Source organism: Megalobrama amblycephala, linkage group LG16, assembly GCF_018812025.1.
Source record: "Megalobrama amblycephala isolate DHTTF-2021 linkage group LG16, ASM1881202v1, whole genome shotgun sequence".
Lineage (NCBI taxonomy): Eukaryota > Metazoa > Chordata > Actinopteri > Cypriniformes > Xenocyprididae > Megalobrama > Megalobrama amblycephala.
The window spans coordinates 20,349,560-20,421,648 of NC_063059.1; the positions used below are offsets into that span (position 1 = coordinate 20,349,560).

The 72,089-nt window shown below is 37.5% G+C and overlaps 2 protein-coding genes, 1 long non-coding RNA gene and 1 pseudogene across 3 annotated transcripts in view; 2 read left to right on the plus strand and 2 right to left on the minus strand.

Annotated features, from left to right (window-relative positions):
• Positions 1–11,802: 11,802 nt before the first annotated feature.
• Positions 11,803–16,521, plus strand: LOC125248256 (NLR family CARD domain-containing protein 3-like). The gene is made up of 4 exons (XM_048159980.1): positions 11,803–11,846; positions 14,081–14,194; positions 14,437–14,520; positions 14,731–16,521. Exons 1-4 carry the CDS (start codon positions 11,803–11,805, stop codon positions 16,463–16,465), a joined length of 1,977 nt encoding a protein of 658 aa, XP_048015937.1. The 3' UTR covers positions 16,466–16,521.
• A 1,402-nt stretch (positions 16,522–17,923) lies between these two features.
• LOC125248257 (ribonuclease inhibitor-like) lies at positions 17,924–37,999 on the plus strand. Its single transcript, XM_048159981.1, has 3 exons — positions 17,924–17,979; positions 37,276–37,449; positions 37,822–37,999. The coding sequence occupies exons 1-3, from the start codon at positions 17,945–17,947 to the stop codon at positions 37,997–37,999; spliced, it is 387 nt and encodes a 128-aa protein (XP_048015938.1). The 5' UTR covers positions 17,924–17,944.
• Positions 38,000–58,195: 20,196 nt separating this feature from the next.
• Positions 58,196–67,816, minus strand: LOC125249264 (annotated as a pseudogene).
• Positions 67,817–69,891: 2,075 nt separating this feature from the next.
• Positions 69,892–72,089, minus strand: part of LOC125249397 — a 3,762-nt gene continuing 1,564 nt past the window's right edge. The window contains exon 3 of the long non-coding RNA XR_007180554.1: positions 69,892–69,978. This is a non-coding gene — a long non-coding RNA (uncharacterized LOC125249397). The remainder of the gene's footprint in view (positions 69,979–72,089) is intronic.

The window sequence follows — 72,089 nt, forward strand, 5'->3', positions numbered from 1 at the left end:
TGTGAATATTGTGTCTGAGGTCATCAGATAATGAGTCTTAAATTCAGCTTCAGTTTCTGTAGGTCTCTGAACTTTAAACTGTTTAAATTGAGTTTAATTCTGCTCATAGTGTTGTGACTGATTGTGAAAATAATATTAATGTTATTTCCAGCTTTTATCCTTTAACTGTCTCTGTGTGTGTGATAATCTGAGGTTTGGGTTTGTAGAAACTCATAATGTAATAACTGCACATAATGTAATAAGTATTATGTTATTATTGTAATAAAATGTTCATAATGTAACAATTTTCTCAAAATGTTAATGAAATCTTGAGCTCAATGTAATAACTTTTTTTTTTACATTATGAGAAAATTATTACATTATAAACTCACCAAACACATTGTCATATTGTCATAATTATAACAGCTTTAAAAACATAAAATCACATTATCTGCTTCAGGCCAATCACAGCACAGAGAACAAGTTTAGCAAACATTTCTTCATTTATAAGTTACAGCAAAACAAATCCTGAATGTACATCAGCATGTTTAAAAATACAGATAAATTACAATCAAAGTGGTTATAAAAACCAAACTGTTAAAACAGTTTGGTTCTTTGATGTTAAAAAGAAAGAAAGATAAATAAAATCAGAACTTTTGCACCTTTAATGTGAAATTACAGCCTATGCAATGCCACTGAAAAAATGACCTTCAGAATGATAATCATCAAGTTCATGTGTAATAGCACATGCCTGAATTCACCTGAAGAGACTCTGATTAACTCCAAATAAATCTTCTTGGTTACACGCTAGCTGTGGGCCACAAAGAAGAAAAGGTTTCAGGTGAGGAGCTACAAAACATTTCCAGGGCATTAGATATACCATTGAACACAGTGACAACAATCATCAGTTTTGGAAGTAAAATGTTCTTGACATTGTCACTGTTGTGTCATACTTTCTCCACTTGTTGATGATTGTTGTCACTGTGTTTTAAACTTGTATTAAAGTGAAGAAATATTTGCTATTTTTCAACATTGTTTGTTTTATTCTGTATTAAAGTGAAGAGATGTTCGCTAAACTTGTACTCTGTGCTGCGATTGGCTGAAGCAGATAATGTGATCTATCTCACACACACACACACACACACACACACACACACACACACCTGGTGGATTTTGTAGGCAGGTTAAGATTGGATTTAGATTTTAAAATGTACTGTAAGAGAATACCAATGCTTTATGTTTAATAAAAATATAATAATAATCATAATAATTGGATAAATATTACAATCTGTTGCATTTTTCAGGTAGTTTAAGACTGGAATTATTTTTTAAAAAAGAGAATACTATTTTTTTATGTTTTAAAAGCTGTTACAGTTATGACAATATGGTGAGTTTATAATGTAATACATTTTTCATAATGTAAAAATTATTACATTATGAGCTCAAGATTTTATGTTTTGATAAAATCTTTACATTATGAACAATTTATTACAATAATAATGTAATACTTATTACATTATGTGCAGTTATTACATTATAAGTTACAACATCTTAAATTTGTAGTGGAGTGTAATGATCATTTCTGCTGGTTCTGGATCAGCTGTCCGTTGTGTGAAAGTGACCTTTCATGACCTCTTGATTTTGTAAAGTGACTTTGAGCATCAGACAGAAGCTTTATTATCATGTGTGAGAATGAATTGATAAAGCTTATCTAGTTTTCTTAGGAAAAGATGTGACAGATGTAATGTTTCATTCTGCACATGTGACTGTTTGTGTTTTATTTTAGGACATGACAGTCTGATCTCCTCATGATCATCTGATGGTGAATAAGGATCCACTACAGAGACTCACAGTCAACAGAATCAACAGACTGAAGATACAGTGACTTCACTGTTATAAATTAAGATTCATTTAGATTTCAACGATCCTCTGACAGACCTGATGAGGTGACAGTGAAAGAGCAAAGAAAACGGCTCCACCTCCCGACAGCTTCCTTTACTTTAGACCTGCAAACGCTTGAGGAAAATCAGACTAACAAAGATACTGTATCCTCTTCCACTTGGTCACCAATCAGGAGCGACGAGTGATCATGGGAGTCACCTGGTCCCAAATGATCCGCGTCTGTCGAGCACAGAGAGAGGGAGGATCCATCATCAAAGTCCATCAATAATAAAATACTGGAATTCAATAAACGCTCCATGTTAGTTTGACAGGTGGAGATCAGTCACTAGTGTAGTGATGAGTCTGGACTGGAGCGATAGATATAGAAGAGTGAATCTAAATCTGTGAAAGAAACTGTATGAGCAACAGATTAAAGAGAGACCAGAGAGAAACAATTAAGTTGTAAACATGAGAGAAAACAGACACCTTTAAGTCTTGAAATAATTTGATCAGTTTATATACATTTTCATACATGTCAAACGATATAAAAGCAGCTGTTATGTTTATGATGAAACAAAATGAAGACAAAATCTTGTGAAACAGACTGAGATTGAATTCATCTTAAAATTCTCAGATTTGAACCATGTGCAGTGAGACAAATATATTGTCATGAATGTGGCTCCCACGGTTCATCCTCCGGACCGCCGGAGGGAGCCATCGCCTGAATATTGACTCACTACAATTCGGACTCCAACTCCCATAGGCCCTCATGCCTAGGACTGATTACGCTCGCACCTGCACTGCATCACACACACACTATTTAAGACACACTTACACTCACACCCATCGCAAAGTCTTGATTTGCTGTTGTGATCATTTCTGAGCGTTATTCTGTGGACTGCTATTCTGTTATTTAGTGATGGCGAAATGAAGCTATGTGAAGCTTTCCTCAAGTGTATCGTAAAAAGGTTCGTTACTCGAAGCTTTTCAACACGGTGCACACTAACGACATCTTGTGGTCAAAAGGTGGAAAAACTGCCTTTGCGTCCCAGATGACGCAGCTATTTTTGGAGTTTCATGTAATAAATCAGTTTGTGCTATGAAAAGCATATAAAACAATGTAAATTATTATTATTATACATAAAAAAGTCTTTCACGTGTCATTTCACTTACACAATTTGAATAAATGAGTCTGAATAAAATTTGGGGGGAGAAATAGGCAAGCTTTGGCATATATTATCAAAATAAATGATTGTCATAGAATAAAGTATGAACTGGGAATAAATACAAACTGAACACATGTAAAGTTCCTTGCTGCCAGCCCCGACCTTTGCCTGTCTTTGACCACGGTATTGCCTTGCCCTTGTTTGTATTTGCTGTGTTTTAATAATACTGCAAATGGATCCACTCTCCACTGACCCTTCATTACATATATATATCGATAATATATATTTTCTTTTGGAAAAGTCATACTGATTTGAATGAAGTAAAGCAGAAGACATGTAAGACTAGGTTGCAATTCATTTGTGACATTTCATGCCAAAAGAAAGATGAACAGGGACATTGAAAAAATAAATGCACAATAGACTCTCTTTCACAATTACAAAAAGAGCATTTGTGATCTATATCCAGATGAAAATGCTCTAATGTGTCTTTCACAGGATATATTATGTGAACAATTTTAAATGATACTTGAATTGCTGTTATACAATACTGAGGTTAGGGGTTATTATCCAATTTTTCTAAAAAAGGACTCCATTAAGGAGTACTGTATTTCAGAGCTAGAATACAAAGTTGTTGGTCAATCATCTGTGAAAGTGTAATTTATGCGTAATTTATTAAAGGGTTTGAATTTGTTATTAATTACTCACCCTCGTGTCGTTCCACACCCGTAAGACTTTTGTTCATCTTCAGAACACAAATTAAGATATTTTTCATGAAATACAAGTTTTATTTTACCCTCATAGAAAGCAACGTAATTACTGTCATTCAAGGTCCAGAAAGGTACTAAAGACATTGTTAAAATAGTCAATGTGACTGCAGTGATTCAACCTTAAAGGGGATGTCTAATACTATTTCATGCATTAGTAGAGTATTTCAGTGCCAAATACAGTCCTGCAGGGTTTGTATAAGTTTCTAAAAGTTTTTTCGAGTATGGCCCTGTATGATGTCATGAAGGGCGGAATTGCTTGTATGGGCAGTTGGGCACTTCTCCTGAAAGAGCGCACACACATCAACCAGAGCGAGAGAGAAAAGAGCACGCCCATCAACGTGCTTCGTTCGGGTTACGGAAGTCGTCGGCAGAGCTGCACAGGACTTGCTCGAGAAAGATTTGTTACTTTGTTTTTAGACCACAAAATCAACAATGTCACCAAAGAAGTGATTTTGGCTGAGAGGGAAAGATAACCTTGCTTCCTGAAGAACCAGCGTTAAGGGAACAGCTGAGAGATTTGTGCTCACGCATTACATTGATGCGCTCAAGATATTTGTCTTTAAAATAACCATAGAAACTGCCTCAAATTAACTATCAAAATAAGGATAAAGTCGTGTCTGAAAGTTGCAATCAATTTTTTATTGATTAAAATGAATGGAGAATATCTCGTGTTTTCCGTGGCTGCTCGAGTCCTCAGGATCGGCTCTTATGGTTTCATAAACAAGGTCCAGTTCGACGCTGGATTTACAGATCGCTTGAAACTGAAAGATGGAGCGGTCCCAGCGATAATGATCCCGGTCATGAGTCGAACCGCAGGTGGTGAGTAAAACTGCATCAAATGTCTGTTTTGTTGGCAATCAGCAAGTAAGTGCATATAATGTAAACAACATGAACGTTTAGTGAATCAAAAGTTATCCAGGGATAATGTGATGGTGTATTGTGTGTGTTTAAATACATTTATTTAGCTGACCGTTGATAGCAGACGATCTCTAGGCAAAAGCTGCATGTGCTCGTCACTCTTTAGCTTCGCCTCCAGGAGCTCAGCTGTTTTCAGAAAGAATCGGTACAGCGTATCTGTCTTTATAAATCTGATAAAAGAACTCTTCAGAGATATGAAGGATGCAATACTACTCTATAGGAACTCAACTAACATGAGATTGGCAGAAACTGTGTGTGTTATGAACCCTTCAATGTTATGAAGAGACGAGTATACTTTTGTGTGCAAAAACAAATCAAAAATAACTACTTTGTTCAGCAAAAAAAAGTATTCTCGTCGCTTCATAACATTAAGGTTGAACATTAAGGACATCTATCTAAGTTATTATGTGGGACCAAATTAAAATCACCATCAAATATAATTTTGCCATTCATTCATTCATTTAGTTGACAGGTCTGTAGTTTGTTCTTCTAATTTATGAAGTAACAGCAGATTTGTAGGTTTGAGATTAGTATCATAAATACTGTGATATAATATATTGCTTATGTGAGTCCTCTAGTATGAGTATTAGCCTCATTCCCTTGTTATTAATCTCATTGTGAACAATTTCCTCCCTGTATTTTCCTTTGAGAATAGCGCCCCCTGCTGATCCATTTGTACTGATTCAACCAAAAGTCGTGACCCGCTGACTCTTAAAAACACTGTGATCAGCCCTTCAACTATTCATTTCTGTAATTAATAAAAATCTTTTATCTTTCAAGAACAAAAAAATGACAGTTTTCAGTTGTTGTTTTTTTACCTGAACACATTACTACATTACAGACACTTTATTAATATTTCATTAATACATTACAGACACTTTATTAATATTTCATTAATACATTACGGACACTTTATTAATATTTCATTAATACATTACGGACTTTATTAATATTTCATTAATACATTACAGACACTTTATTAATATTTCACTAATACATTACAGACACTTTATTAATATTTCATTAATTCATTCCGTCAACTGTCGAACTTCAAGGGAGAAATCTGTCTTCATTATGTTGGCTTGAGCTTCTTCTTCTGAGACTAAATCGCGTCGAGTGGTTCTTTGTCTCCTCGTTGTGCATTAAAATTGTTTAAGGCACAGCTAGCCATGGATTATCCCTCACATGACATATGAAATATAAGTCTATTTTTAGTGGTTTCTGATTTAATGTGGTCTTGTGTGTTTTGAAAGAAAATAAAAATCACACCTTTCTTTATTTTACACAAATAGACAAGGTAATTCACAAATCTAGTGAACAGTGTTTTATTTGTGTCTGGAGTGTCCCTGCTGGTCTAGTGCAGATATATCAATGTACTAGCTATGTACTAGAGATGCATCTAAATTAATTTTTAAAATAATTTAATTATAAAATAATTCATTAATAATAAAGTTATGTTTCTACACCAACTTATTGTGGAAATAAAAACATTTAAATGGAGGCTGTAGTAACTTATTCTCATGACAAACATTTAATAATTAAGACATCACTAACAGGTTAAGTAAAAATATAATGTATATGTAATAGAGTTCATATATTCAGCAAAATGCTCTTCTCTGCTGGCATTGGTACAGACTGCTCTTTGGCTCTGCCCCTCGCTCACCCCTGACCTCAGTCCTGAACTGTCCTCAGGTTTACAGTCTGCTGCTCGTTTCTGACTGACTGCCTGTCGGACCACACTCTCTCTCTCTTCACCCTTGGAATGATGTTTTCTTTGGAAAGATTTCTGGTTTTGAGCCCTGCCTGTTTAACAGATTCCCCTTTTGTCCCAGCTTTAAATCCTCAAATCCTTTGCCAAATGCTGATGTGATGAATCCCAATCTTCAAGCAGAAGGAGCTGAATGAAATACTCTGAATGATATCAATCCACAATCTGACTCGTGATGCAGCCTGAATCATAACCACACCAGTGGCGTGCAGTGGTGTTCTGAAATGAGGAGGCACATTTTTTTTTTATGAATCAATGTAAATTCATGTGCATTACTCTTAAAGTTGACACATCTTCCTTGTTAAATGAACATTACTTTACATTACATCAAAAAAGAAAAAAATAAACAAAATACAATTCTATTTTGTAATTTTATATTAACAATGTAATGTTCTATTTATCAAAACCAAGTCAATCTCATCAAGTTAGTGTTTTAAGCATTTCTACATTCATTCCAAAATAATAACTAAAGGCAATAATAATTTAAACAATATATTTTATTTGTGTGTTACGGTTTTTCTTTTTAATTGTCAACCTAGGATATTTTGGATCAGTCATGCTCCATAAACACCGTCTGTCACAGACACGAATTGTATTTTTAATTTCACTAAACTGATTGCACTAAAAAAAAAACCCGCAGTCATCATGCTTTCAGTCCATTTCAAGTTTGATTCTGATGTGACATAAAGCAGTGATATCTAACTGTGTGATCTGTTTACTTTTCAATCGGTCTTTGTCAGGTGACGTCACACTCGTGAAAACCGAAGTGCATTATGGGTGTTGCCGCCATTTGTGAGGTATCCAAACAATCTCTGTATCAGTGCAGAGTTGTTTCTTCTTTGGCTTCTTTTCATTGTAAAAATGGCACACTTTTGTTGTGTGAAAAGCTGCAATAATATGTCCCATGATAGAAAATGTCAAAAACTTTACTATGAGATTAGATTTAGTCGGTTTCCTACTTGAAAAAAGGCTGTACGGAGAGTATGTAGAGGCAATAACAGGCGCCGGAACGCATGGGTTGCCGCGGTGAGACGCAAAACATCACTTTCGTCAAGAGATCTCCATTCATGTATGCTTGCTCTCTACATTTTCACAAAGGTGAGTTAGAGATTTCTGTTTTCTAAAGTAGCAAACGTTATAGCAACGCATTGTTTTGGATTGTATGTGCTATGAAACAATAGTCAATTTAAACTGAATCCCTTTACTTGAATATGTCTGCATTTTTTTATTCTTAATTTTGCTAAGGCATTTTTATTTTATATACTTAAGGTACGACATTTTTGCTCTGTATCCATATGCTGATTTTAATTTTCTGACTACTTTTTACAGCTGTGGTCTTATGTTATGTAGCTAAAAACCTTTTCATTTCATTGCAGATCAGCCTGCTTAAAGATTATGGAGACTGACCCCAACTGGACACCATCCCTTCCTACATTAAGGCCACATCAGCATTAAACACAGGCTGTGTCTCAATCAGCTCCCTAGTTCAGTAGTTAGTAGTTCAGTAGTTAGTGATCAGGACGGTCTCAGTCACAAAATTTGTATACACAATATACTGATTCAAGAGCTCAGAGCTGATTGAGATGCACACTAAGTAAGGAAAAACAATGCAGTCAGCTACTTGGGTAAAGTTGGTTTTATATTCGCACATTCGGACTTCTGATAAATTCAGACTTTCCAATAAATGTGCAATAAATTAATGTTTGCAAATTTTAAGCAGCGACATGATATTGACAACCAACGATTGTCAACTTATAACATTTTTCACAGTCGATCAAAATAGGCAAGTATTGTTTAATGGCATATTTACTTGTGAATGTCCAATGTAGTGTGATTAACAAGGCTATTGAATACAGATGTCCGAATGTGCGAATATAAAACCAACTTTACCCAAGTCAGTCAGCTGACACTACGGTCCATCAGGCTGGAGAAAGTGATCATCTTCACACTGAGAAGATGCAGGAGGCTGGAGGAGATGGTGATCTGCATGTGCAGAAGTAAACCGACTTGATATTTACAGGATGTCTGATGTTTGTTTTGGAGATGATGATGTCAATGTACTATACGGGTCTGCCAAACCTGGGAACCTTTATGGCGTTATTACAATTTTTTTTTGTTTTTTTTTTGGTGCCTCTGATTCCAGACGCAACAAATACAAATTTCAAATGCTTTTGTGAACCTTGATGTACCTCAGATTTGATCTGCCTGCACAACACTTCTCATGTTCCCCTGAGACAGTATACAGAACATTCAATGAAACTGAGTCATATCCATATGGAAACCTGAAGCTTTCAGCTGTATGGGCAGACAGAGATGATTTGCACAGAAATATGTTTAAATACAGAGTAGCAGAGATTATTGACTGTTTTGAGATTTTCACAGAGAAACCATCCAATCTGACAGCGCATGTTTGAATCTTTTGTAGAATTGTAGTGTAGAAATGTGCTGATGCTTTATCCAGTCTTGCATGAACAATAAAGCATGTATAATTAAATTTTTCAGGGTGATTTGTAGATTTATTTTATGAGTTCACAGGTATATGCACTTATAGTATTAACAGGATAATTAATAATATACACAGTCTGTAAACCAGATATTTAACTTTCTTTGTTTTTATTATTATTATTAAGGCCTTTGGACAAAAAAAAAAAAAAAAAAGACCCATAATGTCATTGACCCAGACAACAAAGAGGTAGATGGAGGACAATAATTTACAAATTATTTTGGCTCTAAAAGGTATACTATATCAGAATGTACTAAAATAAAATACACTATTAAATTCTATACATCTCTGATGATGCATTGTTTATTGGAAAAATGTTTATTGTGTTATATATTGGTTTATGTACTTAAGGCAATAAAGATAAAACTGCATGAAAAAAGGGATAGTATTAGTTCAAAATTCATCCTGATCACAACACTAAACCATCCTTAATCATGCACTTGTTATATAGTTAACACGACATCATCATCTACTGTGTTATCGCAGTCCTTCGTTCAGAATATAAATAAATCCTGCACCCAGCCATTAATGAAATGTCTGTGGGCTTCAAGGGATTTATAGTTTTTAAATTGTTCACTATGCGTTTATACCATAAACAAGATAGTTAATATTTAAGTATGATGATTTAGGTAGCAATGCGGGGTTAGCAGCACTCCAACTTACTGCAGTCAGTTCGTACAGATCTATGTTATGAATGGATGAAAATTTCTCCAAATGGTCCCTGGCATCTTTGGTGAGTTTATCGCGATATGACATGTTAACTTTTTTTTTGTGCTTCTTCATTTTTGCGAGTTATTTGCATGTTATCTCTACTCGTGTAATCTCTTTCATTCTCACAGTCAGCAGGGATACCACAAATATGGCGCCGCGGTGACGTCACACACAACAAAATCACGTGCCTGACAAAGACCGATTAGTCCTCCGATTGACGCCATCATTTGTCAAACTGACGCGCGGAGCGTGCACGTCAACAAGAGGCGGGATTTATCGCACAAGCCAATCATATCCAATCACAACCAATTACATCCAATCATAGCGCGATGGAGACATTGCCTCCTCTCACGTGACTTTCCTCCATTCATTCTCAATTACCCCCCCACAAAACCCACTGCACGCCGGGGGTCTAATGATTTTAAATGGTTTACTATGAGACGAAAGGGAGGCACAACTCCATAGACTGTAAAGCATGACTCCTCTGTGTAACTTTACCTGCGGGTGTCGCTGTTGGGCAGTGTTCCTTAAGAAATACGCGTGACTTGCACTCTATTTAATGTCATAATTTGTAATATTTGTGTTGTTTTATATGTAATATGGATTATTTTCTCATCCTTTTTTTTTTTGAGGAGGCATTGCCTCCCTTGCCTACTCGGAGGAAACGCCCCTAAACCACACCATGTTCATTCGTTCAGCCAGAAGAGAACTGCTCAGGTTTATTCTCCATTCTGTCAGCTGATGGAGTTTGAGTTCTTGTCACTGTCGCCTCTGGTGTGTTTAGCAAAGGACATAATATTCAACAATATTACTGATTTGACTGCTGTGACACTATGGAAGAGAACTGAACTTAGCTTTTTACGAGGAACTCTTTATTAAACCAACACTCCAGGTAATAGATTTATATTATTAAGGGTTTCACTGAGAGTTGACAAGTTCAAATGACTGTTTGCGCCCCCTTGTGGAATTATACGGAGAATGCTGGAGTGTGTGGAAAAGTGCCGCACGTGTCAGTTGTTGTTATGAACCTGTAGAGTGTGTACATGGGAGTTTTTGACTCATTTCAGTGTGGTGTTAATTGTGTGTGTGCATCTAAAAAAAACATACCCATACAGCTAGATAATAAATCCTCAAAGAAAGCTATGGGCATCTTCATTGTCCTGACCAGACGAACCAGTGATTAATTTACTCGAGCATCGTCTGAGGAGGACTAGAGAGAGCGAGTGCAGATACACGCTTGAACATCCTGTAGTAGAAATCACATTTCTCTCTGAAGTTATGAATGTGTTCGCGCGTCACAGATAACTCCACAATAGATACCCTAAATGTGGTCATGGTAGTTTTAAGGAAAAGAAGGATGTCATATTGAGCAATCCACGCCATTAATCATTAACGAAGTTTAGAAACAGGTGAGATATATCTTCCTCCAGATACTGGACTTTGCACCACGTGACAAGCGAACATTGTGAAGGACAAGAAAAGAAAGTCTCTTCAGACTTCAAGTAAGTTTTAACATTTTCGATTACGGTTATTTTGGGAAATATAGTATTGATTTTATACTGCGTAATTTAAAAATTGAAGTTAAACTATTCCTGTTTTATTCCGGAATAATTATTGCTGCTACTCTAAACAGAAGCTGCTAGAAATACATATTTTGTATGTACATGTATTTCGATGAAAGTTAAAACATGAAGTTTATTCGAAAGGGTAATTGTAAATGAATAATACGTTTCAGAAGTTTTTTCCTTTTTCATTTCGGGCGGTTGTTTTTTGATAATGCGAAATTAAAAGTATTTTTAATCAGACCAGAGATAAAACAGATAAACCCCATAGTGAGTGTTACCAGTGGTGTCTATACAGGTCTATACGCCGTAAAGTAAATAGTCAATTTTGGTTTCGACTTCTCGGGAAAATGCTTTAATAACTTTAAATGCGAATGTCAAGAATTTACACATCTGGTTCTTTTGGTAAGGATATTTATTATTTCCTTTCTGTAAGTAAACGTAACTGAGCTTGCAGAGAGTAACGCAGTCACATGATCCTTTTTCTCCCACACTCAAGATATGTTATTATGATGGTTTTTAAATCAGATTCACCTGCAGCTTCATCATGGCTGATTCACAAGGATCCGGAGATTGTTCTCCAGGATGCAGGTACTTTCAACAAACACTGTTAAATATTGTATTACGTCACACAAGTTTTTGTTTGTTTTAATACTAACATGAAATGTTAAATAAAAAAGTCATAAAGTTTCCTCTTTTGCCGTTTGCACATTAGTTTCTGCTTGCACACAGAAATGCATCATCAACTAGGCTTTATTGTTATTATCGGGGGAAGACTAATTCTTATTGTGGGGTGAAATTTTACCGTTATATTGCAAATGATTAGATATCGCCCACCCCTAGTTTCACGAGCTCACACTTACAAATAATCAGATAGAAAAATGTATGCGTAGTAGTATGCGTATTTGGCGTGCTGTCCGAGGAGAGGGCTCCGAGCTCTGTATTTTGGCCCGAACCCAGATTACTCCCCCCATTCTGGCTAGTATTCTGGAAAGTAACCAGTGCAGGTGTGAGGAGACGGGGTGGTGGAGGGATGCTGTCAAACTGTCGAGGAATATGGGTGAGTCGACCGTGTCTTATATATGCTTTCACTCGTGCTGATTGGGTAGATATGTTGATTACTGATTGCTGACAGCTGGCCGAGATGACGTGATGATTAGTCAGATTATTTGAACGTTGCTCCTCCCGAATTTTGTTAATAAAACATCATTTCAAGTATAGTCAGAACAAGAGGTATGCCTGTCAATTGCTTTATTTTAGGACAAGCAAAACTGACAATATATTAGTAGGAAAAATAACATTAAGTGAAAGCCTTGCCAAAGCATCACTGAAGTTTTTGCAGTTTGTTAAATTGAAACCCGTGTATCAAGACTTGTGTGGCTTAAATTATGTCTTTTACTGAAATATGTACTTGAAAACCAATGAAAGATTTACATTATTTTTAAAAAAATCATGTCGTTTTATACATATTTTGGACAATGGGGGGTGCCATTATTTTAGGTGTGCAGTGCATTCCAATGGGGATGGCTGCAGCCTGAGGGGGCGAGTGGAGCTCCACTCATGGGCGGAAATACGTCACCTCCACTAGTGGAGCTTATTGTAAGGGTAGGTTTAGAGTTGGGTAGGTGTAGACGTTAGTAAAACAAGTGGAGGTGACATATTTCCTGTTCGAGAGTGGAGCTCCACTCACCCATGTTCTGCAGCCAGACCCTTCTCGTGCATTCTCAATGAGGTCAAATGGTTGCTCTCTGTGAGCTACTGGCGCCACTTTTTGCTATCTTTACAGAAACACAAGTCGGACTAAGGCAAACACAGAATAAATACAAAAATACTCTTTAGGTCTTCTACAAACTTGATAAAGTGTTGTGGACAAAAATGTGCACAAAATAATGCAATACAGACTATTAGGTGACATTTCATTAATTTTAATGTTGGTCAGAAAAACACAAACAAAACTTACCCCATGACACATTTTATACAAGAACCCTTAGCTGTTATGAAATATCCATTTCATGCAAAATATCACAGATGAATTACAAAAGTTTAAATTTACAAATAGAGTTAGGTCTAAATGATTTTAAATGTAAAGTTATACGTGAGGGTTGGCATGCCTATTTGTCATCTGGTTCTGATTTGGCAGGCCAGCTCTCTCCCTGTCATGGAGACTGATGAGAGCAGCTCATAACACATCTCGATTGAACAGCTACAGTGAGAAATTGCAGCTCCTTACAGCAAACACTCTCCCTCTCAGTTAGCATCAGCAAACAACAGCCACAGAGACACCATCCATTTTGCCCCACTCTCGCCTCCTGAATCCTCTGATCGTCTTCGTTTTGATTTAATTTAAATTAAACGTCTTCAATGTTTTCATCCTCACTATTTTTGCGCTCAGGCTCAAATTGAAAAGGCTGAACAGATGACATTTTTGTAACACAGTGGGATCAAGATAACAGAGCTGACTTTGGTGCAAACATTTTTTTTTACAGATTTTATAACAATTAAGACATATTTAGTTAATTGTATCTTTATCTTTTGGGGCAATCTATTAAGGCATACAAGTCTTCCAGGGTTCCTTTTAAATCAAGAGTGCTGATTGATTTTAAAACTATGAAAGATTTGTCTACTTTTGAGATGATTTGGCACATTGTGTATTGTTTCTGAAGATGATTGTTTTTTTTCTTTGTATTTTTTCCCCCCTGTGAGTGTCAATTGTTTTGAAGTTAAAACTATGGAAGTTTTGTTTATTTTTGAAGGTGGTTTGGCTTTTTTTTCTAACATGAAAGAATGAACACAGTAATCTGTAAACTGAATCTGTTCTGTTACAGTTCAGTCCAGCAGAAGAGCTCAAACCCAGAGTCCAGCTGTGTGTCTCTGAAGAGTAACAGGTCTATGGAGGAGCCAACAAAGTTTAAGAGTGAAAACACACAGCCTGATCTCAGGTATATTATTTCTATAAAATATATGCTTATAGTCATTATTAATATACAGCAGTGTAATGAGTTCAGATCCTGTAAGTTTCAGTCTGTTAATGATTTCCATTGTGTTCTTGTGCAAAGCTTTATGTATTGTATTGTTAAAACATTTACACACTGTAAAATCTGTTGGTCTGTTACTCAGTTAATGACACGATTACATCAATATCAGTGTGTCTGATTCTTTACCCTCTTCATTCTGATTTAAGGTCAAATCTTTTATCCAGTCCAGTTAAAAACAAAACTGTGATTCGACCACAAAACTTTAATGAAAGCATGAATCCTGGTTTCAGGTAAAATGGAGGACTTTTTTGTTGTTGTTTAATTTTAGGTGCTGCAATGCACATCACATATCACTCAATCACATGATTAATAATTGCAACATTTGAGAAACCTAATGATGTTCTGTGTCTCATAATACAGCAAACAAAATGATCTATTTTGTAATTTATGGCTATTTACTTCTTAAACTTGTGTAATAATCTGGTATTTTAATCTTACAGCAGTGACTCTAAACCTGAGGTCTTAAACACACTGAGATCAAATCTGAGAAAGAAGTTTGAGTGTTTGTATGAGGGAATATCAAAGCAGGGAAACCCAACACTCCTGAATGAGATCTACACAGAGCTCTACATCACAGAGAGTGAAAGTGGAGAGATCAATAATGAGCATGAGGTGAGACAGATTGAGACACAGTCCAGGAGAGCAGAAACAGAGGACACACCGATCAAATGCAGTCACATCTTTAGACCTTTACCTGGACAAGACAAACACATCAGAACTGTGCTGACAAAGGGAGTCGCTGGCATTGGAAAAACAGTCTCTGTGCAGAAGTTCATCCTGGACTGGGCTGAAGGGAAAGAGAATCAGGACGTCCAGCTCATATTTCCTCTTCCTTTCAGAGAGCTCAACTTGATGAAGGACAAAACACTCAGTCTTTCAGATCTTCTTCATGCCTTTTTCCCTGAAACAAAAGAAATGGAAATATCCAGTGATGAGTATAAAGTATTGTTTATCTTCGATGGTCTGGACGAGTGTCGTCTTCCCTTACATTTTAAAAGGAATAAGACTTTACGAGATAAAAACCAAAAGAGTTCAGTGGACGTGCTGCTGACAAACCTCATTGCGGGGAATCAGCTTCCTTCTGCTCTCATCTGGATCACCTCCAGACCAGCAGCAGCTGATTTCGTCCCCTCTGAGTGTGTCCATCGAGTGACAGAGGTACGAGGCTTCAGTGACCCACAGAAGCAGGAATACTTCAGGAAGAGAATCAGGGATCAGAGTCTGGCCGACAGGATCATCTCACACCTGAAGTCCTCAAGGAGCCTCTTTATTATGTGTCACATCCCAGTGTTCTGCTGGATCTCAGCCGCTGTTCTAGAGAAGATGTTGAGTGAAGCAGAGAGTGGAGAGATTCCCAAGACTCTGACTCAAATGTACACACACTTCCTGATCCTTCAGACCAACATCAAACATGAGAAGGACTATGAGAAGAAAGTGAAAGATGAAGACATGATTGTCAAACTGGGGAAACTGGCATTTCAGCAGCTTGTGAAGGGCAACCTGATCTTCTATGAAGAAGACCTGAGCGAGTGTGGCATTGATGAGACAGAAGCATCAGTGTACTCAGGATTGTGCACTCAGATCTTCAGAGAGGAGTTGGGCTTGAATCAGGGGAAAGTCTTCTGCTTTGTTCATCTGAGCATTCAGGAACATCTAGCAGCTCTATATGTGCATCTCTCCTTTATGAACAAGAACATCAATGTGTTTGACCAGATTACCAAACCAACTAAAGCTTCACTATCTGACCTCCATCAGAGAGCTGTGGATGAGGCTTTAGACAGTAAAAATGGGCATCTGGACCTTTTCCTTCGTTTCCTTCTGGGTCTGTCAGTGGAGTCTAATCAGAGTCTCTTACAAGAACTAAAGACACAGACAGGAAACAGCTCTCACAACAACGAGGAAACAGTTGACTATATCAAAGAGAAGATCAGTGAGAATCCCTCTCCAGATAAATACATCAATCTGTTTCACTGTCTGAATGAACTGGGTGATCTTTCACTAGTGAATGAAGCTCAACCTCATATGAAGTCTGGAGGATTACGTAATGTGAAACTCTCCTCATCTCAGTGGTCAGCTTTAGTTTTTGTGTTGTTGAGCTCAGAGCGGACAATGCAGGAGTTTAACCTGAACAGCTTAATTGGAAACAGCTTAATTGGAGGCAAAAATGATCAGTAAGTAACACTGAGTTCAATCATTACAGTCTAAAACATTATGAACAAAGAGAAACAAGAATCTGATAAATCTGTAATCCTGCAGATGTCACACAGAGTTTAGTAGTTCATATTTTAATGTTTTTTACTTCTCTCACACAAACACTCCCAAAAATCACTCCTCTATACAGGAATAAAGCACAGGGATACAAACTTCTCTGTTTTAAATCCAAAATAGGTCATTTGAGTGATCAAAAATGTTTAACTTCTGTGTGTATTTGTAAATAATAACCATATCACATGCACAGAGGTTTATATTTAGTGTGTTTTTGCAGCATTGAGCGTTGTAGCCAATCACAGACATGTCTGTTGGGCGCTTGAAAGCAATGGCCAATCAGATGTGTGTATATCACAGGGCAAAAATCAATTTCTGGGATATTGTACATAATTTGCGGGCATCTGGGAGACGCTGGGTGCTTCTCAAACAGAAGGCTGTGTCCTAGTAAAGCTGCGTATATCTGCTGCCACGTCATCAAGCACCTCTAAAGGTCGTCTCAGTTTGAAGGATCCTTTGAAGGCAGACTTCGTTTCACGTCCTTCATTCAGCTCATTTTGAAGGATGCATCAAGTGTATCCTTTATGTCCTTCATTCACCCACAATCCTTTGCACACATTCCAATCCATGAAAAATAACTGATGGAAGCGAGTCTGCACTTATCTGAGTTCATTATGAAATGTAAGACAAAAATAATGTTTTCAGTGATGAAGGCATACATGTTATCTTCTGTTTTGGTGTAAATTAATCACTAACACTAAACTGCCAGTAATGTAAGCCACTGAGAGACACAGACGGTTGTCATTCACTGAAATGCATTAAGAAAAGATTTTTAATGCTAAGTATTTTTAATACTAAGTTTTATTAGTATTTTTGTGCTGTGGGAGCAGGAACATGTGTGCCGTAGCCATGCGCACTTACTAGAGCGTCTCATTCTAGTGTTTAATGCTGAGGAGGACTCGAGTCTACAAGCCTCAGAAGGACTGGACTATAAAGACACAAACTCACTAGGATTCAGCCTTCTGTTTGACAAACACCCAATATCAATATGTGGGAGACTCCTGGAACTTCCGGGAGAGGTGGAATGTCTCCTGAAATTGCAATGGTTGACATAGTGATAACCATAGCAACGGAAGGGGAAAAAAAATCTGATGTGTGAAAATAGATCTGTCACTAAGTGTTGTAGTGTGAATGCAGACTAATAGACCACAACAACACTGACAAGAAAAAGATAAAACTAATCTGTGTTGGCAGAATATGTTCAGTAACTTCTTTAGTCAGATACTAATCAAAAATTTTGACATGTCCTTTTTACAGCAGTGTTTATTTAAGGTATTTCATGTATTATATACTTATAATATTAATTGATATTATTAGCATTAATAATTAATATATTTTTTATTTTCAAATAGTGATGCAGTAAATACAGGAGATGAAGTTCTTCAGAAGATGCTGCCTGTGATTACAGCAACTAGATCAGCTGAGTAAGTAACAATGAGAACAATCATCACTGTTAATACTTTATAACATTTTTTACTTAAAAATATAAATTAATGGTTCAATAAAAACATGAGCGTCACACTTCAGCTTTCAAACCCTCCACCTATCTGACCTGCTAGACTTCTATTGTAAGAGCATTACTGTAAATGTGTTTCTGTTCATTCTTACAAACTGAGACATGATAAAAATTACTTTCTGTGTTTTAGCTGAGGTAAATGTATGTTCTCTGCTGTGAGTTGAGGCGATCCTAATATTATCCATGTTTCTTTCATGCTATAACTAGTAGTCACTCGTGCTCCGCACTGCTGCTTGAACTGAGACACTACAGCGATCTGTCAGCCACATTAAAGAGCGCCAAAAACACATTTATTGTTTGAATTTCTTAATACATTTGACAGAATTTGAAAGCTGAGATTTTCTTATCAAAAGTGCATCAACTGAAAACAGCACAGACTAAAATATTGATTCTCTGGATTTATGGATTGATATCAGTTCATTAAAATAAAGATTGTTTAAAATTAGGGATGCTCCGATCGATCGACTGCAGATTGTTATCGGCCGATAATCAGATTCTATTGCTGTGACCCAATTCAGAGGCTGCATCCTTCGAAGACCGAGTGTGTCACAGTGAAGGCTGTCCCAATTAGAAGACTCCTCCAAATGTGGCTTTTGTTTGTCGTGAATTGATGGGTAAATCAGATAAATCCAAGATCAGTGCTCCATAGGCTAGACCTTCCCATTTAACAACACTCATTCTGACCCTCGAAGGATGCAGCCTCTGAATTGGGACACAGCTTATGAATCGATCAGGAGTCACTAAAACAGGCCGATCTCACCAAACAAACACATAATTGATTATATCAGACTTCAGCGTCACAGTCATTTCATCACCAGTGTGGAGTTATTACACGATCTCATGAAACAATGCACTTTAAAGCCTGACGATTTAAGAACATTGTGCAGTAAGAAGTGAAACAGCGCTCATTCGATACGAGCTCATGGTTTCTGAGAGCGGTTCAGAGCGCAGTCAGCACACACACCTGGAACACATAAAGCTGCTGCTCATACAGAGCGTGAGTACTTACACCTGTTTCACACACACTCCGTCTGCAGTACGTATGCGTTGCAGGAGCAGCACCTGCATATTGTGCTTTCACGTATGTCGCGTTTGCCGTGCACAGCTGATCCGTGGCTGCAGTGGCGTAGGCAGAATTTTATTTTTGTCCGGGTCTGGGCAGAAGTGAGCGGGCACTTTCACGTAGGGTCCTATAGCCTACATATTTACTACTAACGGTGGTTAGTTTGCAGCAGTGCCTGAAATTATCTTTTCCAATAAGTTTAAAATGATTTTTTACCTTTTACCATTTTTACAATTATTTTATAACCTAATTAAATTTATGCCTGATATTTTGTGTCAAATTAATTAACAAATCTTGTGTGTCATTTAATCAATGAATTCATTTATAACAATAAGATACACTAGGGATGTTACCAATCAAATGAAATCAATATCAACAAAATTAATCTTTGCAATGTAGTGGAAACACAGAAACTGAATCTAAAGTGCTTTTATATGCATTTATACACACTGTTTGATGAAGTTCAGAGCTGACAAATGCATTTAAACTGCAGTTACAAATGCATAAATAATGTTTTAAACATAAAATGCTGAATATTGATATTTTTAAATTATAAAAACATGAAAAGATAATTTAAATTGTCACAGACACGTCAGGTTCCACCTCACTCCCTTACCCACGCACTCAATCACCAGCATACTAATCACCGCCACCTGAAGATCATCAGCACCGTCATTATCACCAGCACTTAAGCTTCACACTCACACACACTCACTGTCCGGTCTCGTTTGCACTACAGCCAGTTGTATGCTTACCTCAAGGACTCCAAACGCTATACTTACCTGCCTCCATCGTCTCCATCGTCTCCATCGTCTCCATCATCTCCATCATCTCCATCGTCTCCAGTGCTCCTCGTGTTCCTCGTGTTCCTACCTGCCTGTGTGTGTGAGTGTCCCAGTCATCCGTCTCCAGCGTCTCCTTCCATCCTCACCTGCAACACAACAAGAAGGACAGTATTACCTCTCATTCTTCTCCAAGACCAGCAAACTCATCATTCATTTACCTGTTGCTCTGCTGATTACCTCAATAAACCAACATTACTGCTTTTATCTCTGCCTCCGGTGTCTCTGTTGTAACAGAAGACCGGACCATAACAGCATTAAATCAGCATAAGCCTCACCGATCCATTCCAGGAGCTCGTGGACGCACTGCGCCGAGCACTCACCCCACAACCACCGTCACCCACCGCCGCTGCTGCTTCCGCATCCACCGTCACCACTTCTTCTCCTGTGTTTACCCCCAGTCCCATGGCCAAACCGGCGCCCTACTCAGGATCGGCGGAGGATTGCAGTGGATTCCTCCTTCAATGTGAGTTGGTCCTGGAGATGCAACCGCACCTCTACCCCACCGACACAGCTAAAATCTCGTTCATAATCTCCCAACTGCAAGGTAAGGCCCTTCAATGGGTGGATTCACTCTGGACTCAGAAAGGCTCAGTTGTAAAGTCTTACTCGGCGTTCGTCTCTCACTTCTGTGAGGTCTTCGGAAAACCTCTGGCTGATTCTTCAACTGGTGAGAAGCTTTACAATCTAAAACAGGGAAATAAAACTGTTAATGATTATGCCTTGCAGTTCAGAACGCTAGCCGCCACCAGCGGATGGAATGAACAAGCCCTCATCACCACCTTTCGTCAAGGATTGGAGCCTAACGTGCGGTTGCATCTCGCTGCATACGAGGACTCCATAGGACTCTAACGCTTCATCCAACTCGCCATCCGTGTGGGTTCTCGTATGCAGTCGTGTCTCCTTGAGCACCAGGGCCAGCCACTTTCCAACACCCTCCTCCATCGGTCCGAACCCGTCAGCTCTCCAGAACCAGCAAGTGAACCCATGCAAGTGGACAATTCCCGTCTAACATCTGCTGAAAGACAGAGAAGGCTGACCCTGAATCTGTGCTTATACTGTGGATCTCCGGGGCATGTAATCTCCACATGCCCAACTCGTCCACCTTGGCCCGTGGTGAGTGCTATCATTCCCTCCATTCAAAAAATGAAACCACTCACTACTATTGTGAACCTTACTGCTGCTAATGCCTCTGTTCCAGTGGTGGCGCTCCTCGATTCAGGGTCAGCAGGAAATTTCATCTCCGGCGCCCTCTGTCGACACCTCAAACTCAAGACCTCGCCTTCTCCGATTAACTACCAGGTCCACTCCATGACGGGCAAACCCCTAAGCCGTAAGATGATCCGTCGTTGTGTGGGACCTCTTCAACTACAAGTGGGTATACTTCACACGGAGAACATCCATCTGCTGGTTCTGGAGGAATCCACCGCTGACGTGGTTCTAGGGCGCCCGTGGCTTGAACAGCACAGCCCCACCATCTCCTGGCGCATGGGTGAAGTCCTGAAGTGGGGCGACCACTGCTTCTCCAACTGCTTCCCAGTACTTCCGGTTCCAAGATCTCCTCTCTCCAAGACAATCTCCATCAATGCCACGTCCATCGAAAGTCCTGTTGAGAAGCGTTCTGTGGATATTCCACCCGACTACGCCTCCTTCAGTGACGTCTTCTGCCCGCAACGCGCCTCCAAGTTACCTCCACACCGGCCATGGGACTGTGCCATCGATCTGTTACCGGGTGAGCCAGTACCCAGGGGACGCATCTACCCCCTGTCAGTACCGGAGGAGAAGGCCATGGAGGAATACATCAAAGAGGCCCTTAACCAAGGATACATCCGCCCGTCTACTTCCCCTGCTGCTTCAAGCTTTTTCTTTGTGGCAAAGAAGGACGGAGGCTTGCGGCCCTGCATAGACTACCGCTCACTCAACAAGATAACCGTCAAATTCCGGTACCCACTTCCCCTCGTCCCAGCGGCCCTGGAACATCTCCGTGGTGCCACTGTGTTCACCAAGCTGGACCTCCGCAGCGCGTACAACCTCATCCGGATACGCGAGGGGGACGAGTGGAAGACCGCCTTTGTCACGCCCACCGGCCATTATGAATATCTGGTCATGCCGTATGGCCTGGTCAATGCCCCCTCCGTATTCCAGGATTTCATCCACGAGGTGCTCCGGGAGTTTCTCCACAAGTTTGTGCTGGTGTATATTGACGACATCCTCATTTACTCCCGGAGCTTGGCCGAACATCACCACCACGTTGCGGAGGTCCTCCAGTGCTTACGGCAATTCCATCTGTTCCTCAAAGCAGAGAAGTGCTCTTTCCACCAGCCCTCTGTCCACTTCCTGGGTTACGTAATTGATCACAGTGGCATCCGGATGGACGAGGGGAAGGTCTCTGCAATCCAGACCTGGCCAACTCCAACCACCATAAAAGAACTTCAACGCTTCCTCGGATTCTCCAATTTCTATCGCCGCTTCATCAAGAACTACAGCACCATTGTCAGCCCACTCACCAACCTGTTACGCAAGCAGCCCAAGTCTCTGTCCTGGTCCCAGCCTGCCACCAACGCATTTGAGACCCTCAAGAAAGCCTTCACCACCGCTCCCCTCCTCATCCACCCTAACCCGGACCTGCCTTTCGTTGTGGAGGTGGACGCCTCCACCACCGGAGTGGGAGCGGTCCTGTCGCAGCAGCAGGGGACACCAAGTAGACTCCATCCATGTGCCTTCTTCTCCCGCAAGCTCAACCCGGCGGAGGTCAACTATGACATCGGTGACCGTGAGGTCCTGGCAGTCAAGTTTGCCCTGGAAGAATGGAGGCATTGGTTGGAGGGGGCTAACCATCCCTTCCAAGTTCTCACTGATCATAAAAACCTTGAGTATCTGAAGGCTGCTAAAAGACTCAACCCTCGCCAAGCTCGTTGGGCCATGTTCTTTTCACGGTTCAATTTCTCCATATCCTATCGTCCAGGTTCCAAGAATATAAAAGCTGATGCTCTGTCTCGTCTTCATGTTCCAGAGGAAAGGAATGAAACTCCCGAAACTATCCTGCCTGAATCTATCTTCGTGAGCCCCATCCAGTGGTCGGAAGAGACCTTACCCTCCTCCAATGCCTCCTCACGCACTCCGCCGGGTTGCCCCCAGGGCTTGCAGTACATCACACGGACACGACGCACTCCACTCCTGCACTCCGTTCACTCTTCACTTGGCACTGGCCACCCGGGGGTCAATGAGACCCTCTCGCTGCTCAAACAGCGCTTCTGGTGGCCCAACATGGCCAACGACGTCAGGAGGTTCGTGCAGGGCTGCAGGGAGTGTGCCATCTCCAAGAGCCCATGCCATCTTCCCACCGGCAAGCTCAATCCTCTGCCCATTCCTGAGAGACCCTGGTCACACCTGGGGGTGGACTTCGTCACCAATCTCCCCGAGTCTGATGGTCACACGTGCATCCTGGTAGTCGTAGACCGCTTCTCCAAAGCCTGCCGTTTGATTCCCCTGGGAAGTCTACCTACCGCCATGACTACTGCAGAACTAATGTTCAACCATGTCTTTCGTCATTATGGAATCCCCGAAGACATAGTCTCTGACAGAGGGCCCCAATTTATCTCCCGTGTCTGGAAGGCGTTCTTCTCCCTCCTGGGTGTGACCGTCAGCCTGTCGTCCGGATACCATCCTCAGTCGAACGGGCAGACGGAACGGAAGATCCAGGAGATAGGCCGCTTCCTGTGTACCTTCTGTCACGGCCACCAGGACTCCTGGAACCAGTACCTGGGTTGGGCCGAGTACGCACAAAACTCCCTCCGACAAGCCACAACTGGACTGACACCTTTTCAGTGCATACTCTGCTACCAACCCCCACTGTTCCCCTGGGACAGGGAACCCTCCAACGTTCCGGCAGTCGACTACTGGTTCCGGGAGAGCAAGAGGGTTTGGGACTCAGCACACCACCAACTGCAGAGGGCCCTGCGCAGACGCAGAATGACAGCCGACCTTCGGCGCTCCAACGCCCCTACCTACCAACCGGGGCAGAAGGTCTGGCTGTCCACCAGAGACATCAGGATGCGTCTGCCCTGCAAGAAGCTGAGTCCCCGCTTCATTGGCCCGTTCACCATCCTTCGACAGATCAACCCCGTCACTTATCGCCTTCAACTCCCTGCACAATACAAGAGAATTCATCCTACCTTTCATGTCTCACTATTAAAGACTCACCACCCTTCTGTTCTTCCCTCCACAGAACCTGTCGTGGCAGCCGTCGAGCCCCCCCTTCCACTCATCCTGGACGATGGTACTGCCTACGTGGTTCGTGAAATTCTGGATTCCCGGCGCCGTGGTGGTCTACTGGAATATCTGGTAGACTGGGAAGGTTATGGCCCCGAGGAACGCTCATGGGTCCCAAAGAATGATATCCTTGATCCTAATCTGTTACAGACTTTCCACACCAACCACCCGGACAGACCTGCCCCACGCCCTAGAGGACGACCACCACGACGTCGGGGTCCTCGGCCCTCAGGAGCGGGCCGTGGGAGGGGGGTACTGTCACAGACACGTCAGGTTCCACCTCACTCCCTTACCCACGCACTCAATCACCAGCATACTAATCACCGCCACCTGAAGATCATCAGCACCGTCATTATCACCAGCACTTAAGCTCCACACTCACACACACTCACTGTCCGGTCTCGTTTGCACTACAGCCAGTTGTATGCTTACCTCAAGGACTCCAAACGCTATACTTACCTGCCTCCATCGTTTCCATCGTCTCCATTGTCTCCAGTGCTCCTCGTGTTCCTACCTGCCTGTGTGTGTGAGTGTCCCAGTCATCCGTCTCCAGCGTCTCCTTCCATCCTCACCTGCAACACAACAAGAAGGACAGTATTACCTCTTATTACCCTTTAGCACAAATGGCTCTGCTCTCGATCAGATACATGCGTGTGTTGAAACTCAAACTCTCCTTGCATCAGATATCAGCGAGAGCATGACTCGCGACAACACTCGTGAAAATAATGTGCTTTTGGGTCGAAATTGTCATCTCACTGCGTGGATATAATGGAAATGAAACATCCAGTTGACGTTAATTTGAGTTAAATAAGAAGCTAACTAGCGCTGAAACGTGTTGTTTTTGAAATCATGCTGAGGAACGTTGTGGCTTGTGTAAGTTAGTCTTCAGACATGCGCGTCAATCTATCGCTTGACTCTTCTTTCCAGGGAAATCACTAACAAAATGCACACAAACATGCCCCTGCTCTTAATATACAAACATTAATGAACTTAAAAAACTATATGAGGGCAGATTCGAACCTGATAATTAAGTCAAGTCAAGTCGCCTTTATTTATATAGCACTTTTTACAATGCAGATTGTGTCAAAGCAGCTTTACAGTGATAACTGGTATATAATTTTGGCTGCACAGCAGCTCTTAAAGAAAATGGTAAAGCAGGCAGATGTAAAGCACTGTTGAATATCAAATGTCAAGTCAAATTCCCCAACTAAGCAAGCCAAAGGCGACAGCGGCAAGGAACCCAAACTCCAACAGGTGACATCAGGTGGCAAACAGGTGTTAAAATGGAGAAAAAAAACATGGGAGAAACCAGGCTTAGTCGGTGGGCCAGCTCTCCTCTGGCGAACAGTGCTTTGTTACAATTCAGACAGCTATCATAAGTCCGATGGGATCGCAACATTCAAAGTATTTATTCCAGTTCCATCCAGTTGAGGATCGTATTCATCACGCCGGTATGGACAGTTTGTTGAGGAGTGTGCCACTGATTGTCATGCAATTAGATCACGGCTGAACTGAAACCCAGTATGGATTTATTTATAATATAATTTGGATGTAATGGGGGGGTGATGTGGGGCACTGGGCACCCACCAGCGGAAACATAAATCGGCGCATATGGCTGAGACCCACAATCTGCCCTACCTAAACTTACAGCCGGAGTCACTACTGATATTGAGTCTGTTATTGGGGTGTGCGATATATATCACCTGAGATAATATTGTGATTGTTGTTTTAACAACATGCGATCTGAAATTATCGAGTATTTCTCTCACTTTACAAAAACACACACAGAGAGTTGCACGCATACACTACGTGATGTAAAGTTAGTCTAGTAGGTTAGACTAGTGCACTGGCGCAATTAGAGATCACGCTTTCACTGTGTGATTAAAACATTTATAATGCACCCAATATTCAAGATAAGGGGGTAAAAGTACATCTTGATATGCCTTAAATATTTATATCAGAAATTGCATTATTGGCCCAATTGTAGGCGCTATATCTCAGCTGCCTTTGTGGGTGCGTTAACAGTTGCACTGGGGACTTATTCCCAATGCACTTGACTGTCACCATGCACATTTTCAATATTTTTACTGTAGCATTTTAAAGTTATGGATCCATGAATTTGAGAAAAGTAACTTAACACCAAAAGCAGCTGAGATATAGTGAATCTAAATGGGCTAATAATGCAATTTCTTCTGTGACAGTATTGTCACATTTGTCAAATTTATGGGTCCATAACTTTAAAATTCTACAGTAAAAATGTCTGAAAATGTGTATGGTGACAGTCGAGTACATTGGGAATAAGGCCCCAGTGCAACTTTTAACGCACCCTCAAAGGCAGCTGAGATATAGCACCTCCAATTGGGCCAATAATGCAATTTCTCCTGTGACTGTACTGTCATATTTGTCAAATTCATGGGTCCATAACTTTAAAATTCTACAGTAAAAATGTTTGAAAATGTGCATGGTGACAGGCGAGTACATTGGGAATAACGCTCTAGTGCAACTTTTAACGCACCCTCAAAGGCAGATGAGATATAGCGCCTCCAATTGGGCCAATAGTGCAATTTCTCCTGTGACTGTATTGTCACATTTGTCAAATTCATGGGTCCATAACTTTAGAATGCTACAGTAAAAATGTCTGAAAATGTGCATGGTGACAGCCGAGTACATTGGGAATAAGGCCCCAGTGCAACTTTTACCGCACCCTCAAAGGCAGCTGAGATATAGCGCCTCCAATTGGGCTAATAGTGCATTTTCTCCTGTAAGTGTATTGTCACATCTGTCAAATTCATGGGTCCATAACTTTAAAATGCTAGAGTAAAAATGTCTCATAATGTGCATGGTGATAGTCAAGTACATTGGGAATAAGGCTCTAGTGCAACTTTTAACGCACCCTCAAAGGCAGCTGAGATATAGCGCCTCCAATTGGGCTAATAGTGCAATTTCTCCTGTAACTGTATTGTTACATTTGTCAAATTCATGGGTCCATAACTTTAAAATGCTACAGTAAAAATGTCTGAAAATGTGTATGGTGACACTCAAGTACATTAGGAATAAGGCCCCAGTACAACTTTTAACGCACCCTCAAAGGCAGCTGAGATACAGCGCCTCCAATTGGGCCAATTTCTCATGAAACTTTTGTCATATTTGTCAAATTCATGGGTCCATTACTTTAAAATGCTACAGTAAAATTGCTCATAATGTTGCATGGTGACAGTCAGGTGCACTTGGAATCAGGCCCCAGTGCAACTTTTAACGCACCCTCAAAGGCAGCTGAGATATAGCGCCTCCAATTGGGCTAATAGTGCAATTTCTCCTGTAACTGTATTGTCACATTTGTCAAATTCATGGGTCCATAACTTTAAAATGCTACAGTAAAAATGTCTGAAAATGTGCATAGTGACAGTCAAGTACATTGGGAATAAGGCCCCAGTGCAACTTTTAACGCACCCTCAAAGGTAATTTATTTCACATTCACTTGTAGCAAAAACAGAATAGTCTTCTTTTATGAGATGATATCAGAACGTACAGTTAGAAGATATTACTTCTTTTAAGCAAAAGTAGTGTGCATGCAAAACAATGATAACATGATCATTTTGTTTAATCATCCATGTTTGATGTTCTGGAGTCCTTCATCTGAAGTCTTCATAACAGGCTGGATCCAATCTGGAGCTGGAGCTGGAGCTGATAGTCTCTAGTTACCTTGTGACATTGAAATCTGTAATATTTGCTCTGTAATTCATTAATGCATTCAGATGATGACCTTTGTAATTTTACAGTAATTTTCACAGATATTTGGTGTTATTTACATTTCAGAATAGTTTATTATTTTTTTATAAAAATAGATAATATAAAATAAAAAGCGTGAAAAGAGAAAAAACACACGGTCCTTCAAGATGAGCTGATGACACGTTCAATAAACAAAGAATACTATATTTTAAGTGCCTTTATATTTTTGCAGCCTATTTTTGCTGATATTATCAGTGTTATTTGCATTTCAAAATAGTTTATTTTCCTTTAATTCTGAAAATAGACCCTAAAAGCAACACAATACCTTAAAAAAGCGCGAAAAAGAGAAAAACCGCACTGTCCCTAAGTTGAGCGTGGATAAGAAGCTACAAACGCGGAAGCGTTGCGTCTTTTAAGGTGGACCGGATAGCGTCAATAAGAAGCTGCGAATAAGAAGCTGGATTCAGCCTCCTGCATCCAGTGTAGAAAAGATCACATATTATAATGGGTTCATTTGACACGTCACGTCGCTCTCGTCCGGTGTACACAACTCTTCTGCTTCCCTTTTCTGTGTTCATGTTCTGTAATTGTTATTCATGCAATAATAAAAAAAAAACTCTTCTGCTTCCGCTTCCTGCACCATATGGCCTCGCCCACTTTGTTGCGTGTTCCCAGGGAAGTGTTTTGCATGGTTTATGATGTCTCCAACCCGGGAAGAAGCTCGTTGTAGTCCAAACCGGTTGTTTTTGTAGGCATTAAACTGCCATAAATTTAAAAGACAATATCTCCGTTTGCATTGAACTTTCAGCGCTGTAACTTTGCTGATACTGTTAATGTTCAAGCAGCAACATTACACACTAACTAAAGTTAAAAAAGTGAAATCGCATTGAACCACCCCTTTAAAAAGTCAAAGCCTACTTACACTGGACGTGCTGGTTTGGGCTCATCACCGGCTGCAACCACTTCCTCATATATGCTCTCAAATATGAAACTCCTGCGATTCAGCAACTACCTGCACATGCTCTCATTTGTGTAAAGTAGCCTTGACAAGTTTGGGTGAGTAAAGCCAAAGCACACAAGATATAGTTCCTTCAGTGGCCTGTAGATGGCAATATTGCTTTTTTTCCTAGCAGAAATAAACTGCAGCAGAGAAAGTTAGGTGCAGTGTTAATTTCGTTAACGAAAACTATGACAAAATGTTCGCTGATTACCTTTTTTTCCATGACTAAGACGAGATGATGAGAGACGACACCAATATCGTATTATGATAACGTGACTAAAACAACACGTTCCATATCGTTGATGAAAAAAGACGACACTTTTTGTTTTTGTCGAATAAAGGAGACAATACATTACAGACTGTCTTTATGAGTGGTCATGCTTACAGTTGCCAGATTTCCAGAATTCAAACCCCCCAATCAGAGCTTTTCTGTTAAAAGAACACGTTTTACTTAATCTTTGCAATCTGGCAACCACACACGAGCTCTCTACACAAGAAGCGCGGATGATCTGAAAACACAGACAAGTAAGCTGGAGTTCAGCGATCTTCATTTGAGATTTTCTACTTAAAATTAAAGTGTTAGTCAGGTGGGCTATATTGCGCTGCTCGTTTGCTGACTAAATCTGCAACCAAATTGTAGGCTGATATCCAGCAGTGGCTCTCAAACTGACGTATGTGAACAAAATGCTGAGTTAAAATAACATAAAAACTGAAAATGTATTTCTAGCAGGTAAAATGCCTTAAATACACGACATTCATTCACCTCAATTACCTCATCTTTCGCGGTCAAAACTGACTGACTCCACGCCAGCAAATTGCGCTACATTAGTGCTGTTCTCTACAATATACCTTTGTAAAAGTGGGGATTTACCACAAGAACAAATATAGATACAGACTGCATATAGATTTAAGGTTAAAACTCTCTTCGATACAAATAACTCTGTGAGTTATTGTTTTTAATGTTGATCATATAGAGAATACGAACCGACGTCATGCCGTGTTGCATGTCGGGGTGGCGCCGCCATTTTGACAGGATCGCCCCCTACTACTTGCACTGAAATGAATACAGATACTTGCTTACTTTTTGTTTTGTTTCTGCCATTAAGTGGAACATTCACATTTTTAAGGGTATCGTTTGCAGGGAACAGAAGCTATTTTATAGCATCGCATGATAATTTTATTTATTTTTTATTTTTTCACTGAAGTTTTGTAGAATTTCGTTTACAGTGTTCATCTGTTTACCGTGTCGCACACTGGACGCTCGCTGCTGCTTCAGCCATCATATGAATATCCAAATAAAAGTATGTGTTCAACACGCTGAGAAAAATCGATTCATTTATTTGTTGGAAACGTTTAAATGATGCTTAAACGAGCATATTGAGTAGGCCTACAACTGTTGTCATTGTAAATATTCCTTTCCACGATCCCAGAGAATCAGAGATTATGGGTCAGTCAGCGGACAGACGGACACGAACACACTGTATTTTTATATTTCAACAGATGACAAACAAATCAAAACCCTAGGAGCTTGTCAACAGTTTAGTAGTGAGTCCTTGCAAGGGCACCTTTTAAAAACGCTGGCTTAGTGTATTATGATGACATTATATTAAAAGATGTGCAGACGAGCCCTGAATATGAACGCAACGCTTTAACAGATATGTACATAATCTTGTGTTTGTCTCGGTGCATTAAGCGTTTCTTCATTCTTAAAAGCATTTGAATGTCCCCGTTCAAGTTCTACTAATTCACGAGCGGAGTGACCCAGCAAGCAATAGCCGTCATTTCACCGTCTCGGTTAACTATAGACCCGATATAGTCCGGCTATGTGTAACCCACTTTTAGCCAAAATAATCTTTCATTTGGTTACATGTCGTTTTTGCCAAAATAACTTGCGAGGTGTATGATATTGCATCATGTAAGTGAAGTCAACAGTGATTACAAGGTGTTTGGTTTCACATCTTTGACATGTTACATTGTGTAGGCTGTGCGTAGCCACGATTTAGCTCGTAGTAAGACCGGCTACTTGTAGCCCACCTGTAGTCAATCCTGATTTATTGTAGTTTTTGGACAGGAAGTGCATGAGATGGTTGATATCTCATCATGTTCGCAATGTCAATGATTTCTACAAGATTTAAGTGGCATTTCATGACATGGTCTATATGTAGTCACGATTTAGCTCTGAATTGGATAGGCTATGTGTAGTCTGCTTTTAGTCCACCCGGCGAAATCGAGGCAATTTATAGTCTAGTTTTTACGGCTTGGCTATAGCCCTGATTCAGACCAGCAATGAGTGTAACCAAAATAGTGTTTATTTTCGACCACAAAGCTTGTGGGATTCTTGATATGCTTGCATTTATACATAAATATGCAAGTATATATTTGAAACAGCATATTTTTGCTGTCACACAATCCTACATTCTACGATATCATATATATATCATATATATATATATATATATATATATATATATATATATATATATATATAATCAGGGTATAGCCAAGCCATATATTAATTATAATTATATACCACACACATATATGACTGTATTTAATTTGAAGTTAAATAAAAATTTGCAATTCTCAACCGCTAGATGGCAACTGTGGCTCTACTGAGACATGACCACTGGCAACGCGAGACTTGAACGTTAGCTCTCGATCACTGTTGCCAGATCTCGCGATAAACATTTCCGCATTTTACAACTGTTGGAGACGAAGAGCAAGCAACAGCAAATGTTAAAGCAAATTCTTTCCTGCTTTTGGTCTTGTAAGTATCTGTGTTTTTCATTTTGACATGTGTTTATTATTTATGTACATTATGTGTAGGAACCGTGACATTTTAGCGGGTAACAGTGCAGACTCAGAGTAAAACGTGGTTAGATTAACATACATGCACATGTACTGTATGTTTCCTTGTGCCCTAAAACTCTGTAATTATCTAAATACAAGGGGGTAAACATGAAACCTGTGCACCCTACTATTATTTGTTATGGAAGCCTTGTATATCTTTTAATCTTTTGATCATTATGAAATAAAAATGTGAGCTTTTGATTTGGCAAGGCAAGTTTATTTTGTATAGCACATTTCAACAACAATGTTCAAGGTTATTCAAAGTGCTTTACATAAAACATGGAATTTATGGAACTGAAAATTAATCAGGTTGTTTTATAAACCAAAAAAATATTGTTAACATTTTTTATTTAACTTTTTTTTTTGGTCAATGTTTTATATTTTTATTGTTACACGTTGTAATTTTCTTTTAATGTTTATTTGTATTGTATTTGTAAAACTTAATTTATTATTTTTTTTATCATTGTGCATTATCTTGAGTTCTTTTTCTAAATAAAACCTTTTATATTTAATTTGTTTGGACGGATTGTCATTTATGAGAACCTGTTATATTTAAGTGAAAAGAATCCTTTAGTCATTATTTAGTTGTCTATTGCATGCATAGATGTAATCATTCATTAGTAGTGTAATTGATGACTAGTCTATTTTTAGGTTATAGTTAGACGTTCATTAGATTTTCACTGACAGCCCAATTTTGCCTTATTTTAGCCTAGACCCGTATTAACCGTCTATTAGACATAAATATGTAGTTGTCTAATAGTTGTCTAATTGATGACTAGTCTACTCTTGGGTTATGGTTAGACGTCTATTAGATTTTCACTGACAGCCCAAATTCAGCCTTATTTTAGCCTAGATCCATATTCACCGTCTATTAGACATATATATGTAGTCGTCTAATAGTCGTCTAATTGATGACTAGTCTATTTTTGGGTTATGGTTAGACGTCTATTAGATTTTCACTGACAGCCCAAATTTTGCCTTGTTTTAGCCTAGACGACCGGGCTATGTTTTGACGGCTATTAGACGTCTAATAGACATAAAATTGCTTGCTGGGGAGTCAGACTCGCAAAAGGTAATGTTAATTATTAAACCAAAAATTTCAAAAAACACTCAGCAATGTGATTCTTTTATTGAGTGATATGCAGTGGGTTTAATCAGTGCCATTACTAAAAGATTTGCCATCCGGCGTCAAAAAACGTTGCTCATTGTCCAGTTCTCTCTCAGAATGATTATCAGAGTTACTATCACCATTATCGATGCAGCATTAATGACATACAATGGTGAAATTTTTCACAATCATGACAGAAAACAAATTACTGAACTAAACTCAATGACGGAAAGGCTGCGCGATCCTGTCAAGATGGCGTATAAACAAAGAAGTTACCCAGAACTCAACGCGGCGTGACGTCAGAATCGTATTCTCTATTATACGAGCAAGAATCTACCCCTAGCTATTTGGCACACCGCCTGTTTTATTTAACTGATCAACTCTTGTAATCTGTGTGCCAAAAATGCGCGACTCACTGAACAGCACAGAGAGAATGTGGTTACAGTGTAGTGAAGTGCAGATCAGCAGTCCTGACTGTTGTTTTGAGCAATACACCGAGTTTATTTCATTAACACTATGTTCCTCAAAACAATGTTTTATTTTCTCTGCCAGCTAAATTTCTAAAGCAAAGTCACAGATCATTGTGCGACTCGCAACATAAGGTGCACAGAGTAGCCTATTAAATTCGTGAATGAATCTTTGAACAAATCGGTTGAGTGATTCACCAGCCATACAGCCTTTTATTACTGAATGAATCAGCGTTTCGAGCGAATCGATTGAATAAAATGACTCATTAACACAGTGACTTGCTGCCACCTACTAGCGATATATCATATTCGTTTCATCTTGTAATTTATTTCGTATTTCTGTATTAAAAGCATTTTGTATAAAACATAACATTAATGTCACTGCATTATTTGCTCTGCTGTGTGAATGTATTTACGGACCTGAGCAACATTAAATTGTGAAAATACATCTAAAAGCAACTTCAGATGCTGCATTGCCAAGATGCCTTTGGTTGCAGCTCAAGATGCCTTTGGTTGAAACAAAATAGTGTCAAACTCTAATATTGACTAAATTTATGATTTTAAATTTAAAGATGGCATAGGCCTATATTTAATAAGATATAGCTATTTTAAAAAGGTAGCCTTATTTGACTAATTTATGATGGTAATACAGTAGATGGTAATATAAAAATATATATTCATCTCTGGCTTTATTGTTCAAAGTGTTATTTCATAGTCTACCCTTAAACACGTAAATGAACGGCAAGAACGCATTAAAAGTTTCTGTTTCTGTTCTGTTTTCAGTTAAAAAGGTGTCATTTGAGTTAATAATTAATGATTTTTACAAAGAAAAGTGATTCAATCAAAAACTTTAGCTTGATAAACTTTATCTTAGAGCTGCTTTAAAGCCAAAACAAAATCTGTCTATTAATTTTCCTATTATCACTGTGAAGCTGCTTTGTAACAATCTGTATTGTAAGAAGCGCTGTATAAATGAAGATGACTTGACTTGACCCTTGAATCCATTCTGCTCTGCGCTTCAGTACAAGCTTATGCATTCTCTCTGCGCTGTCCAGTGCGGTGCGCAGCCTCCGGCACACAGATTTTAAGAGTTGGTCAGCTGATTTGAGTGTGCCAGATAGTTTGGCTAGTTGTGAGAGCAGATGCCACATCAATTATTATTTAATATGATAAATTAGTATTTCCCGGCATGCAAATTTATGTGTAAACAGAAGAAAGCTCTGTCTAGGCTCTGCCCTGGCACGGGTTGTGTCGAGCCATTTATTAGTCTGGCTGTTTGATGAGAACGAGATTAAATGTAGTTGCAATAAACTCTGTAATAATCCGTACATATATCAGATAGTTATATAGGCTACTGTTGCGCGGAGCTGATTCTGGAGCTAAGAACTGATGGTGCGGCTTGATCTTTGGTTGACCAATCAGCGGAAAGGGGCGTTTTATTCCCGCCCATGTAGAGCTCGAATATTCAAGCTGTTTATCCATTTTGGTTTTATTGTTTTTCCATTTGGCGGATTAGAACAAAGTGTGATTAAAACACAAATAAAAATATGTAAAAACGACTCGAGATTTGTTTATTAATTCTAATGAGAAGGGTCGAATGTGTGATTTAGAAGACAAAAACGAGAAAACAAATTATCCGAAGGTACACGGTCCCCCGAATATCCACACTATTTCAAATGTGACGTTGATTTTACACGACAGTTCAACAAACAAAAGGGTATTAAGTGATGTACATTTTAAACAGTATTGTCAGTATTTTGCTCTATTTTGCAATGGAAGCCACAGCAGAACTGCAGCACACAAGCTGTTTCGTGAACGAATCTGCAGCTTTGAATGAACCAATGATTCAATGATCCATTCATAACTACAGCCGCTTGCTTTGATACTGAAAGAATGAATGACTCGATGATTCACTCATAAAAAGAGTGACTTACCCACCTACTGGTGGATTTAATGTAATATTTAAAAGTATCACTTTGTTTTTATCATCATTGTATTTATTGAATTTCTTAAGAATTATTTATTTTTTAAAGATATTCATAAAGGTAAAAAAAATGCTTTGGAAAAATCGATTTAAGAGGGCAAATTTTGTCCTTTAATGGAAAAGGTGTAACTGTACGCAGAAGGATGTTAAATCCCTCAGGGGGTATGACATTCTAGAAAGTTTGAGAACCACTGAAAAGGGATTTGTAGAATTGCACAAGTGCTACTGCTAAGAGTGCAATGTCAATACAGCCTGTTAACTTAATTCAAATTTTTCATAAGCTTAAATGAATTGGTCTAAAGAGAAAAATTACGACTATTTTGTCTAAAGATAAAATAGCTATCAAATTAATGTTGGTAACTGTAGCTTGACTAAAAGTAATGACTAAGACTTGACAAAAATGCAATGAACTAAAACTAGACTAAAATATGAAAGACAAAAATGACTAAATTCTGACTAAGACTAAGGAGCATTTTTGTCTGAAGATAAAGACTAAGACTAAATAAAAAATGGCTGCCAAAATTAACACTGGTTAGGTGCCATGCAAAATGTAACAAATAATTGCATAGCTCATTACAAATGTATTAGAGTAAAGAGTACATATTTATTAAAAAATGTAGTCAAATAGAAAGTAAAAGTTGCTAATAACTTTGATGCTCAGAAACAGGTACAAAATAGCCATAAATAACCTTCAGTACACTAACTAGGGGAGAGCGGGGCACAACCTAACGCTTTTTGACTTTCTCAGTTTGTGTAAATCTACTCAGGGTTCAGAGAATTTATTTTGTTCCACATTAATTTCACACATGTCTGGTACAAATGTGTGGCTTTGTTTCATTAATGCAGTGTATACCTTTTTCTTTATTTACCCCGAAAGAAGGGAATGACAACATGCCCCATAGGTAGAGCACATTGTAACGTGACCATATGACAGCTGAAAATGTGATCTGATCTAATCAAATTAATATACATGACAAACTAAAATATTGTCATTAAAAGACAATTATTATTTATTTCATATAAAATAATAGCATTTTTTTAGAAATTCAAATTGAAATAACTTTGACAATGAACACTGCAGAACACAGCTGTACAGCCTAGATCAAAACAATACAGACAAACAGCTCAAGAAACACATTCAGAAACACACAGAGCTGAACTCGACACTCTCCTCCCTCCACTCACAGCTCTCACTGAACACCAGACAAATAGACGAGCCAGTACCAATGCTGAACATTGATTAAAATAATATTTATGAATGTTCAGGTTCTTCCTCTCAGTCTTTATTCACCTTTTCTCCATGGTATCTCAACAGATATTCGTGAAAGTTAATTTTGCCAATTGTATTGGTAACTGTATAGAATAGCATAGCTCTAATAGCGGGTCACATTGTAACGCAGTGTTACAGCGAACCCTATATGTGCAACTGGATAGTATCTTCTGCTAGTTAGTGAAACCTTAAAGAACTAACAGATTGGAGATTAAATTAATATCAGATTTGTGTAATTTTAAATAAAAACAAATATATAGATGAAAAATGAACACTTACTTTTGCTATTGTTAAATGTTCAGTGATATCTTCCAAAGATTTCTGAATTTTGGACAATTTTTTTCTCTATATTTTGCCAATATGGCATCTAGTAAATATGCTAATTTTCATCATGTGTGGAAGTATTTAAACCATGTGTGTTATAATTAACCCCACGTTAGTTTGTGTCCCACGCTTCCCTAATTACATTTACACAAACGCTATCCTGGTTTTGGGAAATAGACTGTAATTTTAGGATGATTCATACAATTGTTTCTACAAGGTTTATGATGCTTTTGGGAAATGTGGCCCTGTAAGTTTTGATCTGAGAGAGTGAAGAGTGTGTCATTGATCTCTACAGGTTGTGGGATTGTGGTGTCACAGATGAAGGTTGTGCTGCTCTGGCTTCAGCTCTGAGACCAAACCCCTCACACCTGAGAAAAATGCATCTGTCTGGGAATAAACTAGGAGACTCGGGAGTGAAGATGATTTCTGCTGTACTGGAGAATCCTCACTGTAAACTGGAGGATCTGGGGTAAGATCATTTCTCTGATAGTCACATGATCTGGTGCTCAGAGAGACATATTTTTAAATAGTTCATAGTGAGACCAAAACTAAACTAAACTAATGAAATAATAAATAGTACAAAAACAAATAAACTCTATCAATAAACATGATGATGAAAAAAAGGTGCAGAAAGAAGCAAAATGAAGAATGTTAATTTGTGATAACTGAAGAGGAATTTCATTAAATTCACATTATATTGTCTCCATCTATAACACTGTTAGTGTGAACATGATTAGATGAATATTAGCTACATTATATCATACAGAGATGCTTTATTAGTTATCTTTAAAACATATATGGGCTTCTGAGAGAGTGAAGAGTGTGTCATTGTTCTCTACAGGTTCAGTAATTGTGGTGTCACAGATGAAGGTTGTGCTGCTCTGGCTTCAGCTCTGAGATCAAACCCCTCACACCTGAGACAACTGAATCTGTCTGGGAATAATCTAGGAGACTCGGCAGTGAAGATGATTTCTGCTGTACTGGAGAATCCTCACTGTAAACTTGAGAAGCTACAGTAAGATCATGCATGACTCTCATATGAAACTGTCACTGTGAATTTTGCAATTTCAATAATTCAAGTAAAATGGAATAAAATGCAGGGAAAACTATTATTACATTCATTCATTCAAATTAACATTCATCAATTTAAATATACACAGTACACACATGTTATGTACACTAACTTTTCTTTTGGATGAGATTAATCGTGATTAATCGTTGAACAGCTCTAGATAAACCATATATTGTTGCAATCATGTGTTTATTGTCTCCTAAACGTTTCTATCTGCGTGTTATAGTGATCTCTGGAAGAATTGTTCATGTTATGAGATTTCCTGGAATGTCACATGATATATGATACACCCGGCGCGACACAAGTGTTTTTTGCTAGTTTCAGCCTGATGTATTTATTATTTTCACATCCTGCGCCACGTTGTGTAAATAGCAAATTTGTGAGATTTGTGGGAGTGCTGATCTGAAAACGAGGTGTGTTCAGGCGCATTGTTGGTACGTTACTATTTTGAGGCAAATGAAATAGACGCCATTGACCAACTGAAACCTGCATGTACACTCTGATTATTACACACACAGGGACGCGTAGCAGCACACAAACATGCCAAATATTAAAAATAAAAGGATTACAATGTAAGAGATTATTATTGTGTGCATAAAGATGAAAATGCTTTGGTGGAAACCGGCTTTTCCTGTAGATGGTCTGGTGGCTTTAACCTCGCGCACGAGCAGATCCGTTTCCTCGCTAGAGTATAGAGTCCTCGATTCAGTTTTTCTGCTTGCAAATACTGCCCTGTAAATATTACTCCTCTCTTTAGAAATTTGACATAAACATATGATGATCTATCAATATTTCTCCAAATGTGAACTAAAAGCCCTGAGAGACGTTGTTTTGTCAACCATTTTCATAACGACCGGACAGGAGTATTTTTCTGAATGGATGCTGCTGACGCTCATAATTCATATTAAAGACATTGAATCTGTTTTTAATTTTCATAACTCCTGACACAAATTAAGACATAACTGGCACTATAAGTTTTTCAGAATAAAATAAAGGTCAAATACTGAAGCTTGAGTCTGAGATCTTGTTAATGATGTATAGTTTGTTGAGGTAATTACAATCATTTACATTGAAACTCTGAACTAATATTAACAGAGTACTTCAGTGTATCGACGTCCAGATGAAGCTTAAGAGGTTAATTACTCACCCTGATGTTGTTTCTTTCGTTCATCTTTGAAGCACAAATGAAGATCTTTATGATGAAATCCGAGAGATTTCTGTCCCTCCATTGACAGCTACACAACTACCACTTCCAATCACCAGAAAAACAGTCAAGACATCATTAAAGTAATCCACGTGACTGCAGTGGTTTAACCTCAGTTTTATGAAGTGTCACGAGTGCATTGTTTGTGTAAAAGAACAACCTTATTTACCACTTAATTTACAAAATATTAATCTCCAACACATTCTCACATCAACATCTGGTCTCGCATCAACAACACACATGCGTCGTGTTGCTCTCGTACTGATAGTCACACTGAAAAACACATTCAGTCAGTATTAACACAGTCCATTCATTTTAATTGTAGGAGAAAACTGGAGAAAGTTGAACTTTTTTCCAGGTTTAACCTTTAAAGACCTAGAGCATTTTGGGGGCTCCTGACTCGCCTGCACTTTTCTCTGGTTTCCTAACCCATTCTAGCAGTCAGCATCAAGTGCCATATATAATTTTAAACAGGACAACTTGAAGTTTCAGTTTTGCTCATTTAAAGTGCCAATTTTACATTTATTTTGTCTGAAAATGGATAAAATTCCCAGAATTTAAAAAAAAAACACCAGCAGAATCTAGTGTTTTTACTGTAAACTCAGCCAAAACCTCCTGAAGTTTTTTTTTTTTTTTTTTTTTTTTTTTTCTTTTAAAAAGTTATATTCGGATGTTTTAAAATCAGATGAAATTTTGTCGCAACCGAGTTCGTTCTTTCAAGGTCGCCTGGCAAGACTGGACTCCACAAGAACGCAAGTCCGTTCTCTGCGTTCTTGGAATTGAGAAACAGCAATAGACTGTAAAAAAAATCGTACAAGATCCTAAAGATCGTACTCATCAAAGAGTTAATGCGGTTTCTCTGGCATTATTATAATAAAAAATGTTGAGCGCATTATTGTAACACAAGCACATCAAATACGCAAGCAGGAATCTCTCAGCTCACAGTCGCTCGCTCTCGCTCAGATATTACATGTGCTCAAACTTTGTCCTCCTGAATCTAGAATTGTCTTCTCTCCAGGATTTAATGTTGCCAGAAGCGCAATAATAAGTGGACACCCACCGCCAGAAACATTCATTGGCGCATATGCCAAGTTTGCCAACAAATGTAAATCCATATTTACAGAGCGTAGTAATTGTAAATCTGTCTCGCACGTGTCCCGCATTGTTACATCTACTGTCCTGCAACAGATCAATAGTCGGGTGGTCACTCTAGGCCAGACCCAACATGAAGATGTGATGCTGAAGCAGAATGAATCTCTCACTAACTTTGGTTTTGCATTTTTTTTTTAACTTTAACATGCTTTTTATTTAGAGTTTTCTTCGACCTTTTAGGCTTTTACATTTAGACTGATGTATTTTTACATTATGCAAGATCTGAATATACAGACATCCAATACTATATAATATTCAATATAATACTGTACTTGCAGTACATACAATATACTATATATTCACCTTACTTAGTTGTGATTACTGTTTTTATAATTGCAAAATTAGTTTACTGTGTTACAATATACTTTTCTTCTGTAACTACATGCTCTGGATGCTGTTCTCCATTTTTTGATGTAGTGTCAGAGATCGTATATTATAGGGAGATAAGAGGGTCTGTATCTCTTACCATTGAAGAAAGCATATCGGCTAACTTAGTTTTTTTCCAACTGCTTACACACATTTTCAAAACTTTGTCTCTTTTTTTCAAAACTTTACACACAAATCCAAGAATTGCACACACAAAATGCAAAATGCCTCACATCTCTTGCAAAATGAAGCACTGCATTCAAAATATCACAAACACATCTCAAAAGCAAACATTTGTCTTACTTTGTAAACACATTTGCCATAATATTCTATTTCTGGATATATCATACACACACAGTTATTCAAAATCTAAAGCTCTTCATTCATACGCTGCTATGTACATTTCTGTACAAGATTGAAAGTAATTGGCAGAAAGATGTTGAAAAATACATGGTAAGCATGAAAGCAAGATTGAAACTTTTTTTTTTTTTTTTTTTTTACTGCAAGCATTTGTGGTTGTGAATACAGTATTGCACAATACAAAAGAAAATAAATACATCAACCATATGTATTCGGACCCAAAAAAACAAAAAAAAACAAAAAAAAAAAAACTAGCAACCAAACAAACTAGCATAATTTTGAAAAAGGTGAATATTCCAAAGGAATGGTGCGTATGTGTGTCCTGGTAGAGGACCAAATATCCCCACAGGTAAAGTAATACCAGTGCATTTTGACTTTGTTGGGACACTTTTACAGTTTTTGTCTATTGCTTGAACACTTTTTGCAAAACTTTGGCTCATTGTGTCAAAACTTTAAACACAAGTGCACAAGACGGAGCCAGCGCTATTCAGACGCAAAATTCAGTCAATACATGCATACATCGTCTCAATCGTGTATTTACTGTCTTGAAAAGTGTTTTGAATAGCCATAGTTAGCGATCTCTGGCCTCTGTTAGTTACTGGATTGCCTATTCTTCTTTAGCAGGCATTTGTGGACTAACGGTGCACAGAGCACCCTCCGGCTGCAAGTATGAATTGAAAACACAGTATCCAGCGCTCATAGTAATGACAATAAATCCTGAATCAGTATTACTCCTCTGTATAGAAAATTGACAAACATATGAGAATCCATCAATATTTCATGGCCACGACAAAACTAAGTGAACCGAACATATCCCGTCCCGGTCACCGTATTTATGAACATCTAAAATAGCAGAATGTTTTCTGTCATGGGTAGGTCTAGTGGTAGGGTTAGTGTAGGGGGATATAATATACAGTTTGTACAGTATAAAACCATTACGCCTGTGGAATGGAAGCAGGGTCGGTGTCTCCACATGCCTCCTCCATTGCCTGTGTTATTTTGACAAAAAAAATCCTCAATAGGGTTTAGAAATGATGAACATGGAAGCAAGTAGACAACAGAAAAGTTGTTCAAAACCCATAACTTGACCTTTGGCCTAATTATAGGCCTATTCTAAAGCCATGATTGGTTGGTGTTAAGTAAAGCAATAAGTGTTTGTGCATGTGAGGAGTTAGTGTGAGGCACTGATGAATTAGTGCGGCATTTTGATTGGTTGAGTTTGAAAAAGGAAATCAAGATACTTCCTGTTAGATTCTCTTACATAGAGAATTGTGTGTTGTGTTTTGCAAAAAATGTTTTATGAAATTGAAAAATGAGTCAAAGGCCAAGAATTAGTGTGTGGTTTTGCAGATTTGGTGTGTGGTTCTGCTTTTTGAGTGTCAAGTTTCAAAAATCCTGTGACATGAAAAGATTTTGTGTGTAAGCAGTTTGAAAAAACTTTAATCACGTGCGGCTCCTCTCAGCCTATCTTGTAATGGCAGTGACAATATATATCAATAATATCAGTCACAATATTCCCTAGTCTGCCTTCTCTTAAAATACATTTTTATCAAGCTAAAATCTACATATAGTTCGCATTGAAAGTATTGTTTAGTGTAAAACATGCTGGAGATTAGCAAACAGGCTGTCAATTAATTAAATGATTAGCTATTTCCACACAAAACTGTTTAATCAGCACAAGAAATGTGTTTTAACAACTGTGAAATCTGCTATTTCTCAATATTTCAGTGATCTGCTAATTAAAAATGCTTATCACTTGTTTCTGTATTTGTTTTATATATTTTTTTCAATACTTTTGAGCTGTTGTTGTTGCAGAAGTAGAGGTTTATACTATATTTAAAGATTGTAACATTCAGTCTTCATTTCTGTCATGCTGTGTTTAAGCATTTGTAAATAAGATCAGAAAGATCCATGATTTTGGTATGGGGTAAACTTGTATGAAGAGAAAATTTAAACCTTTTAGAAACGTGTTAATTGACTGCATTTTGTGTGAAAATGACATGAATTGTGTTAATGGTAAGGTCACAACAGACGGATGTTGTGTTAATTGTGTTTAGAGATTTAAAACTGTGATACAGATTGAATAAAATTATGTTAGAAATTGAAAAACACTGTAAACACAAACTCTCACAGTCAGGACTTTGATACATGAAGAACATGAATTCATCCTTAATGACCGTCACATCCATCTTTTTTCTGTGATCATCTTTCCATATTATTTAATGTGATAATTTGTTAACATAATTTATTATATTTTTATATTAGTTTTCCCTCACACACACACACACACACACACACACATAGTGTAACTCAAATCAAACATGGGGATTTGTGCTTTTGTTTTTGGTTTCTTTTTAATAATGAAGTCTCTGTTGATCTGATCTGCGAGAGTGAAGAGTGTGTCATTGTTCTCTACAGGTTGAGTAAGTGTGGTGTCACAGATGAAGGTTGTGCTGCTCTGACTTCAGCTCTGAGATCAAACCCCTCACACCTGAGAGAACTGGATCTGACTGGGAATAAACTAGGAGACTTGGGAGTGAAGATGATTTCTGCTGTACTGGAGAATCCTCACTGTAAACTGGAGACACTGAAGTAAGATCGTTTCTCTGATAGTCACATGATCTGGTGCTCAGAGAGACATATTTTTAAATAGTTCATAGTGAGACCAAAACTAAACTAAACTAATGAAATAATAAATAGTACAAAAACAAATAAACTCTATCAATAAACATGATGATGAAAAAAGAGGTGCAGAAAGAAGCAAAATGAAGAATGTTAATTTGTGATAACTGAAGATGAATCTCATTAAATTCACATTATATTGTCTCCATCTATAACACTGTTAGTGTGAACATGATTGGATGAATATTAGCTACATTATATCATACAGAGATGCTTTATTAGTTATCTTTAAAACATATATGGGCTTCTGAGAGAGTGAAGAGTGTGTCATTGTTCTCTACAGGTTGATGTATTGTGGTGTGACAGATGAAGGTTGTGCTGCTCTGGCTTCAGCTCTGAGATCAAACCCCTCACACCTGAGACATCTGGATCTGTCTGGAAATAAACTAGGAGACTCAGGAGTGAAGATGTTTTCTGCTGTACTGGAGAATCCTCACTGTAAACTGCAGGAACTGAGGTAAGATCATCTCTATCATAAAGACTGTAAGTGAATAAGGATTAATATGTAGATAGTGCATAAAAAATATCCTTTGGCGTAAACCCCATCCGGCGGTTCAGTGACAGATTCCTGCTTGATCCGTCAGATCCTGCCGGCAGTAGAAGGAAGGGGTGAGGAGTCTTCCTTAAAACATTTTTTAGATCTAAATATATTATTATTGGGCAAAAGAAAGTAAAACTAACAGTTAAATAAACCAAACAAACTACAAACCAGACAACAGACCCAGGTTACAGTGAAGAGGGTTTTTTAAATCACAAATGTTTGGTGTAATTCAACTTATCTTGTAATGCTTGAGCAAACAGACCAACTTTTCAAAAGTGTGATCATTGCCTCAAAATGTGTATCTGCAGCTGAAAAGAGGGAAGTTTTGTGTGGTTCACCTGAATAATTTTTACATGAATAATGTGACCAAAATAAATCATGATAAAAAAATATTTTGATATCTATAGAAATCTTGAAAAAAAAATGCTATCAGTCAGATTGATCTTTAATTTATTTATTTATTTATTGATTGATTGATTGATTGATTGAAGAATCACACCATCACATACAAAAGGGAACAATTACACTTAATGGCGACCAGTTTGAAATAACTTCATTCTGTCAGAACTGAAAATCTGTACTTAAATACAAGTGCTGTTACATTGCTGAATACTCAATTACAAGTAAAATTACTGGTGTGAAAAAGTACTGAAGTAAAAGTAAAAAGTACTCTTCTCAAAAACTACTCAGAGTACTAGTTACTGGTTACTTTTTAGCTGGCGATATTTAATGAATTACTGTACTAATATATATTCAATCAAATCATAGATCTGTGTAGAAAATAAGTTTTACCTTTTTGAATTAGTGGTCACGATACTGGAGTTTCTAACTTCAATACGATACCATGAAAAATATCAATATTCAGTATAATTTTCAATATCGGGGGAAAACCGCAACATACTGTAACTGCCATATAGATATTTTAATATCTCAATTTGTGTCCATCCATTTTGTCAAGGCCATCATTATTTTCAAGCTTCAAAAATCTCAAGACTCATTGTAACAGTAATCCATTTGAATGGAGCGTTTAATTCAAGTCTTCTGAAGAGACACGTCCACTTTATATGATGAACAGATTTTAATTTAGGCTTTTGTTTACATATTTAAACATTGATTAATTATCATATAATCTCACTTAAACATTTCTTCACTCTGTGTATTTGTCTTTACAATAGAGTAACTTTGTTGCAATAGTTTACATGCAGCACAAGAAAGATTGATTTCAAACTTGATTTCAAACTAAATTCAATTTACAAAAAAGATGAATAAACATTAAATAAAAACAAATTAACTCAATTCAGTTGAGGAAAATGACAACACTTATTTTTATATGCAGTGTTTCTTAAGAGAATATAATATGTTGTTTATTTAAATAAACTGAACATCAGAGGGGTTTGACCTGTAATGTCTGTACAATGTAGTGATGCAGTTAGACAGACTAGGTTATTTATATGTACAAATCATACAAATGCCTCATTCTGAAACATTTCTAACATTGTAAAGAAATTAAAGAGCCACCTTTGATTTTTCAAAGTCTTTCTGGTGCATTTCAGTTTCAGCCAGTAAGATTTCCTGTAGAATTTTCATCGGTCAGGAGGTCTATTCTGATTGGTTGATAACTTTTGACAATGTTTAATCCAGAAGGAAAGACAATTAAAGGGATAGTTCACCCCAAAATGAAGATCTCCTGTTGATCTACTCACCCTCAGACCATCAGAGATGAAGGTGACTGTTTTTCTTCAGTAGAAAACAGTAAAGAAGATTTTTAGCTGAAACCGTGGTCCTTGATCAGATACTGGCGCTGGATTATTTATTTATGTGTCATTATCTTATGTGTACTATTCATCATTTTAAATATTATGGTTATCGTCAATACCAGTATATTGTGACACCTCTAGCCTGAACAAATAAGAATTTAATCGAAATACTGATTAAAATCAACTAGTAAACTAAAACATAATAATTCCCAGAAATACCAAGAAGTAAATCACTGCAATATGAAGGAAAAACAATTATTAATAAAACAAGATTGACATTGAATAAACTCTCATCAAAATAACATGAGCACCTCAGAATGCTGGAGAAACACAATCAATGATGTGCAGATACCAGTGTCATCATGTGATGTGTGAATATCATCACAGAGAAAGAGTCGATTATTAGCAGAGGTGGGAGCAAGTCACACGTGTTCAAGTCACAAGTGAGTCTCAAGTTCCTACCATCAAGTCTCAAACAAATCTCAAGTCACAGTGAACACAAACAGGTCAAGTCGAGTCCTGCTAAGAGTCAAGTTACAACACCAAACAGAGACAAGTAGAGTTTATATTGACCTCGAACTTATTTATTTTTCCTTCAGAAATTATGAACTTTCATACTTTTATGCCATAATATTAATAATAATAATATAATTTATTATAGTACTTATTCACAATTATTACAATTTTGAATTATTATTATAACAATAATACGTAAAATGTTGAAGGTGAATTCACAAGTGTGATGCATTAATTATATTGGTTTATTAGTAAATGTCATTTTATTTAACTTTACTTAAATATATTTTATGGAATATCACCGGCAGGGAAGTGACAGAAATTAACTTTACATTAAGAGCCAATATTTGACTTCCTAAACTGATTTTCAGGGACATTTTTAAACATTTTCAAACCAAAAGGGATTTTTTTTTAAGGGATCTTAAAGGTGAATGCATTTACACTGCAATTACAACAGCATTAAAAATGTTGATATTAATTTATTTAAATATAGAATTTTGAATATAGAAAAAAATGAGATGGGGAAAAATTATATATTATACTTTTAATTGACCCTTCGCCGGGAGTTTGATGACAAGCAATCTAACCAATCAGAACGCAGAATCCACCATTTTGTCCGACAAAGCAGTCAGGAGTCAGATTAACCTTGGTGGACTTAAACTTGAAAAATGGAGTGTATTGACGTCTTTCTGCATTTGAAACAACTTTCCTTCTCATGTTCATTCATGTTTATTTGATGCTAAAAATGAACTAGTAGATGATCGGTTTACGAGCCTCTTGAGCTGAGGAGCTACAGCGATCTGTCACGACACATTAAAGAGCCACAAAACGGTATTTATTGTTTTAATTTTTTTTTTTTTTAAACTACACATTTTGAAAGCTCAGACTTTGTTTAATATTATAAGTAACCTGCTGTCTTGTCTGTCGACATGTTGTCAGTGTCCTCTATGCTCCACGATGTAGTTTTCACTCTGTGTGGCGTGACAGCACCATGGCTTTTCGGACAAAGCAACAGTAACTGAAATTATGAAATTAAAACAGCCAGTAGGTGGCAGTAAATCACTGTCTTAATGAATGAGTCATAGAAGCATTCATTAAACTGATTCAAAATGGCCGATTCATTCTGGAACAAAGCAAGTGACTGAATCACTGAATCACTGAACCGATTCGTTCAAAACTCCAGATTCATTCAGTAATGAAACACCACTGTGTGTTGGTGCTGCAGAGACACATGCCTCTTTTGCTGTGGCTTGTTTGAGATATTGTTGTTGTGAGAAATAGAGCAAAAACATTTAACTTTTAGTTCACTGAACTATTGTATAAAATTAATATCACATTAGCAGCCGTGCTAGTATTCTGGAAATATTGCTTAAATATCATATGTTAAAGATAAAAAGCTCATACTAGGGCCATTTTGGGGCCATCATATCTTGAATTTTGGGTGCATTTTATTAATTCTGGTGTCATTTGTAATAATGTCTGACCCTGCTTTATACAGGAACATCAATAAATCACTGGTATATCATTAACAGTTTTGTGTATTGTTTTCTGTCACTAGAAAGAGTGAAGTATTTGGCATTAAAGCACAATGATTTAAAATAAAACGTGCCAAATCTCAGTGAATTTACATTACATTAATTATAAAACATGCCATCATTAATTATCATTTTAATATACTGACAACCTTAAGCTACAGTTGAAAAAATAATTTTTTATAAAGTTTTGACCAAATTTTGTATGTGTTTTGACCATTTTTTCTCTCTAGATTTAGTCAAATTAACTAACAAACAGGTTAGCTTACATGCTTTCCTTTGTGAAGTTGGAGGTTGTGATGGTCGTGTCCGATCGATACCCCTTGACAGTTTTTATGCTGCAAATCTCCTTTTATAAATATTGTCTGTTTCGAAGTGTTTATATCCAACAGAAACAATGTTGGGAGATCTTCTTCCCTCTGTATTTAGCGCTCTCACCCGCTGTATGTTTTTCTGTGCTTGTGCAGCGTCACGTGATTGAGCAAACTCTGATCTTCTGTAGCTTATTTTGATAAAAATCAATTTAATTACTTTAGTTGTTATTAAGTCATTCTCAAGTCATTGGATCTCAAGTCAAAGTCATTTTCTTCATTTAGTCAAGCAAGTGTAAAGTCCTTAACACTCTGAGGTCTGAGGTATCGCCGGCGATACCACCACGTTTTTTTCTTACCAGTGTGAAAGAGACTCAAAATTAGGGTGGCCATACGTCCGGATTTTGGCCGGACAGTCCGGATTTTAAGCCCCCTGTCCGGCGTCCGGCACAGCCTCAAGCCGGACACTCATTTGTCCTCCTTTTTAGAGTTGCGCTGAATCAGCCTAAAAAAACCCGCTCTAGAATCTTTATTAGGACGCAGCAGCATAGCGTCTAATGCCGTAAGATCTCTGGTCAAACAAACGATTGGCTGAAAGCGGTGTCAAATAAATATCTGATATATCATTGGTTAAAAACATAAACAAGCCTCCATGTGCTGGCTACGTCAAATCATCACGTTAACATGCCGAAACGTCAGACCTCGTTTAATCCAGAATGGACAAAAGAGCACGAATTTATAGCAAAAAGCAGCAGAGACGCTTTTCATGGATTTTGCACACTGTGTCGCTGTGAAGTGGACGTTAGTAGTCAAGAGAAATCCGCCATTGACCGACATGCCAGCATGGAAAAACATAAAAGTAACCGACGAGCTGCAGGTACGTCTTCCCTGAGGTCATTTTTTCGAGAAGCATCATCAGCTCAGGATGACAAAATCTCCGCTGCAGAGCTTTGTAAAGTCTATCATGCAGTCAAGCATCATCAGTCATACAGGAGTGTCGACTGTGGAGTGAAAGTGGACAGAGAGATCTTTAGTGACTCATCTACAGCTAAGGGGATGACCTGTGGGAAAACAAAAGCTAAGGCTTTGTGTGAGAATGTCCTAGTGCCCTACTCTGTACGTATATATTCAGATTACATCAAATTAAACAATCTGCCTTTTTCAGTGGTAACGGACGCAACAAACAAAGGTACGACCAAGTTTTTCCTGATTGTACTGAGTTAATTGCGCTTTGAGGAAGGTGTGCAACATGCACTGTCAGATTTTTATAGTGACAGCAACAAAACTTCAGAGGCTATAACAAACCAGCTGCTGGCTAAACTGGAGATGTCTGGTCTTGATGTGAAAAACATCAACGCCAGTGTCAACTATGGAAAACACAACAGTGTTTATCAGAAATTGAAACTGGCTCAGAAGGATGTGCTACCTGCAAATTGTTTAGCCTATATCCTACACAATGCAACAAGACAGGCAGCAGGCAGCCTGGATTTGGATGTTGAAAATGCTGTGCTCAAGGTTTACAGCCATTTTAGCATGTCAGCAAGCAGAACAGCACAGTTGAAGGAATTCTGTGAGTTTGTGGAAATGGAAGAATGCAACCTGCTACGGCATTTCGTCACAAGGTGGTGGTCCTGCTTCCAACTATTGACAGAATACTGAAGTATTGGAAGCCCCTGACCAGCTACTTTCAGAGTGAAGGTGAGGAGCAATGCTCCCAGTTTTTGTGGAAATGTTTTGGAGAGGAAAGCATCGAAGTGTCTGAGACATATTTTCTTTTCCTCAAGCACATTCTTAAAGTCTTCTCAGACACCATTGAAGCACTTGAGGCCAAATCGTTCAGCATAACATGTGTGTTTAAGGTAATGACTGAACTGAAACAGAAACTTGAGAGAAGGATGACGGACAGGTTCTTTGGCTTTACTGTGAACAGCAGACTCAAGCAGCTACCCCTTACCTGGCAAATAAATGTGTGGAGGATTTTCTTGGTTTCTATGAAAGAGCCAAGAAATACATAAGTGAAAGATATGACTTCTCTGAGAACAGCTTTCATAGCAAAGTGGCAAAGCTTGACCTCACAACTGCTGTGTCATATGAAGAATACAGTGATGCTGTCCAGGCCTGCAATCTGAAAGACATTGATATGGATGGACTGTATGATGCCATGGTGAAAGCTTCCTTCACCTCTCCGGAAATGGAAGGTTGCCACAGTGAGGAGCGATATCTGAAACTGTTTTCCAAAGCAGATGAACCACTTGTGAATCTCAGGAAGATCAGCGCCTATATTTTCTCCATCCCATGCAGCAATGCACACACAGAACGAGTCTTTTCAATGATGACATCTGCATGGAGAAATGAGAGGAATCGTCTGGATGTGGACAGCGTCAAGGCTGAGCTCCAAGTTTGTGTCAATTTCACCTTACCCTGCACAGATATGTACAAGAAGTTCCTTGGAAACAAAAAACTATTGGATGCATCCAGGAAAGGGCAGAAGTATTGCAGATAGACAATCAACTATTTGGTGAGTACACTAGTCTTATGTGTTCTGTGTAGTCTTATGTGTGTTCACAAATCTGATGCAGTTAGTTTACTGTGTATTGTATTTAACGAAGCAAATATATATAGGCTATACTCATTTCCTGTAGGAAGCTCTTAAGCCAAATTGATCTCTAATGCAGCATTTTGATTTTATGAATGGGCTACATGAAATATGAATATGTATTGGGTTTAAAACAATACAGATTTTTGAGGGCTGATAACACTATTTTGCTATGTTTTTTATGTGTACCGCAGGAGATGAAGAAGCCCAGGGGCAATGGGGGCTTGCCTTGGTGGCCATGATGACCCTAGAGGTGCTGTTGTCGCCTGAGCTGCTGCAGAGGGTGAACTTCTGTGTTAAGAACTGAAATGTGTATTTATTTATTTTTCGCATTCATTAATTGTTTATGTATTTCTGTTATTTCCAGAAGTCCAGAAATGTTATGTTTTCAGGCACTGTGCAAGACTTTTTTGAAACAGACATCACAATGTCTTGAATAAATACAAATACTGTGAACAAACACTTTTTGCCTCTTCTGTTACACACAGGTCTACATCAAATTGTGCGGCAATGAATAGAGTAGGCTTTTTCAGAATCACTGTATCATGATACCATCGATATAATGGACAAAATTGTATTACGAGTACATTGTAGTTGCGAGTACACCAGAGTCCTCTGCAATTATTCTTGCCTCACTAAATGCCGCAAAGTGTCCTACTTTTTGGTGTTATAGAAATGGCCACCCTACTCAAAATACTCCGTCAATGTTGCACATACAATTAAGAGTTATACACCATTTTAATCTGTGGAATATCTTCTTTTATTTGTGTACACTCAGAGTAAAAACAAAATGTTGTGCTTTTTGTAAAATAAAGAAAACTAACATGATGCGTGATCTCTCGTCTCCCTCTGAACGAAGTCCAATCTGATAGTTCTCAGAAAATGAACTGTAACTTAGTGAATACTAATCACAAAAAATTTACACTTATGTCTAAAATAACGTTGAAATGTCAGGTTTTAAATCGTGTAAGTCAAATCGAAAACAAACATTCTGTGTTTATGTAATCTGTATGAAAAGAGACACATGTCAGAAGTCTGTGATTCAGCTCATTATCCGCTAATGCGGCCACACCCACGGAGCCAGCGCTATTCAGATGCAAATTCTGAGGCAATACATGCATACATCGTCTCAATCGTGTATTTATTATCTTGAAAAATTTTTTGAATAGCCATAGTTAGCGATCTCTGGCCTCTGTTAGTTCCTGGATTGTCACATGACCTGTTCTTCTTTAGGAGGCATTTGTGGACTAAAGGTATACAGAGCGCCCTCCGGCTGCAAGTATGAATTGAAAACACAGTATCCAGCGCTCATAGTGATGACAATAAATAGTAAATAAATATTACTCCTTTGTATAGAAAATTGATATAAACATATGAGAATCCATCAATATTTCTCCAAATGTGCATGTTTTTAAGCATATTAAGAAATTACGGTCAATATAAGATTTTAAGAGTCAAAATGTGAATCTTGAGTCTTAGATCTTTTTAATGATGTATAGTTTGTCAGCTGCACATTAACATTTAGGCTATATAATATAACAAATATAGTAGCCTACATGAAATGCCATAGAGGTAGGAATGTTCAGACGCTTTGCATCTCAGAAATACATTATATTTTAAAGGGGCTCTATGTAAGATTTTTACTTTAATAAAGCATAAAAATACCCTAATATGTTTGCAGATATTTAGGAAACATGCTAAGTTCACCTACTTGTTTCTCAGAAAAACACTGTTACAGCCAGATATTCTACTTCGAAAATGTGCATTCTGTGTTGGAATGTCTGTTTTTGTTTTGGTCTGTGAGAAACCTCGTGCTGCCAGTTTATCCAATAGTATGTCGACATCGCAGGTTGCCAGTTGGCGGAAAACACAGCGTATTGCAGCCATGGAAACCAGCAAACAAACTGGGTCAGAGAATCAGGCAATAACGTCAGCTGCGCGTTCCCGCTCTCTTCTCTGTCACGGTGAAGTGACACACACCCGCGCGGGCGCCTCCTTTCACTCACTCGTCTCATTCGCTCCGGTTAAATAGTGCTTGTATTGCGCATTTAGTCATTCCCGCAGGTCTCGCGCTCACACCGAAAGCGCGTGCACTACTGATCTATATTAGTGGAGCGACCAAGCCACGCTCAGTCTCAAACAGAGACAGAAATCAAACAGAGTCACAAGTACCAAAATAAGCGCCTTCCTGCGCTTAAACTGTCAAATACATACAAAAGTATGTCAAAAGCAGCGGCACAGGCAATCTTGGCGAATACACAGATAAACACAGTCAGTTTTTAATCGTTAAATAGCTAAGAAAGTGAACTCATGTTGTGTGTAACAGTATTGGGTCCGTTGAACACCGTTAATAGACTCTTAAAGGGACAGCAGTCCAATATTCCTGCTGCTGTCTGTCATGTTAATCAAAGAACAAAAGACAAGAAAATCACTTTCTGCTCTTGACTGAATATGTTTTATAACTTTAATGGTAAGAATTGTTTGCAATAAAGACTACAGAAATGAAGGTAACCAATGCAAAATAACACAATGTGTTATTTTACATTTGATTACTTTAATTTCTGTAGTATTTCTTACCTGAATAAAAACCCAGTTAACCCAAAAAACTTAGTTTCATAGCTCTCTTTATTCTATTGCATTTATTTGAGCTGTTTATATTTTATTGCTGACTTTTACTTTTTTTAATGAAAATAAACCTCTGCATTGAAGAAAAGTAGATTTTTGTTTGTATATGTTGTCATTTATAGTTCTTAGAAAGAAAATCGGAATCAGCAAAAAATATGTATCGGCCGATCACACTAACAAAAAATCGGAAATCGGAATCAGCCAAGAAAATTGCAATCGGTGCATCTCTACTAAAAAGCCTCTGAATCCATCTAAATATCTTTATGAACAACAGCATATCAAAACAGATAAATCAACTCATCAACTTACAGTGTTTGTCTCCTCAGCTTTCATTGTCAGTTGCGCTCCCTATTGTTGCTGGCAACCATATGCTGTAAAAGCTGGCAACCCGCGTCTTTGAATTAGGGGGCGGGCCAAACAATATTTTGAATTTGGACTGCAGTACCTATTTTGAACACTGGGTGTCATTCCTACAGAGAGCCCCTTTAAAGTATATTAAAATAGAAAACCATTATTTGGTTAGAGACTTTAAAAATAAAAAAAAATGTGTTCAATCTTTTGACTGGTACTGTAATTTAACATAGGCCTATACAATTTTCTTCACATCATGTGCAATAATATGTGCATGCATGAGATCACAAAAATCATGTTTTTTTGTCCAGGGTGGACATTAATCCTTTTATCAGCATGATCACAGAGGGTTTTTTCACAGCCTACCTGACTGAAAGAGCTCATTATTTATGCAGGTCATTACAACTCATTATGCGATTCTTTTGTCTTCTCAGCTGTGATTTACAGGATTATTCATGATGATTCATGCCTCCACACATACTGTGTTTCTTGACAAAAAGAAAATTTAAATTTCTCTATTGTTTTATATGAACAAGTCAGCATAATAATTCTTACATCATTTTGAAGCAAAAACTCTAGTCTACAACCTCCAATACCCAGAAGTCTTGTGAACACAGATTTAATATATATTTTTTTGGCCTTATTTCAGTGACTTAAGTTTTTTGTTTTTTCAATAACCACCCATAAACGTTATTCCTTCAAAAACACAAACATGTACGTACATGTTCCTCACATATTATGAATACAGTGTAATGACACTTTTGTCATTAATATGTTTATGAACAACTGAAAAAATCACAAATGTCAGGGCATGTCAAAACTTCTCCAGGGCCCCAAAAATCCTCAGACCCCTGAGGGTTAAAGGGTTAGTTCACCCAAAATTGAAAATGATGTCATTAATTACTCACCCTCATGTCGTTCTACACCTGTAAGACCTTCGTTCATCTTCAGAACACAAATTAAGATATTTTTGATGAAATCAGATGGCTCAGTGAGGCCTCCATTGACAGCAAGTTAATTTACACTTTCAATGTTCAGAAAGGTATAAAGACATATTTAAAACAGTGCATGTGACTACAGTGGTTCAGCCTTAATGTTATGAAGCGACGAGAATACTTTGTGCGGCAAAAACAAAAATAATGACTTTATTCAACAATTTCCTCTCTTCCTTCTTCTCACGAGAGCAGCATGACACATGCGTGTGATGATGTGAGATACATGTGTCGTCTCCTCGTCTGAATTATCCAAACTTTCCAGCTGTGGCATGACAATATCTCAATCGATGCAGCACATGCTCTCCTGTTCAGTAGGCGTCGCTCAAGTCACTTTAAGCAGTAAAATTACATTCATAAGATGCAGTATTATACTGTGCAGATCTTCAGTCAACAATGTCAAGATATGAGACTTGGGAAACTAAAATATGAAACTTAAGTGGATAAAATTATGTTCATTGTGTGTTATAAATAATCATACTCTTATTTATAACCACAGAGAGTTAAGTATTATTACTGTTATGAATATTCATTAGATGATGCAACATTATACATTTTTATAAGGCATTATGATGCATTATGAATGCAGGCTTCATCTGGTGTTATAATGCTTCATACTCTTAAAAGTTATAACCACAAATAGCCAAGTATTATATCATATTGTTACTATTATTATGATTATTTATAAGATGATGCAGCATATTATAAGGTTGTTTATAAGGCATTATGCATGTATTATAATGCATTATAAACACAGGCTTCATAGAAAGTGTTACTGAAAATGTATTTGGGTGATTCTCACATCAGTGTGTTGATAGGAGAGCTATAGATGTCATATCAATTATTCTTATTCACTATTATAAATCTGTAGTAGAATTTGATGTCAGAGTTTCAGTTTCTGAATATTGAGTTCAGCGGCAAAAAGAAGAAGAAGATGATTTCAGAGGATACTGACTGTATTCATTTATAAAAATATATATAAATATAAAGTCTCTGCTGTAATGCTGCATGTCTCTCTCACCTTATCATCACACTGTTATTTTGAATGTGATCATGAGAAAATTATTATTGATCTGATCTGAGAGAGTGAAGAGTGTGTCATTGTTCTCTACAGGTTGAGTTGGTGTGGTGTCACAGATGAAGGTTGTGCTGCTCTGGCTTCAGCTCTGAGATCAAACCCCTCACACCTGAGAGAACTGAATCTGTCTTGGAATAATCTAGGAGACTCGGGAGTGAAGATGTTTTCTGCTGTACTGGAGAATCCTCACTGTAAACTGGAGACACTGTGGTAAGATCATCTCTATCATAAAGACTCGAAGTGAATAAGGATTAATATGTAGATAGTGCATACAAAATATCCTTTGGCGTAAACCCCATCCGGCGGTTCAGTGACAGATTTCTGCTTGAACCGTCAGATCCTGCCGGCAGTAGAAGGAAGGAGTGAGGAGTCTTCCTGAAAAAAAGAAAATTTAGATCTAAATATATTATTACCCTGCAAAAAAAAGTAAAACTAACAGTTAAATAAACCAAACAAACTACAAACCAGACAACAGACACAGGTTACAGTGAAGAGGATTTTTAAATCACAAATGTTTGGTGTAAATGAATTTATCTTGTAATGCTTGTGCAAACAGACCAAGCTTTCAAAAGTGTGATCATTGCCTCAAAATGTGTATCTGCAGCTGAAAAGAGGGAAGTTTTGTGTGGTTCACCTGAACCAGGGCTGTCACCATATCAGATCTTTCACTGCATGATTATCATGACCAAAATAATTCACAATAGCAATATATCTATAGAAATCTTGAAAAATAATAATAATAATAATGCTATCAGACAAACTGATTCCCCAGTCGGGCCAGTGGTTCAAATTTTCACTTGCCCCACAACAAAAAATTAATAAAGTAAAAGAAAAGAAAATGGGCCTATAAAATAAGCCTAGTTATTGCTTTTGTTGTTTTTGATACATGTGACCTTAATAAATAGGGTTATGACACCAAAAGCTATTCACTCAATTAAATTTTAAATATTGTTAGACAAATAAACAGTAAGTAATAAAATAGTAACAAATAATCAAATTATGAGTAATAACAAAAATAAATCCATCAGAACAAACATATAAATGAAACTGCTTTTCAAGCTTTTCATGTAGGTTTAAACAGGAAGCTACAGAAATTGTAATCTAATGTACAACTATATATCTAGCATATAGATTAAACTTTATTAAAGTATATCAGTCAAGAGCAGTTACAGATGCTTAAAGGGTCATGAAACCCCAGAACACATTTTTTGAGATGTAAACAGATATGTATAGGCTGCACATCATTGAAAACACTAAAGGTACTCATTAATTTTACTTAAAAGTTGAAATTAGTTATTTTTGCATTTTTTTAGAGCAATTTCTGCTTTTCTTGAAAAGCAAAGTCGGAGCAACGTCTCAAAATCTGACGTCATCGTGTACTACCAGAAAGATCCGGAGTGCTGATTGGCTCCAAGTATTGGCTGGTCGAACATGCTGACGTCAGTTTCTACATTTATTCATGACGAAAAGCTCATTCAATCCAATCACTGCGCTGTAGTGTGCATGAGATTATAATTGCGGTATTATGCATGAGGAAGTATCACTTCTCTCGCCTCAGTCTCTTGTCATTCAGAGACATATCGTTGTTGCTTGTTTCCTCACACTGTAAAACTTTTCGCTGTAAATTTACAGTAAAATACTGGCAGCTGGGTTGCCAGCAACATACTGTATTTTTTACAGTAGTACTACTGTAAACAGCATTTACAGTACTTTACTGTAATTACAAAATACAGTATCACACTGTTATAAATTGTATTTTTACAGGATTACTACTGTAAACAGCATTTACAGTACTTTACTGTAATTACAAAATACAGTATCACACTGTTATAAATTGTATTTTTACAGGATTACTACTGTAAACAGCATTTACAGTACTTTACTGTAATTACAAAATACAGTATCATACTGTTATAAATTGTATTTTTACAGGATTACTGCTGTAAACAGCATTTACAGTAGTTTACTGTAATTAGCAAATACAGTATCATACTGTTATAAATTGTATTCTTACAGGTAATACTGCTTTTATTACATTTCATAACAAAAGTCACAATAGGAAATGAAAACCAACATTCTCTGGGTTTTAAAACATTTATTTTGGATAAAAGCAAAGACTAGAAAATTGCCTTATGTGAACATATTGGCTAAAATGCCAGCTAAATTTTTTAAACATGTAAAATGCAAGTTTAACACTTGGCAGTCAACACTTGGCACTTATTTAACAATGCAGTAATTTTGTTTACTTTTAACAAATAAAAAGGTTTTTCAGCAATTTAAAGTGACCCAGAAAGTCAGGGGACAAATTAAATGTACAAACTTGCCTTTCATATAAACATGTTGACTGAAATGTCAGTTGTATTTTTATAAATGCAATTAACAATTAACAAACATTAGAACATTAACAATGCTATAATTATATGTATTATATAATTACCATATATTTATGTATGTACTTACTTTCAACAAATGGAAAGGTTCTTCAGAGTTACCCAGAAAGACTCTGAAAAATGGCATCTAAACAAAATCCCATTCAAAGTCTGCAAGTTTTCGCAGAAGTGAGGAAACCTGTGGGTTTACAGTGGTATTCTTTTTTTGCACAACTTGGCCAGTCTTCTTTGAAGTTATTCTTCCTTTCTTTGTTTTTGATCCACGTTCAGGATTGATGTCAAGAAAACGTCTAAAGGCAGAGAAGAAAAAAACAACAATTAAATATTATGGAATGTGTGTATATTGACAGAGAGAAAGACTAATGACTAGGGATGGGCGATATTATCGTTTGCGATAAATACCGTTGAAAATTCTCCTCACGATAAAAATTTGTCTCCTCACGATAATTACGATAAGTCTAGTTGTTGACGTAGTTTCGTGCGCGACCCATTCACTGTTCGTGCGGAGTTAAAACTATGGTTAAAACAAGCACGATGGAAGGCAGACGTGAGGCTGAGGAGCAGCTTGTTGCCAGGAGCTGCTACCTCCACAATTTGGAACTGGTTTGGTTATAGAAAATCAGATGCGGAGCAAACTACCATAATCACTATAAACAAATGTTCAATGAATGAGCCGTATGTCATTCACTCCGTCATCACCCGGGTGTTGATAGCGCGCGAGTGCAGGTGAGACCTGGACATCTCACGCTGCTATCTGTGTTTAAACTAAACTCATTTAAACCTTGCCACTTTAAACATTCAACTGTAAGACGCAAAAGAGAACTTGTGCGCGCTGTGAGGATATTTCTGTGTACTCATCCGAAGCGCGTACACGGAGAGCTGCGTCACAGCTGTATTTTGTAAACTATCTGAAGACAGAGTTGGTTGGGTTACTTTTTGATACAGTTAGAGCTGTTACGGTCGGCATGACAACCGCGCCACCGCGGTCGTTTGATATATATATATATATATATATATCAAACAGAGGTCGTAATAAATGCATAGCCTAGGCCTATTAACTTATCCTGCAAGTTCATGAATAAAAAGGACGAAATCAAAAGCTATTAAATGTCTTATCATTAAAATATAAAAATTAAAATGATGGATAATAATTGATTATGACAGATTTTTTACTGTCCGTCAAAATTATGTATAATTATCGTCATCGGTATCGTTATCGCAATAAATACCTGAAATTATCGTGATAATTTTTTTAGGCCATATCGCCCATCCCTACTAATGACTAACCTCTGAACAAACTCAAGGGTGCATGCTGCCTCTTCCTGGTACTGCAAGTTGAAGTTATAGAAAGAGGCAAACAGCGCTGCCAGGCCAGTGATGAAGCTGGGCTGTGCTCCTTCACACACAACTTGACCTTCTAAACTTAGCATCCAGCGTTGGTTGCTTAGAGATTGACCTGTAAATAAAAATAATAACAAATAAATAAATAAAATTAACTATTGTGGCTTCCACAGTGGTTTTATGTTAAATCAACGCTGAAACACCATTCACAGGGTTCACCCTTTCATTCTATTTTAGTGGTATTTTTGGTTAGGGTAATACTATCATTTCATTTATAGCAATGAGCAATTTCCTAATTAAAGAAATAGTCTCCATGGTGAAATGAAAGTACTAAGTGGTGTTAGAGTTAGTTACAGCTGGACTTCCCAATTAAATTTTATTTTTCTCGTACCATCACCACTCTCTGCCTGCACAGTATTGCGGTCATGTGCTGATGTAGTTGGAAACTTAGAAAGTTAAATTTAAGATCAATAGACTGTCTGATAGTAAAGCACCAAAATTTAGGATTAGGAAATCTATGGCATTTCATGAATGTATTTACTAAACTGTGTTTGCTGCACATCAGGACAGTTTTTTTACAGCATAAGAATGTGCTACAGCATGTTTGTGACAGTAAGCTAAAATTGGTTTTTACTTCAAACATATTGATACTTGCATTGAGCTGAGAGACAGAGATGAACACTCTTAAAGCAGGCAGATAGTAGAGAAGTATTTTTACTTTACTCAAGTAAATTTAAAAATATCTGTACTTTAATTTTTCTTTTGAAAACATTTACTTAACATTCCAAAGCATAATACTGCACTTTTCACTACATTCATATTAAAAAGTATTTAATACTTAAATACATTAGAAATATAGTACTTGTTTACTTTTACTCAAGTAAAAGTAATTCAAAGTTTAACTTCAGTACATTAAAAATGTAGTACTTTCTTGTTTGTACTCAAGTATTAAAAGGTAAAAAAAAACAACTTTTGTTTCTGAAATGTAATGCAGTAAAAAGTATGAAATTATGCTTTGGAATGTAGAAGTAAAAGTTTTCCAAGAAAACATTCTAGAGCACAGTATAGTAAAAGTACTTCTATACTGTTCCCTCTGAAAGTAGGTTACTCATAGTTAGTTAATCTAAAAATTTAATATTACATAATCATGTACTCATCTGTGTTGTTCTAATGCAGTATACTGTTCTTTCTTTTTTTGGACTACAAAAGAAAAATGTCCAGCTTGCGCTCATTCATATAAGGCAGTGAATAGGAACCAGCATCAAGGTTTTTAAAAAATATGCTAAATTAAATTCAGACGGGATAGTATGTGAAACATGCTATATATTCCAAAAGTTCTGGGGGTATACAATAGGGGGTAATATTTCATTAGAATCCATTGGTCTTCTGTACTCGACAGATGTAAATGTGAAAACAACAAACACAATAAATATATTATTCTCATAAATAATATGTAATGTACATGGATTGTATTTATATTATGTTTAGTGAATTTCACTATCTCACAACTTCGGCACTATTAGTCTCATAAACATGCTTGCACAGAAAACAATGCAAGCACAGAAAACCAGTCAATGTCTGTATTTTCGTTCAAAAGATAAATAAAATGATGGTTTATTTTTCATCAAACCCTATTGTATACTCGCAGAACACTTAAGGAATCATTCTGTGATACTTTTGCATCTTTTTTGAAATTATGATGCTGGTCACTATTTACTGATATTGTATGGTTGAGTGCAAGCATGAAATTTTTTTGTATTCTTCTTAAATGGTCAGAAAATTAAAAATAAAAAAAACTCAAAAATGTTTTTCTTACTTAGTATTTTTGTCTTATTTCCAACCAAAATATCTATAATTTTTACATCAAGAAGAATTTGTAAGACAATTAAAAAATATTTTCTGAAAAATTAATTATTTTGCTTACAGCACTGGCATCTTATTTTGCTTGTTTTAAGCATAACCTTGCTTAATTTTGACTCTTCCTCCTCAGACGAAATTCTGGCAGTGTCAGAAGATTTGGCGCACAGTCCTCCAGTGTGACTTCTCCTACGACGAACGTCAAATTCTCTTCATTTTTCAAGACAAGCCGTGATCAAAATGAATGATAGAGATGTCGTTGTTAGTCACCAGTTCAGTCCCGTGTGTAATGCAGCTCACAGTCATCGAATGTGTATGTTTTGATGATATAAAACTCCGGACAAGTTTTCATGCGCGCATCCGTTTTTAACGCGTTTTGACTGTCGTGCAGTCTGACATTAATGACAGCTGAGATCCCACAGTGTGACTTGAGGATCATGAACGTACAGTCTGACAAGTAACCATCGTGAAGGACTATTATAAATTGCTCAGTGTGAACCCGGCTTAAATGACGTTTTACTTTTCATTTTAGGGTGAATCTAACACTTTAATGTTTACATACCAAGAAATATAAGGCGTGGACTCTCTGGCAAGTGTAGAGATTGCTGGACATCAGATGCAGTTGCAAATTCCTGAAACAAATTTTAAAAAGGACAGCACAACTATGATTAACAGAACCAAAACATAAAACATCTTACAGATGAATGAGATTAGTTGAATAATCTCTACTTACGTCTGCTTGAAGGATAACATCATCCAACTTCTCTTTGAAGTGTGCAAGGAGTAGCTGTAGGACCATGGCACCCACATCATTGTCACCTCTGGAGAGTATGCTCCGAACGTCATCATTGGTTGGTTTACGCTTGAAAAACTCAATTATGATTTGTCCACATTCCTGAACAGACAATTCTAAAAGTCTGAGCACTTTTTTGTCTGTGAGCTGTTCAAAATGTCCATATATATGCCTCTGTGTGAAGAGATATGGCCATTTGTTTTTTAAGTCTTCAATTGTAGGGGATGGGGTTCCATTTATCATTTGACGTTGGAGCCAATAGGTCTCCTCCATTAGTTTGCACACATCCCCCCTCTGCACCAGACATTCCTTCATGAAGGTGTATCTCCTCCATCTTCTGACGTTTCACTTCAAGACTGTCACAACTCTCCCCAGGGGGAAGAGCGGGCTGCCATCTTGTGCAGCCATATGAATCAGTGATGCTGCGTTTTCTAGAAGTAACAGTGTCATTTCTATTGTTCCTACAATGACTAAGAGTACTTGTTCTATTTAGATGCTCTATGCGTACCTTTAGCTGCGAAAGGAGAGATTCGTATCCACCTCCAACCACCTTGTCACAAATCATGTCAGCAAAAGACTTTGGATACTGGCTTACTATTCGTCGAGTCACAGTAAGACACTGTGATCTTGTGGGGGCTTTTTCAACTTTTCTAATTTCATCCGCAAGGATTCTTATCATTTGTCGTCGGTCAGAAGGAGAAGGTCTCTGGCCATTCTCGACAGCGCTCTTAATTCCTGGTGGCATTAAGTCCCAGGGCACTTTGAAATTTTCCAGCCATGAACGTGATGCTGTTGACGCTACACTGCTTGATGTTGGCATTGAGGAGTCTGTTGTCTCTGTTTCAGGGGGAACCAAAGGGATGATTTCGGCAGGCTGCAGTACAACTGTGCAGTTTTGATGTTCTGTGGATTATAATAAATTATTGCGTCACGAATTACACCATAAACAGTACTGAAATGCATTGTAACTAATTTAAGGGTTAGTTTACCCAAAAATTAACGTTTTGTCATTAATTATTCGTACACACGTCATTCCAAACCAGCAAGGCTTTTGTTGAACTTTGGTACACAAATGAAGATCTTTTAAATGAAATCCAAGAGATTTCTGTTCCTCTTTGGACAGTATACACAACTAGTACTTATAGTAAATTAATTCATGTGACTCCAGTGGTTTAACCTAATTTTTATGATGTGATGCGAGTGCACAATAAACATAATGAACTTCAATTACAAAATAACACTCTCCAATGTGCGTTCACACAACAACATCTGCTCTCATGTCAACAACACTCAGCATCGTGGTGATCTAGTGAACATGCCTTGGAGATTCATAATTTAAATAAAGAGGTAAATTGTGGGTTTGTGTGTGTGTGTTTTCATGCACTTGTGTTGCTTCATAAAATTGAGGTTAAACCCGAGTGTCACATGGATAACTATAATGTCTATGGAGTGACAGAAATTCTCAGATTTCATCAAAAATATCTTCATTTGTGTTCTGAAGATGATAGAATGTCTTTCTTGTGTGGAACAACATGAGGATGAGTAATTATTAACAGTTTTCATTTTTTGGATAACTAACCCTTTCAATTATCACAACCTATTTTAGTTTAATTTTAATAAACCTTATGTTTACCTTGATGTTTCCAGGCACTCAATAGTTTTCTGCACTGGATTGGGCGTAAAAATTCCGAAATGTCTTCTTCTTTGACATAAGTCAAGTCATCCAAGCCCTCAACACCTTGGTCCATAAGCTTCTCAACCAGCTGGTTGGTTACATCTGGCGAAAGGCTTGGTAACACCAACAACACAGCATCCTTCAGGGATTCTTTTATTCCAGACATTATTCTAGAATTGGGAAGGAATGATGGAGAACAATTACTGACAATCCACACAAGGGGTATTTGGGCAGAGGATAGTAATCCAGTAGGCTGTCTTGATTTATGCACAAGCAGCCTAGATCTTGTGATGTCAAGTAATGAACTCCCTGGTCTATAAGACAAACAGACTGACATTTCCTTGTGACAAAATACACATTGCAACTGTCATGTACAAGAATTAACTGAATGTTCCCAAATACAATTCCTTCATCATTCTTTTGCAAAACAACATGCATGTTTTTTTTGTAAAGTGTTCCCTTTACAGTCACTTCGTTGCATGCCACTGTATTCCCTGGCTGAAAATTATGACAGGCAACAGATCCTCGAATGTCATCATTGTAGTCAGTAACATGAAACTCCATTCCCTTCTCTGCCACAACATTTTCAGGGAAAGGGCTTCCTGCATTTAGGTAGGCCTGCAGAAGTTGATGTCTTTCTGCCAATGTAGCACTCAGGTTCTTGAAATTGTGCAATTTTCTCGCACACTGTTTAAAGTATGAGTGCTTACTTTCAAAGCGGAGTGTCCAAAGGCGAATAAGTGGACCAAAACGAACAGTAAGCTCAGGATAATGACACAGGTAGTGGTGCTTTGGCTTAAGTGGATGATTTGGAAAAGCCACCTTTCGAGTCTCAATATACTCCTCTATTAGAACTGATAAATAAGCAATCTGACCAAAATTAATAGAAGGAGCACAGATGAGCTCTGCTATCTGTCTGAGTTGAAGAACCAACTGCCATACATTATTTTCAGTTGGACTGACAATCTTTTCCCCAACAAAAAGAGGTAAAAGCCGGAGCAGGCACCAATTCTGAACTGCATGTCCGCTTAATTTTCCAGTACCAGGAGCCACCTCAACTGGTTTATCACGTGCATCATTTCCAAGATACTTAAACTGGTCAATGCGACGATTTAGTTCAGTGTATGTGAACAGTTTCTCCTGATTTACAAGATGATCAATATACAAAGCAAGGTCAAACGACACAATGCCTTCAAATAGGTCATGTCCAAGACAGGGAGGTAATCCTGGCTGGCAAACGTGAAAATATTTCAGGTCATTAAAGGGAGAATTACTTTTGACACCAACTGCAGTTTCAGCTTGACCAGCATCCAAATCCTTAAGATTTTGCTCATACGACTCCACAGTTCTTGTTGCTGCCTTTGTTAGGGGAGCTGAGTTAAATGTATGGCGGTCAATTTCACAAAATCTGCAAAAGTTTTTACTTTTACTGAAATTTTCAACAAAGCCACCAATGTAATGCGATCCAAGGTTATCTCCAGCTATAGCACACAATGTACCTTTGTGCACCTTTCCATCAGCTAATTCAACACCATTTTCCTCAAGGTCTTTAAGGTCTTTTATCAGAGTGGCAAAGACCAAATCTTGTCCGAAAAATTTAAAATCTTGTTCCCTACATAGCAGAACTAGCTGCATATGGTCAATGCCTGACCTACAGTGAGGCAAAAGGTTTGCAAGTGTCATGTAAACGGCAAGAATTTTGTGTTTTTTCTTACCAGACCCAAGTGGATTGGCAACTTCAAAAGCATCTTCATACAAAATTAAAGCCAATGAGTCTGTATCGGCTTTAAACAGCACATTTTCAACAATATTTTTGCCATCCCATACATCAGAGAGGATATCTTTTGCTCTGACTTCAGTTTGTGAATTCTTATGTTGTTCTATCACTGATTTACAGCAGAACAGTGCTTCTAAGCTTTGCTTAATAGGAATATATTGAGCAAAGCTTTCCTTGCCGGATTCATTTTGACCAAGACAGATTGGGACAGGATCCACAAACTTAAAATTGTCTTTATAAAAAGACTTTCTCTTCTTATCAGTGCTAAGTGTATTAATATTAGACCTCCGAAAAAGATCATCAGTTTGCAAGACATCAACAACGGTCTTTACATCAATTTCAGAAATACCAAGCGCAGTCAATTTTTCCCTTAGCTTGTGTAGCAAATGAGACTGGCTAATATCGTGAATGTCCTGCAGCCCATCAATTACAGACTGGATCACAGATGATGGGAGAATATGCTTTGCCTGTAACTTGAGATAAAACAGAGCCATGTTCTTCAAAAAAAGAGATTCATCGGCATTATCTGGCAATAGCTCAATATCCAACTGCTCTTCGCCATCACCACAATCAAAGAATTCAGACTGTGGATTTGAGTGTTCAGCCACATTGGATACCTCATCATGCGGCCTCTGTACTGAAACATTTGACTGCAGTATATTATGACGCAACCTTTCTGCTGAATAGTTTCGGTGATTCCTAGATAAATGTGAGGTCAATGAAGATGCTACAGAAAAGTTTTTGTTACATTTAAATGGACATGGCACTCTGATGCCTTCTTTGATATGAGATTTTAAGTGTAAAACAAAGTTTTTCAAGTCACTGCACGTTTCTCGACATTCACCAATGTCACAGACTAAAGCATCTATCAACTGCTCCACAGGTTTATTTGAGGGCCTCTTTTTGTGATCCCTAAATATGTGAGCCTTAAAAGCAGTGAACTTTTTAAATGTTCTGGGGCAATCGGGAATACCACATTTGAAAACAGTATTATGAACATGACTATGGATTTTCATGTGCTGGCAAAATGACGACAACGATTCAAAGGCACGATCACAGAACTGACACCATATCATGTTCGTTAACACGGACTATAACACTTATAACACTTAATTTACTTACGTTGGCACTGGATCGTCCTCAGATTACAAAGCCTGAAAAGAAAAGAAAACAAAAAAAAAACATGGGCTATTAATTATTTTAAAAGCTGGTCATCCAAATGCAGGTTAAATGTCGCATATTTTGCGAAATACTGAAATTACTTGGTAAAGAGGCGAGAACAACGTTACTTGTTTGCGTGCAGCAAACTGCGATCTCAAAATCAAACCATTCGTGGAAGCATATCGATATGCGAACAGAAAAAATAAGATTGGCTTACCATATCAGTCGAACAGTTGTCCATCTTCTCAAGCTCAAAACTAGACATTTATTGGGCGCAAGTTAACGTAGATTATTCCGATTCAGATGACAAATCTTCATCCCGTTTTCATGTCACGTTAACGTCTCCTATTTTCTGCTGCGTCACAGCCAACTGTTTGAATGTTTGAAACTCGAACCGAAGCTGACAAAAGCTTGAGAACTGCTCACAGATTCACAGACCACTCGTTTATAACAGGAATATTTATTCTGTTCAACTGTCCCGCTAACAAATAAAGTTTGCCTCTGTCCACCACCGCATCACATTGGATCTAAAATGAGCGCGAAAGAAATCAATCCCACAATGCTATGCCTTTACAGAGTTATACTGTATTATTAATTTAGCGGGCTGAAAACAGAAAAGTGCTGTATATTTACAGATGTTCTGTAAAAGATACAGTATATTACTGTGTTATGCAAATACAGTACAATACTGTAGGAAATCACCTGTAAATTTACAGTGAAGTTTTACAGTGCAGTGCTACAACACAAAAATGCGTTTTCCTGCGACCAGAGCAGAGGTTTGTGTGCATGTGGATTGTTTTGCTGTAATCTACCAGCACAAATGGAAAATATGTTCGCATGAGATCGCATTACAGCGGAGAATTCGAATGTCACAAAAGTGCGGCTCATTCACCTCTGCGTTCGGACATGCGAGCCGTATGTATGTTTCCCTCAGCACAACATGAGTGTTGTTTTTTTGCCCACGATGCGGTCAGAACTGGGGCCTGTACCATGAAGCTGGATTAGCTGGCTAGCCAGGTAAATTTCAGATTAGTTTGCGCCAATCCTGGCTTTAAGGTACTATGAAAGTTGCTCGTCTTAAATCAGTCTTCGTTGCCATGGTATCTGGCGCTGCACGGCTAACCTGCTCCGGGGCAGGTTATGTTCTGGATTCGAGATCTCAGACTGAAGTTTGACCAATCAGCTGTGAGCAAAGAAATATAGGTGACGTAACTAATCCACAGCGTCTGTTGCAATGGCTTCACCTTTTCTTCCGAATCCTGTAGACATCTCCGCGCAAATTGTTAGACGAGCACTTCGTAGAGAAAGAGTTTTTAGGGACAGACAAAATCCCCTTGCTTTCCCTGAGACTTATTTGTATGAAAGATATAGATTTTCCGCGGAAGGAATCTCTTACATTTGCGAACTTCTTGAGCCTCACATAAGAAATGTGACACGTCGAAGCCATGCCCTTACTGTACCGCAAATGGTATGTATTGCCCCAGCTAGAAATTTTTTGTTCTAAAAATGTTCTGAGAACATTATCATGTATTGTTCTTATAATGTTTTTAGCGGGTAGTTTTATTTTAGTTCCCAGAATGTTTTTCTATAAGTTAGGATAACATTCTCTAAAAAACATTCTAAAAATGTTTAGCGATAACATTGTTAGAACATTATTCCCTAACGTTATTATAATGTTTTTAGCGGGTAGTTTTATTTTAGTTCCCAGAATGTTCTTCTAAATGTTAGGATAACATTCTCTAAAAAACATTCTACAAATGTTTAGCGATAACATTGTTAGAACATTATTCCCTAACGTTATTATAATGTTTTTAGCGGGTAGTTTTATTTTAGTTCCCAGAATGTTCTTCTAAATGTTAGGATAACATTCTCTAAAAAACATTCTACAAATGTTTAGCGATAACATTGTTAGAACATTATTCCCTAATGTTATTATAATGTTTTCAGCGGGTAGTTTTATTTTAGTTCCCAGAATGTTCTTCTAAATGTTAGGATAACATTCTCTAAAAAACATTCTACAAATGTTTTGCGATAATATTGTTAGAACATTATTCCCTAACGTTATTATAATGTTTTTAGCGGGTAGTTTTATTTTAGTTCCCAGAATGTTCTCCTTAAAGGTAGGATAACATTCTCTAAAAAAAACATTCTACAAATGTTTAGCGATAACATTGTTAGAACATTATTCCCTAACATTCTTATAATGTTCAGCGGGTAGTTTTATTTTAGTTCCCTGAATGTTCTCCTTAAAGGTAGGATAACATTCTCTAAAACATTTTAAAACTGTTTAGTCATAACATTGTTAGAACATTATCCCCTAACAAGTTTGTAGTGGGAAATTTTATTTTTGTTCTTAGAATGTTCTTCTAAAAAGGTAAGATAACATTCTCTACAAAACACTCTAAAAAAGTTTTGCGATGACCTTCTATAAATGTTTAGTCATAACATTGTTAGAACATCATCCCCTAACATTCTTATAAAGTTTTTTAGCAGGAAGTTTTATTTTTGTTCCCAGAATGTTCTCCTAAATATTCAAAAAAGAAAAAAGAAAGAAAGAAAAAGCTTAGCTATAACATTGTTAAAACATACAATTTTATTAATCTCAAAAATAAAACAAAATCGAACAGGTCTATAAAATGGCATCCACATAAATTATTAACTCTAGAAACAGTAAATGTCCAACATCACATGTTGAAGAACTCCGAAGTCCAGTGTGGTTCAGTGACCTGGTTCTTGCAGAAAAATAATACAGTTGTCTGTATTAATGTCTAGTTTTCTTGTCTTTTAGTTTTCCAGCTGCTCTGCCAGTTAGCAGCATTGAGCCGTCTATGTGTGTAGAGCGTCTGTGTGTAGAGTTTTTCCTCAGAGCCTGTAACAGAGGAGCATACAACAGTGTAAACACAAAATACATATTACATTTTAAGACCACAAACAATATTGATATTCAATAGATATAATACTTTAAGTATCTACTCTGTTTGCTATTTAAAACACATCTACTTAATCCATTTTGTTAATAACACAACTACAAACTTTGATGTTGGCTTGAAAAGCATGAACCTCGAACCGAGACTCGAACTCGAGTCAACTTGTGCAGAGCTGCAGCAAAACGGTGCAAACAATTCTATTGCTACGACATAGCTAGTTTTCATCAGTTATTTTGTCTATGGATCGTTACATCTCTTACAGATTTCTGCTTTTCTTTTCATTTAGATACAGATAAAGTAGCACTGTATTTGAATGCATCAGCGAGAGCAACTGTGTGTGTGAATTAATCCTACCAGTGTAGCATCTCTTTGCTAATAGTAAAGTTGTAGGTTTTAGTTACTTTAAAAGCAGAAAGAAAAATATATGCCATAACTTTCAGTTTCTATGCTGTTTTGTTATTGATAAGTTATAGGACAGTTGACAATTTTCTGTGCTCCTGGAGGTTTCCGTTTGCAATCTGCACGTTATATATGAGCTACAGTATGTGCGCATGGACGCTTGTTTCCACCATGGAATAAGAAAAAATATAAACTGCTGACATTTTCTCGCAATTGGGAGTTACAATGTCAATGTGCAATGTTTTTTTTCTCGCAATTGCTTTTTTTTTTTTGGCTGACTTTTCTCAGAATTGTGAGATAAAAAGTTGCAACTGCAAGTTCTCAATACTGTGTGTGGTTACCTGGATGATCCACAACCGTTTGTTTGTTTTGTGATGGTTGTTCATGAGTCTCTTGTTTGTCCTGAGCAGTTAAACTGAGCTCTGTTCTTCAGAAAAATCCTCCAGCTCCTGCAGATTCTTCAGTTTTCAAGCATCTTCTGCATATTTTGAACCCTTTCCAGCAGTGGCTGTATGATTTTGAGATTCATCTTTTCACACTGAGAACAACTAAGGTACTCAACTATTAAAAAAGTTTCAAATATTCACTGATGCTCCAGAAGGAAACACGACGTATTAAGAGTCAGGGGTCTGGGAATATTGGGCAGTTTTAACTGTTAAAACTGTTAAACAAGGGACTCATGAACAATCATCACCAAAAAAAAAACAAATAAAAAAAAAAAACATCCGGGTAACGACACAGTATTAAGAACCAAAGGTTCCCAAAATTTTGAACAGGGTTATTTTCATAAATTCAGCTATTTATTTTCTTGTGGACTATATGTAAACATCTTTTGTGTAAAATATCTTGCTCAGGACAGTACTAAATAAAAAATAGCATGCAATTTGTATGATCTCTCCTATTCTGTTAAAATTATTCACATTTTCACAGATTCTGCAAAGGGTTGCCCAACTTACGCATAACACTGTATATGAAAACTGTTAAGTCTGATCAGTTACAAATGATAGCACTGAACTTCAGAACAGTCTTAAGGTCTGTGTTTGGTGCTTGAAAATGACCCCAAGCTTTATTCAACCAAGCCATCCTAGGTGTATATGAAGTAAAATATCTAGCTTTGGCCAGACCACTAGATATTTTACTTCATAACTTGTTAAATATGGATATTTTTCTTAAACAAATGCATTGCTTCACACTTCAGAAGGCCTTCATTAACCCCCTGGAGCCGTGTGGAGTATGTTTATGATGGATAGATGTGGATGGATACACTTTCTTCAGCTCATAATCGTGAACCCTGTTCACTGCCATTATAAAGCTCAGAGGAGTCAAGATATTGATTAATATTTCTCTGATTGTCTTCATTAGAAGCAAGAAAGTCATATACACCTAGGAGTAAAGGCCTTTGCACACTGAGTCCGAAATTTTTGCATGCGTTTTTTTGTATTCGTAATCCTAAAAAATCGTCACGCACAGAGACCATGCACACTGAGTCCGATTTGTAAAAATTAATGCGTTGCGGAAAAAAAAAAAAAAAAAGAAAAACAATACAAAATGAAGCCTTCAAGCTGTGAGCATGATTTAGTTGTCTCCTCTCTTCTTAAAAAGAGAAAAAGAAAGAGGAAATATTGGGTCCATTCAATTCCTTGATTGCATAGAG

What these genes read in the sequence shown, in the direction of transcription:
- LOC125248256 (XM_048159980.1), top strand. Translation starts at nt 11,803, where the DNA reads ATGGCTGATTCACAAGGATCCGGAGATTGTTCTCCAGGATGCAG. An exon ending in AACACACAGCCTGATCTCAG is followed by an intron (nt 14,195 to 14,436) that starts GTATATTATTTC and finishes TTCTGATTTAAG; the next exon opens with GTCAAATCTTTTATCCAGTC. An exon ending in AGCATGAATCCTGGTTTCAG is followed by an intron (nt 14,521 to 14,730) that starts GTAAAATGGAGG and finishes TTAATCTTACAG; the next exon opens with CAGTGACTCTAAACCTGAGG.
- LOC125248257 (XM_048159981.1), top strand. Translation starts at nt 17,945, where the DNA reads ATGCTGCCTGTGATTACAGCAACTAGATCAGCTGA. An exon ending in ACAGCAACTAGATCAGCTGA is followed by an intron (nt 17,980 to 37,275) that starts GTAAGTAACAAT and finishes TGATCTCTACAG; the next exon opens with GTTGTGGGATTGTGGTGTCA. An exon ending in TGTAAACTGGAGGATCTGGG is followed by an intron (nt 37,450 to 37,821) that starts GTAAGATCATTT and finishes TGTTCTCTACAG; the next exon opens with GTTCAGTAATTGTGGTGTCA.